Genomic DNA, 72,089 nt, shown 5'->3' with positions numbered 1-72,089 from the left:
TTTCTTCTAAGAAAGTTCTTTTGACCCATACAAAGTGTTATGGCCTAATGCATACAAAGGGCTATAGAAAGAGCTTTTCCTTATCCAAATTATTTCTCGCCCAATACAAAATCTCTAAGGAGTTTAGGAGGTTGTTCCCTTCTTGTAGAAAATTCCTCTACTAAATAGGAAGTGCTTATTTGCCATGAAAATATGTTTAAAAGGTACATAAAGTGCTCTTTTATTTAGAAAATATGTCCTTGCCTTTAGAAAGTGCTTCTACTACAAAGAAAATGCTTCTGGCACACACAAATGATTGGAGGAAAGAAACTCATGTGCAATACTTCTATGGGTTGCTTGTCCAAGGAGCCTTCATTTGCATTCACACCTCAATACTCTATTGCCTTCTCACAAGCTTCAATGCGGCCCTACAAGCGGCCTACTTGCAAAGTATCTAATGAAGGGCATTGTAAGAAGTCTTTTAGCTGTATCTTCAAGGCCTCCAATTCTACAATCATCTTCTTTGCTACAACACTTGCACCTTCTTGGCGGAGAAAATCCTATCTTCTCTCATCATAGGTTGATTTGCAACACCAAACATGTTTGTCCTCTTTTGCACTTTTTACCCTCTAATACATAACATGGACACCAATTGGTCGCAAAGAGTGCATTAACATAGGTGACATTGGCTTAGGCACCGGAGTTGATATGAAAAAAGGGTCTTGCCCATCTCCCACATTTATATTGTTAGATGTTGCACTAGAAGCAGTGCATGTTGCACCATTTGCCTTCCATCAATTCTCTAACTTCTGTCCAGACTACGTTGGCTAGTATAGATGAGTCAAACTACATTGGCCCTAAATTTTTCCCAAGAAATTGTATGCTCCTCAAGATTGTCCTTTGCTAATAAGAAACACTCCCACACAAAGCACTTTGCAAACTTTGTGGGGATCTCGTTGTTACTCATGTATCTTGGTAGACCTTGTGATAAAGGAGACAGCACTCATCCACAAACTCTAGCCTCAGCATCTTGAGGTAGAGCTTGGAGCCCCGATGACTGACCTCCTTGAAAACTAACAGCCAATCCTACTCTGGAATGATTGGTAGTTGCTAGGGGAGCACACCGAATAAGCTCAGCAATAGACCTCATGCAACTCCTTTGCTGTGTAGTTGAACTAAGGCAAGCCTGGCTACTCGAAGTTTCAGCTATAGTGCCTCCCTCCATCTAAGACTTGTAAATTCAATATCAATGTCATGCAGTGAGCACCCAAGAAAAATGATTAATAAACAAACTAGAATCAGCATTCAAGTTGGCTAAAATACTAAACTTTCATAGCCCATTACTTGATAAGGACTCGGTCCTCTTGCCTTTAGAGGGAGCCTTGCTAGAGCTATCAAGGTTCATTAGACCACATGGGAAATTACAAAACAGATGTCTACTATTAGTAAGTGCAGGGTGACAAGGGGGCTGGGCAAAAAAAGGTGAGCTCTATTGCAGGTAAGAACAGGGTGCAGATACTGAGCCGAGGGGAAGGGGGGAAAGAGCTCAGAAGTAAACTGTGTTTCTGTTACACACAAGGTGATGAGGGCTTCCAAAAGTGAGCTCTATTGTAGGCATGAACAAAGCATAGATAGATATCTGTGGGGGGAGGAGGAGGGGGGAAAGGGCTTAGAAGAAAACTCTACTGCTAGCACGCACAAGGTGATGAGGACTTTCAAAAGTGAGCTCTATTGTAGGCATGAACAAAGCATAGATAGATCTCTATGGGGGGAGGGCGAGGGCAAGGGGGAGAAGGGAAAGGGCTTAGAAGAAAACTCTACTGCTAGCACACACAAGATAATGAGGTCCTTCAAAAGCGAGCTCTCTTGTAGGCAATGACAAAGTGCAGACAAAAGTCTATTGCTGGTAATGACAAAGCACACAAAGCTGGGGGGGGGGGGGGGGGGGGGGGGGGGGCACGAGGGGAGGGGGGAGGGGAGGGGAGGAGGGAAGAGCTCAAACACAAGATGCCTAGAATGCAACTTCAATCTAGCAGGAATGAGGGATAGAAGATGGTGTACACATGCGGGAGGTCATTTGTTGGAGATGTGGGGCATTAAAGCTACATTTACCAAGAATCTTTCCAAGTGTCTATCTTTGCACGCCATGAGAGTAACTCATAGTTAGCACATTTTATCCAATTAAATCCTTTTATAAAATCCATTGGGCAAGGAAGAGATCCCTTTTAGGACCACTTTTCACAAGACCACCAAAATAGTGGAATTCAAATATGACCTAATCATGATTCTACCCATTTTTGTAAAGTGCTAGAGGAAGGTGACAGATACAACTGCATTTGGATAGTCTAGATGATATCATAGATAGCTTCAAGAGTTCATATGCACCGAGTTTTAATACAAAGAGAATGCAAAGATTGTAGATAGACCCAACCATGTGCATAGTATAGCCACAATATTTTGTATTTAAATCACAAACTACCCTCTTGTATATAAACACAAGTTTGTAATCAAATTGCAAAATTGTCTTTGTATCAATGGAAATTTTTATTTGTATCAATGGAAAATTATCTTTGTATTACTTTTCATTGTTTTTACAACTATTCCATTTGTATTTCTTTCAAGTAGATTGTGATAAGAGAAAGACTTGTTTCCTGAGAATATCTCTACATAAAGTATTTATCTCTCTTCTCTCTAAGGTACTACATATAAGGTTCACCATAATTAACATTAATTTAAAAAAACACATGTATCTTAGTTAATGTAACACACTTTTGGATTACATATTTTATTTACCTTGCAACCATTGCACTTGAACAAATACATATTAGGGATATTTACATCCTCATTTGTTAGGTGGGTTTGAAGATGATGTAAAGAGACGTTTTCCCTTACACTAAGCATCGTTAAGAGCTCATCCTCTAACCAAACCTCTAATATTGTCACAGGAATAGCAATGTCATCATATAGTCTTGATTAATTGCCATAATCTTTCCATCCACATAATGCCATCTCATTTAATAGAAAGTCAAATAAACTTTTGTGACACAATCATATATTTATAAACGTTGAATTTCTATTGGCTTTGGACATAATTCCATGCACTTCTTTTGTATCCCAAATAATTTGACATAAGAACTCCAAGAATCCCTCTTATTTGCATACAAACATCAATAATGTTTTTCAAACTTCCTCATCATAAAAAAGTCCACAAAGACATGTAATGGTATCAAGATTATGATCATCACCTATCAACTTGATGGATTCATTTGTACATAGCTTTGAATATTTGTATAAATCTTTAATCTTAAGGATTCACTTGTTTTTTGTTCCAAAATTGAGCATTCTATGCTATCTAGAGTTGGGAGTGGAAGAGGCTTAAGATATCCATATCCTGATCTGCTTAATGGTGCATTGTAAAAAGAAAACCTATCCTCAACTGATGACCTATTTGATATAGCTTTGTATAGTTTCTCACCAATAGAACCATGAAATGCATTGAAAAGGTCCCAACTATGCTTTCCATAAGTTACCAATATTTGAGATTTGATGGTTATATATCTACAAATATAAACAAACTTTAGCAAATTCTAGAAACATATAACCTATTTGAAGCCTATTGATATATCTCAAGGTTATAGTTTGGTCTATAGTGTGGCATGTTAATGCACTAGTTCTATAAGTACAATTTTGGGTGCATATATGTGTGTTGTATAAGCACCTCCTTGATTTTTTTTCTTTGTCCTTGGAGCTTGAAATCTTTGACTCACCCATTATAAGTGTCAATGAATTCATTTTCACATCTTATCCTCTTCTTTGTGCGCAATATAACCCAAGTACCCATAGAGATGGTGGTAGAAATCCACCTTTGGTTGTCAAGATCAAAATTGTTATACATTGTGATTGCTTGGATAGAAGAGGAAGGATGCCGAGAACGTGAAGCTTCCATTGAAATGGAAGATGAAGTAGAAAGACCTGGAATGAAAAGAGATAATAGTAAATCCTATGCAAAATGGAGGGAGGAAATACGCTTTGTTGAAATTTTTGAGATTTTTGAGAAAAAGTTAAGGATGCTACAATGGAGGGAAAGAATGTGGGTGTAATATGGAAGAATTTCAAGAAGACTACCAAGAAACTACAAGGTTATATGACACTAATAAGAAATGTATTTATCTAGTGTCTTAAAATTGTTTCAATACCTCTTGTTATTTATGCCTCTATGAATTTGTGCCCCAAAAACACCTAGAAATGCTTTCTTTCAAAAATCTTTTAAAATGAGATAAAATACTTCAAAGTAACCCCATTTTTGTCATCATGTTAGCTCTCCCTCTATTGGTTGAGAGGAAATCTCTCTAAAAGGGCCAAACTTGAGTCCAAATCTTTCCTAATGCTAAGAGTTCTAGTCATGCACTCATAGTTAGAGGGAGATCTAAAGGGGAGAGTCTTGTGTCAAGAGAAAGTCCGAGAGCAAGTCATGAAATAAAAAAGATGTGGAATGCTACAACTACAATAAGAAGGAGCACATAAAGAAATATTGTTTCAAACAAAAAGAAAGAGTAAAGGGAAGAAAAAAGTTGATGATGGTAGTAAGAAAGAGAAGAAACAAAATGTCATATTCAAATAGGTCAATACAATCTCATTTGGTGATGCATTCTTTGTTGCTACACATATGATGGGTGTGTTGAGATTGAATTATTAACTATGGCGCATATTTTCATGTTATTACCCATAAGTACTTGTTTTTCACATATGATGTTAGTAGCAAGGGTTGCATCCACTTAGGCAATAACTTTGCTTTGCTGGTATTGGAGATATACACTTGTGATTGGCCAATGGTCTTTGTTCTTAAAAATTTACCTCATGTACTAGACATAAAGAAAAGTCTAACAAGCCCTAGACAGCTAGATGATTATGACTATTGTATCATTTTTTGTCATGACATGCATGGAAAATACGCAAAGGGGGGGCTCTCATAGTTACTAAAGTGCCAAAATGGGACACATTGTATTGTTTGCATATATATAGTATAAAAGACAATATTGTAGTTGTCATGAAACAACCATTTGTATCAGTTTGGGATTGTCATTTAGGCCACATGTCTATTATTAGACATAAACATCTTTCACATTTTTAATAATTACCATCTTTTAACTTTTCTAATCTTGGAATGGTGACCATTGTATATTTGGTAAATAGACTAAAGTATGACATATCCAAGGAAGGATATTGGTATTACAAGATTGAAATGTTTGGATTTTATATACACAATTATGTATGAGCCTATGCCCACAATATCTCTTCTTATGTTGTTACACCAACAATGCCACTAGAAAGGTGTGTCCATTTCCCATTCGTAAAAAGAGTGATGTCCTTGATACATTCCAAAAGTTATGGGATTATATTGAGAATCAAGAAAGAAAGAATTTGATATATTTATTAACTAATAACAATGGAGAATATACCTCTCATAATTTTTAGAACTCTTCGTATATGCATGGAATTAAAGGATTGTTGAAATCTCCAAAAAACTCATCTTAAAATGGAGTTGCTAAGAAAATAAATCCGACTATTCAAGAGAGACTCTGTAGCATACTCTCTAATGTAGTGTAGGTCTCACACACTTGGTCTTTGGATTGAAGCTGTTAAGTTAGTTGTTCGCTTGATCAACAGGTCACCTAGCAAGCCATTGGATGAAAATATTCTAGAAGAGATGTGGTTTGGCTAGAGATCTTACTATAATCACTTGCAAGTGTTTGGATGTGAGGCATGTCATTAGGAGAGATTTAGATTCACTTTTGGGCCTTGTAAGAATTTTCATATCATCGTCCTATTAAAAAAAAGAGGACCCATGGATAATTATATCCATTGTATCTCAAAATTGTATCATATAATATATCATTGGAAATGTCTTATTGAGAGAATCATGACATATCGACCTCCAATAAGTTTGGAGTTTATATGCTCAACTTACGGCCTCCCAATCCAAAAGTAACCTTAAAACTTTTGTAATAGTAGCCTCACCCTCATTTCTCCTTATGGAATATTTCCTAGGATCGCAAAGATCTTAAAAGGCCTAAAAGTGAGTCTAATGAGGCATGTTTCAAGGAACAAGTTAAACAAGCTTAACCCTAGATCCAAGAAATGCATCCTTCTTATACTATCATCACATGAGGAGAATGTACAGCCTATTCCACATTATGCAAGGCTTGGAAAGCCACCTAATGTTGAGATGGGAGCACCACACAAGAAGGTGGGAAACCTCACATTGAGATTCATAAGGGTTGGGACAACTAGGGGCTCAAGTTGAGCCAATTTTGAGATGATCTATGAGAGCTTCTAGACCACGAGAGAGATACACATCGTCTCTTGACCATGGCATGATTACTAATTATGGTGAGCCTTCTTGTTATGCTAATGCTATGACTAGGGTTGATGGTCATAAGTGAATGAAGGCTATACATTTATAGATGGGCTCATTCATGAAGAATACTACTTGGGAGTTGGTTCCTTTGCGAGCAAGCATGCACTACCATGCAAGTTAGTTCACAAGTTGAAAGTATCTCTATCTAATGCACAACCTAAATATATGGTAAGATTGTTGGCCAAGTGATTCATGTAAGAGAAAGGGATTCACTTTAACGAGATATTCTCACCAGGGGTAGTCAAGATGACCACCCTTCATATGATACTTACATTAATTCCCAAGGAAGATATGGAGCCTATGTAAATGGATGCTAAGACACAAGCTAAAGCGATTTATTATCAAAGGAAACAAATAGCTAGTATGCGAGCTTCATAAGAGCTTATATCATAAGTTAGATACCTTCATAAGGTCTCAAGGATACACTGGGTGTGATCTCGATTACTACTTATACACACGAAATGCTATGGATGGTAGCCTTAAAATATTGATCCTTTATATAAATGACATACTAATTGTTGGGAAGTCAGTTACTCTTAGATGTGGATTCATTGAGGAAAATGTTATATCAAACCTTTGATATGAATGCCTTGAGGTATATTGGTCACATTATTAGCATACACATTATTTGAGATAGAGACAAGGATATTCTCTTCTAGTCTCAAAAAGAGTACATTGGGAAAACACTAGAGTGTTCCAATATGGAGAAATGGAAGGCTATTAGTGTTCCATTACCTTCATATTTGAAACTTAGTTAGGAGAATAGCCCTAAGTCAAATGGGTAGAAGTTTGAAATGGCTAAGGTTCCTTATGCATTTATAATTGGTAGCTTGACATATGATATGGTTGCTACACATTCAAATATTGTGTATGTAATGGGAGTGGTTAGTAGATATATGGAAAATCCTAGCAAGAAGCATTAGGAATCAATGAAGACTATCATGAGATACTTGAATAGTATCAAAGCTATATACCTATACTTTGAAAGGAAGGATCTATGTGCCCTTGGGTATGTAGATGCTAAATTTGCAAGAATATAGACTCTAGGATATCTACATTAGGTTTTGTATTTGGATTCACAAGTGGTGCAATCTCATGGGTCTATTGATTGCAGGCATGTATAGTTTTACCTACCACTAAGGCTAAGTATGTTGCAAGAACTAAGGCATACAAAAATCCATATGGCTTACTCGTCTAGTGGAAGATTTGGGCATTGCAAAAGAGGTACCTACTATGCATTATGATAGTCAAAGTGATATCCATGGAACCATGTCTTTCATACAAAGACAAAGCACATTGAGGTGAAGTATCACTTCATTAGGGAGCTGCCTAAGGACAAGCACGTTGAGCGTGTCAAGGTCCATATGGATGATAACCTTGCGAATCTTCTTATGAAGAGTTTATCTTCTAAGCACTTTCCACATTGCACAGTGTTGATGGGCATTGAATAGTATCTTCACTATCTTATACTCCATTAAAGGCACATTGACCTTTAAGTAGAAGATTGTTGGGGGTAACAACCAATGGCCAAAGGCTAGCGAAGCACCCCATGTAATAGTATACACATTGTACACTTATATATGAGCGAAGATAATGAAAAATAAGGGTAACTGAATATCCACCAAAAGTAGTTGAATATCCACCAAATATTTGTATGTTCCCTTCCATTCTCTCTCAACCCTCTTGCACTCCATATCCCATAGATTTGCCTTTGCATCCTATCGTTTCTTTCTCTTCATCTGTATCTGTGTGTATTTGTGTTAATTGAGTGTCAAATTTCATGCTCTAAATTGGTATAGCTTGGGTTTCAAATGTCTTTGATTCATGTAAGTTTATAGATTACATTTGCATCTCCTCGCCTACACTATTTTGTATTTTGTATATACATAGGATATATGCCCTATTAATGAGATGAGGATGTTATACAAGATTTTAATCAAAGATGTCCAAGTTTAGGTTTCGTGTGATTTTTAAAAAGCATTGCCATAAAGTGTCTACTTTCAAAGTTAATAGATATCTTGGTCTCACCATTTTAATACTTACTCAAGTCGTCTCATTTATACACACACACACACACACAGAGTGTGTGTGTGTGTGTGTGTGTGTAATGTACATAGAAGTGTCTTAGATAGTAGATTGCCATTACTCTTAGCCCCCTCAAGTGTGTAGGCATACAAGCATAGTAAGACCTACAAATACTCCTTATGCACCTTGCAACAAACCAATCAAGATTTGGTGTCCAATTTATCCCATATGAACATTGCAAATAGGTCCAAAAAATGTTTTTAGTAACTTTGTTTGTGATGGATTTGTGTGTGCAGGTTGTGCATAGAGGGAATAAAAATGCCATGGGTTATTTATTGAGCATGTTACAACAATTAAAATTTTTAAACCATGATTATTGATATTTAGAAAGTTAATAAGTTTAATTTGAAGATATGGTTGTAGTTAGACAAAAACATACTTTTTAAAAATGGGTACCCTTAATCTAATATGTCTGCTAGAGTAGTTTGAAGGAGATTAACACTTCTGGATTTTTGGTCAAATGTAAAACTTTATTGTGATGAAGTCAAAACTTTTAACATATACTATATGCATTCGAAAATAAACAATACCACACCTTCACTAGAACTAATATTTAATTCTTTTACACTCAAACTTATACATAGCACTTTTAAATCAAGAACATATGAACAATGGGCAAGCTTTGAAAGGGTGAGAAGGGGATTGGTATGAGAGGTTGATAAACAAGTACCTTAAAGATTCTTTCACCATATCATAACATTGCAAGTAACCAACTATACAATGTATGTGTAAGGACAGTGTATTGTTCTACAATTTGTAGTCTAGGAGATTTAATCTCTTTTACACACACACACACACGCGCGCGCGCACGCACGCACGCGCACACACACACAAAACATATAAAGGGTGACCAAAATGATGTGCTCAATTGCATATGCACACACACACACACACACACACACACACACACACAAAACATATAAAGGGTAACCAAAATGATGTGCTCAATTGCATATGCGCACACACACACACACACACACACACATATGAGATGTCAAACTTGGAAGAAGGGATACTAGAGAACAATTGTATGGTGACCTTTTCTCTTGTGGCTAACTCAAAGGGGGTGTGACATATTGCTAAATGGATTGAGCTATTGGAGTATAACACAAGCACATCAAGGTCCGAGACCCAATGCACCTCGGGCATAGCTTTTGAGATAGTCTTCAATTCCTTGGTTTGCTCACTCTATTTGCCCATCTATCTTTAGGTAAAAGGATGAGGAAAATGTGAGTTATATTTCCAAAGTCTTGAAGAGTCCCTTCCACATGTCGCTCATGAAGTAACCATCTTGATTTGATACAATGGCTAAGGTACCCCATGTAACTTGAAGACATGGGAAAAGAAGAGGTTGACAACCTTCTTGGCATTCAATGGTGGCTTGGTAGGTATGAAGTGTGCTTGCTTAGAAAAATAATCCACTACTACAAAGACTAGTATAGCCATGGGATTCTTGGAGTTCCACAATGAAATCCATGCTGATGATATCCCATGGACAACTAGGCATTGGCATTGGTTCTCCATTGGTTGAAGTAACCTAGCCGGCTTGGTACATGGACTTTTCACTAGCTAGTAGATGGGGCACATTTTGACATAGTCTATAACTTCCTCCTCCATGTTTGGCCAAAAAACTATCTCCTTAATGCCTCTAGGGTCTTACTTTGACCTTTGTGTCCCTCTAGTTTTCCATCATGCACCTCACGTAAAATAAGTTTCTTTAACTCCACACTATTGGGGATGTACAATCTCTTTCCTACAAAAAGAATCCCTTCCTTCAATGTATACATTCCATGTGGTGTTTTCTCAGCTTTCACTTCTTCTATTAGATTTTGCATCTCTTGATCATTCTTTGGGGTCTCCTTCACTAACTCTAGGAAGTTGCTATTAGCTATGCTCGCTACTTTTAAGTCTCCTTTTCTACTTAGTGCGCCTATTGTCTTGTTTCTAGAACCTTTGATCTCCATATCAAATTCGACGTGGAAGTCTAACCATCTAGCTTGCTTGGCGGACAACTTGGGTTATGATTGAAAGTATTTCAAAGAGATATTGTCCATGAAGATGATTGTGTGCACGTCTTGTACAAAGTGCTTCCACATTCTAAGGCAATGTATTACTACTAGCATCTCCATCTCATGGGTACTCCACCTACTTTTTATGTCTATGAATTTATTGGATTCATAGGTTACCGAGTGACCATTCTGCATCAACACTCCCTTGATGCCATAAGTAGATGTGTTTGTTGAGATCTTAAAGGACTTGGTGAAGTGTCTGGCACTTTGAGTACGAGAGTCTTTCTCATATACTCCATCAAGTCAAAAGATGCTTAATCACTTCTCCATGTGAAATTTCCTTCTCTTTGGTTAGTTGAGATAGTGGGGCCATGACCATATTATGATCATTTACAAACCTTCTATAGAATATAATGAAGCCTAGAAATTATCTATCTTCATGAACTATCTTTAGGATTGGCCACTTCTTCACTGCTTCAACTTTCTCGGGGTCTACTTTGATTCCTTCCTCCCCCACAATAAACTCTGGAAATTCTAGCTCTCTTACTACAAACTCACCTTTTTTTGGCTTTGCACATAGTTTGCAATACCTCAACTTCTCGAAATACTAACTTTAAGTGTTCTTTACGCTCCTCCGCTATATCCTAGCAAATCATCTATGTAGATCATGATAAACACATATATCTTTGGCCTAAGTACTCCATCCATCAACCCACAAAAAGTTCTTGAGTCATTGCTAATTTCAAATCCTAGGACTAGCCACTCAAAGCTTTCATATCTAGTGCAAAAGACCATCTTTGCGATATCTTCTTCAACTATGCGGATTTTGTGATGGCCTGCAAACCTAAGATCTATATGACTAAAGTATTTGGCTCCATGGAGTCTATCTAACAATTCATCCACTAAGGTCATGGGGTATTTGTTTTTTATGGTAATCTTGTTGAGTGCCCTATAGTCTGCGCACAATCTTAGCCCTCCATCCTTCTTCTTGATAAACAACACTGGGGCTTTGAATGGGGACTTTCTTGGCCCGATGAAACCTTGCTCTTCCAATTAATCCAGTTGCTTCTTCAATTCCATCAATTTAAGATCTATATGACTAAAGTATTTGGCTCCATGGAGTCTATCTAACAATTCATCCACTAAGGTCATGGGGTATTTGTTTTTTATGGTAATCTTGTTGAGTGCCCCATAGTCTACACACAATCTCAGCCCTCCATCCTTCTTCTTGATAAACAACAATGGGGCTTTGAATGGGGACTTTCTTGGCCCAATGAAACCTTGCTCTTCCAATTCATCCAGTTGCTTCTTCAATTCCATCAATTTAGCATGACTTGTTCAATATGGGGCTCTAGCTAATGCGACTACTCCTTGGATCAACTCAATCTTATGGTCTAATCTCTTAGGGGATTAGAAACTTGTAGCTTTGGGCCTTTGATTGACTCCTCCATAGGTCTTAGCATGCATAAGTACACCATGTTCCCCTACTTCAATGACTTCTCCACTTGTTTGGTTTTGCAGGTCAAGGTGCAACGTCTAATGTTTATGATGACTTGTTGCTCATCTCCTCCATATGCACTTGTGACTGTTACCCTAGATCTACTTATTGAGGTTGTCTTCCATGGGACATCTATTCTAGTAGTGTGGGCCCCCACACTTGAAACATCTAACTCATATGGCTAAGGCTCAAGTTCTCCACCATGATGTAAGATGTGCTTAGAGTTGGTCTATGTTGATTATTTCTCCACCTTACGAATACTCTCCATGGTACCAAGGTAAACTCTGATGTGGTTGGGGTTACTCCTAAGACCTAGCTTCTAATTTCATATGTGAGTCCTCTTGGGAGGTTTGGTCTAGCGATCCAAGAGTTTGTGATAAGGATTGTGTTGAATCTAACTTGACTCCCTTGGGCAGTCCTTTCAAATCTACTAATCTCCCGATCATTCTCATGGCCTCAGCTAAGGCTTGTCGATTCTTCTCTCTCTACATCTCTTCTGGTCCACTTCTACATGTTGATTATACATCCATGCAATTTAGTGTCTATGTCCATCTTTGGGATTTGAAACATAGATTGCCTATATTTGCTAATATATTCATGCATCTTCCTTGTGTCTACTTGAGGTTTCTCCACCAGTCCCTAACCTTGAATTTCTCCATCTTTGGAATGAAGTAATCTTATAAGCTCCTCCTGTAGTTCCTCCCATGAGCAAATGGTGTGGCCTTGCTTTTGCTCCAATGGGTATCAACTAGTTGCATCCTCTTCAAGATAGATGGTTGGCACTTCTCCCTTCCTCTCTCTAGTGATCCTAGCATACCTTAAGTACCTATCTACCTCTATGATCCACTTCTTCAAAATCAACCCATCACACTCTCCCTTGGTGGATTGTGGCATCTTGAACTTCCCATAGTCATCTCATGTACTCACTCTCTTCTCCATAATTTGTGCCTTATCTCTTGACTTTCTTCTTGTCCTTCTTGTCTCCTACTTCAGATTTCTTCTTGTTGTCCTTTATCTCTTGGTACTTCCTAGATACTTCCTCCATAGCTAGTCCATCATATATCTATCCCCTCTTGAAGTTTGTGTCTCTTCTCTTCATATTGCTTCAACCACTTCTTGTAACCTTGCTCTTCTTTTGCTTTTCTCTTTCAAATTGAGTCTAACAATCCTAACATGGCCTCTAAGTGCTTCTCTAATCCAACTACTTTCTCTTCATAAGCTTCTCTCAATTCTTAACCTCGATCCTTCTTCCTCTCTTCCACTACCATAAGTGGATTGGGTGCATTCTCTGTGTTGCCCACATTATTGTGGGAAACCACACCTCGACTCTGAGGTCGTGGTCGCAAGGAATCTACGTTTCACCTTCAAATACTAGTTGCGCTGTGAGAAAGCCAACTCACTGCTTCAAATGGTTTATCACACAGAGGTGGAATGACACCACGTGGAGCATCACATGGATTGCCACGACACGATTTAAAGACACTAAATCTTATCTCCTACTTCCATAAGTACTCCTAGACTCTAAGCAAGAATTGCTTTGATACCAAGTGTAATACATATCCACTCAATTACTCACTCAACAAGACAAAGAAAGATAACATGATATGTGAAAGCAAAACATACTCGTGTTATTCAATGAAAGAAACAATGCAACATAGACACCCTAGGACTATATCCCTGTGATACGCACAAGTGAGAGTGATGCCACACAAGGGTTCACCACTAGGTATAGGAAATCACATGTGAATGCACAATACAAGCAAAGATTTGTAATCATTGTATACCTACAAAGCCCCTACCACGGGATTGAAGGGATAAGTAGTATGTTAAATAGAAAACAAAGCATTAGCCATAAATATTGGATGAGGTTGAAGATATGTGTACGCACCCACAAAATTTTTATAGAATTCACATGATAATAACGCAAAAGCGAGGCCACCATTTTTTTAATTTCGCATGTTTGTCTTTAAAAATAATTTATTCTCAGTAATTTCATGATATGGTTGTTAGATGCAAGAGGAATAATAGTTTATCTTGTTGATTGATGGCAAGGGGAGTCTAAAACGTAAGCATACACAAGTAACAATCAGTTTGATAATTCCAAGCAACCACCAATAAGCACATCTCAATAGTATTCTAATCTCTTTTAAGGTAGGTAGTTCCCTTTAATCATCAATCAATAATCAAAATACGAAACCATATATCTTGATCATGTGGAATATTGAAAAGAGCAAGATCATAGAACCCATATCTTGACCATTTGGCTTGTTGATAAGATGAAATTTAAAATTTTTGATAAGAATATTTTGGTGATGTGCCATATTGAGAAGAGCAAGATCTTAATCATTGGCATGTTAATAAGATCAAGTGTAGAGCATTTGATTAACTATTTTTAACCACTTTTGTGTTTGTATGTACAATACATATTGGCAACAACTATCGATATCCATTTGTTGTCAATGACTCTCACCCATGCTTCATGAGAATTCACTTATGCATAAGCCAAGGCCTACATATAAACAATACAATGAAGCAAGCCTCAAAATGTGCCAACTGACCCTACCCCTTGCCTCAAGGAGTTTTATATTCATTCTAGAAAGACAAAAACCCCTCTCAACATTGAATGGGAATTTGTCACCAGCCAAAACAAACACTATTTTGCAAGCCAAAACCTACCCAAGATAAATTATTTACTCAATCAAATGTGATCAAAAGCACCTAAGGTTGTAGCAAGTCATTCCTCTAGAATGTCCATAAATTTTGTGATAATGGTCAACAAGTTGGAGGATAACTCACTTCTAAATGGGTATATGACACCTTGAAATGGTACCAGCTTGAACATTTGTTCAATCTCAAATTGGTCAGCTTGGTCTAGGCCCCAAGAGCTAAGGATAGGTCCACTCCACGACATAAAATCAGTAAAAATTTCTGGAGGATTCAATGAGATGGAAAGACCATGATCACTAGGCATTTGGAAGCTGTAGCTATGAACAATTTTACGATAAATGAACTGCACATCCTCAACTGTCAAGTAAGACTATCAACCGCTAATCAAGGCAATGTCAACATGCATATACTGATATGTTAAGGTCCAAAGCACTGAATGTGAGGTCAAAATACTTGAACCAAAATGGCATTCCTCCTGATAATATAAATCATAGCACACAACCTTCCTGATTTGCGAACGAGCGCAACAGAAAGGCATTTGCGAAAAATGTCACCTCAAAGCCACACAAGGCATCTTGTGTAGCCTCGATAAAGTACCCTCTCCAAAGCATGCACAGTTAGGATGGTGATCAACAAAAGGTCGGCGCTTGAAACAATTTTGAGTGCAGCATTGTACAAGACATTTCTAGGGTCAATCAAATCCAGAGCATGAATTTTAAAAGCACTCACAACAAGAAATTAAATTTTATGTATTTTACAGTTTGACTGATTACATCAAACACTGGCAGCAATCATATGCACAATCCTTGAATCCATTTTTTCAGAAATTGCAGCGTCTTACTGCAACAAGAGCAATGAAGGTGAATTCGGTAAGAAACAATAAAATTTCCAACAGTAGGATCAGTACTTCAGATCACATGGACTTCACTTGTTGCCAAGAGTTTTGTCTAATATACACACCTGCTATCCTTGCATTAGAGTGTATGGAGCAACACGAGTGGTAAATCAAGCTACCTCAAGCCTACTTCAAGGCTTTGGATATTTTACATGTAGGAAACAGGCTGACTAGTACTAAGCACAAAAAGAAAGACAAATGCACCTCGTACTCTACCAGAGGAGGCGGCCAGCAATATTGTGCTGCTGGAGGAGACAAGGTCAGGTCAGACACCATCTAGCTAGTCACCTCATGAAAAGCTCTCACAGCAGGTTTACCTGCAAGAAATTTGCAACCAGAACACGAAGAGAGACACCTCAGAATTCATAAGCCCCACCTACAACAATAGAAAACAAGTTGAGTAAACCAGTAAACAGGTGTGGAAGTTAGTTAAAATCATAAAACCTTATCAAAGGAACAGCATATATACAAAGCAAAGAGGAGACCTATTTGATTTGATCTGCTATGGGTAAACCAAGTGGAGGCTCCACCTGGTTAATCACAGATCTTCATATCCACATGATATCAGTACACTTTCAGTCCAAACATAGAGCTGGAGATAGTGGAGCTCTGATATTGAAATCTGAATCTAGCATACCAGTTTAAGATGAAAGGATCAGGAATAGATTTTGTTAATCTCCAGCACATGATCAATCTGGCAGGGTATCAAGATCAAAGGCATACAATTCCAACTAAAGGCATGACTGATAAAAAGTAAATATAGTACTGCAGATTCTTTGAATAAAATGTTAAATTGTCAGAGTGTTGCCAAATGTTTCAGCCAAGGACTGCACAAAGATACCTTACATACTTAGTGGTTGACAGAATACACCATGATTGTTAGACAGTTTCCAAAAAAATACAACTCAACAGCAATAATAAAACAAAGTGGAAATGTTACAGCAGTAATTAGAATGTACACAAGGAGGAAAAGGCTGCTCCAGCAAACCCATGCTGCACACCAGTCCATATGCAATCTTGCACTTGTCCTCTGATTTTGAACAACGTAACCGAGAAACATTCCACCCCTAAAACGTTTCACCCCCCAACACGTTGCATTTCAGCATGAAACATTTCACCCTTAGGTAGGTTATAAGTTAAACGCCAAAATAATGTGTAAAATACATATATTCCAGAGATTTTTAAAGGAATTTTCTTTTTCCCCTAGGAGTGAAAAGGGTAGATTGAAACATTGCATTCATGCTTCACGTTTCACACCTAGTAAGACACATTGCATAGTTACCATGACTCTGAATCATAAAATATTCCTACTACCCTACAAATGCCTATTACAATATTACTCATTTTTGTGAGGAAATAATTATAGAACAAACATTTTAGTTTGAAGGTAACAATTATTCAGAAATAATCATATGCAATCTTGCACATTCTCACAGGGACATAATTTTTTAACTTATGTTAGAATTGGTCAATTATGAGCAGTGCCAATGTCTAAGAGTGGTGTAGACACAACTAAGTTAAAGAGCTGTCTCACTACTTCTACAATCGGTTTAACTCCAGTTGCATTAGGGACAGGTCTAAGTTGCTTAAGACCTACTGTACTTTCATTCTATTATTCTTGTACTTGCATCTTTTGAGTGTGGTATTGCTCCCCACTCTTGCTGTTTGTAGCTCTCTCACCCCACAGTGTTGAGTCGTGTTGGACACACGTTCATAGCTCCACCCTCTCCCATGACAAGGTCCCTTGCTGTGCCTCCGGCTCACCATGTAAATGTGTTATAGCTATGGATATGATGTTCTTGGGGGCCATTCTGCAAACTGTGAGCATTGTGCCTTCCCTGTCGCGTTCCATGTTGTGTTGAGGTGCCCCGTGACGTGTTGAGTTGGTGTTATGGCTGCATCGGGGAATGGGTCTACTGCTCGTCTGGAGCCTAGACGGGGTCAAGAGAGGGCCCCGCGTGGGTATCCAAGGGCCAGACCATCACACTTGCTATCAATTGTCTTGTGTTCACATCAAAGCTAGACACGTGGGTTCTGTCTCGCCACCGCTTAGGAGCTGTTGTTTTGGAGTTGTTGTTTTCAATCTTGCATGCAACGCTGCACAAGCAACCTCTCTCAACCCTATACAAGATATTCTCAACCATGCCCACCATTTTGTACAAATCTGAAAAAACTAACACAAAAACCCTCATCGTACTTATCTCGTCCTAAATTTCAAAGAAATTTTTAATTCCTCACGCTTGGTGCCAAGAATTTTTTAGCTTTTTAACCAACTTGCCCAATTTTCAAAATTTCTTTGAGAAAATTTGGAGCTTTTGTCCCCCAATTTCAAAGAAATTTTCAATTTTTCACACTCAGTGCCAAGAAACTTCTAGGTTTTTAACCAACTTACCCAATTTTCGAAATTTCTTCGAGAAAAATTTGGGCTTTTGCCTAATTTGAGCTCATGTGCATGAATCTCCACCAAAATTGCCAATACTAGCCAATTTCTTCGAAATTGGTGTGAGAAATTTGGGGCTTTCTTAATTTTGGGGTCCAGTACGCATCTTTAGGTGAAGTCTAGTAGCTGGTTATTGTTTGCACACATCCCAAGGTGACATTACACCAAATTCTAAGGCTGTAAGTATAAAATCTGTTCTGTTTCTCAAAATTTTGTCGAGAAAATTCTAGAATTTTGCTTGGCACACATCCCAAGGCAAAAATAAGTGCAACAACAACATTCAGTTTGTTAGAATTTGCCAATTCTATGGGTAGTACCCAATGTTTTAGTTAGTTGGTTTATAGTGTGAACACGACTACATTAATCAGCTATGTCACAACTTCTAGAATTAGTTCTAGAGTTATATTAACTCTAGTTGAGTTAAGGATAGGTCTAACTTACTTAAGACCTATTGTACTTTCATTCTATCATTTGAGCACTTGCATCTTTTAAGCATGGAACTGTTGCCCACTCTTGCTTATTGTCTTGTGTTCACTCTCTCTCTCTCTCTTCCTCCATTTCCAACATCTTCGAGCCCGTGCAGGTCGGCTCATCATTGTTCTTTCATTGGACAGACAGGCAACAGCTCATGCAGTCACGCACAAGTCAACAAGCCACGTTTTCAGTCAGGTGACAGTTTCAAGTTGTGTGCAAGTCAAAATCGTCATTTCTTGGTCAGACACAGTCACACGCATGTCATGCACTTCAGGCGTAGGTCAAAATGTCGTTTTTCGGGTCAAGAGCAGGTCACGCGAGTAGGCGACGGGCTGGCGGCTGTAAATGAGGCAGATTCGTCATTTTTCTTTTGCAAAATTTTTTAATTTTTCAAATGTTCCCTGCAAGCAATCCCTTTGCTCACTGACAATTGTTCGTGCATGTAAGCACAGTTCAGAATTTTGGGCAGATTTGTGCCAAAAATTTGGGGATTTGTCCAGATTTGATGCAAGCAAGACACACAACAGTGATATTTGTCTCAAAAATTGTAGGAATTTGTGACATTTTGCCTCCAACATTTGGGGCTTATCATGTACATGCAGAAATTGGGCTGACATTTATCCAATTTCTCGACATTGATGCACATTGGACCCCGTGCAATTTGGGGCTTTTGCTGTTTGGGCGAAATTTGTGCGCCATTTGGTCATTCTATGTACATGCGGGTTTAATTCCAAGCAATTTGGACATCTACCACTTGGAAAATTTTGGGGGTTTTGCTGAAATTGCTCTATTTTGGAAAAATTGGCCTATTCTATCCATGTCAGAGACAATGAAGATGTATGGTTGATGCTTTGAGCAGAAACATTTTGGGGCTTTTGACCGTGCGTGTCAAATTTTGTGCCCGTGGGTGCATGTACAACAGAAATTGCAGCTAAAATTTGGGACTTCTCATGTAATGTGATGTATTTGTCCTTGGAACAGCAGTAATCAGTTGTGGAGTGCTGTAGCACAAGGTTTAGTGCTTCTGGAAATTTATTTGCAAATCTGAAATTTCTGCTTTTACATGGTCATTTATCACTGGTTGATACTTGTTTGTACCTTGGTCACTTGTGTGACAGTTTGAGCCTGCATTTTCTCAATTTTTTGGTCACATTTGTGCTGAAAATCATGGCTGGCAGCAGTGACAACAGTCATCTCATGCACATTAAGAAGCTTGAAGGAGCACATAACTTTGCAATCTCGCAAAAACAGTGCTATAATATACTGTCGCAGAAGAAGCAGGCAAGGTCGATTAAGACCAAAGGGGCAAAGCCCATAGATATGGAACAAGAAGACTAGGATGAGTTAAATGAGCTTGCACGCTCAACCATCGAGCTATCGTTTTTTGATACCTTACTGTTTAGCATTGAAGGTTTGGATTCTGCCTATGCTATTTGGACTTGACTGGAAGAACTGTACGCCTAGAAGAGTGCCGCAAGCAAAGTTTACTGACTCAAAAAGCTTATGGATTTGCGTATTAAAGAGGGTACAGCAATGTCTACTCACTTGAGTGAGTTTAACTCCACTTTCGGCCAGGTGGTTGCCTTGGAGTTTAAGATTGGTGAAGAATTTAAGGCTACCTTCTTGCTTTGCACTCTGCCAGAGAGTTGGGATACATTCAAGACTGCTATGAGCAATTCTAATGCGATGCTTTTGTATGCTGATGTAGAGATTGTTTTACTCATGGAAGAAATGAATCGGCACAACAATGCATCCAGTAAGTCTTCCAGTGCTTTGCATACTAGGGACAAATCACAGCACAAAGGCAAATCTGATAGCGAGGGATGCAATAAATCACGTGGTAAGGATGTTGAATGCCATCATTATGGCAAGAAGGGTCACTTTAAACGTGACTGCTACAAATGGAAGAAAGAGAAAGGAAAGGGCAAGAAGATAGATGATAGCAAGGAAGAGAAGAAAGAGAGTCAGCCTAAGAGTAGTGTCAAAATTGAAGAGGTGAATGTAGTCACTCATGACAGTGACAGTGGGAATGACTTACGCTTTGTCTCTTCACACTTTAGTACACATGCTTTACTTGCAGATACAAATGATGACATGCACACTTGGATTCTAGATTCAAAAACTGCCTTTCAAGTCACCCCTCATCGTGAGTGGTTTTCTAACTATATAAGGGGTCGACATGGTGTTGTCCATCTTGGGGACAACTATGCATGTGACATTGCACGTATTGGCAGTGTGCAGTTGCAATTTCAGCATGGTTCTATCTTCACACTTCGGCATGTACAGCATGTACCTCAGCTCAAGAAGAGCTTGATTAGCACAGGGCAGCTAGATGATGATGGATTTCATACCACCTTGTAAGATCTGTAAGGGATCTAGAGTGATTGCCAGAGATTGTAAAAGTGATACCTTGTATCCTCTCCATGCATCTAGTGTGCATATCCATGTTGTTAGCGTGACTGAGCAACCAAGTGTTTCTTTGTGGCATGGCTGGTTGGGACACATGAGTCAAACTGGAATGAAAGTGTTTTTTCGTTTGGGTTACTTGCCTTGTCTTCGTTATACTAATTTTGAGCATTCTGATCATTGTGTTCATGATAAACATGCACAGACTTTTCATAAGAAGTCTCTTTCGTTGAAATCTTCTCCTCTAGAGTTAGTACATTCCGATGTATGTCAGATGCCAGGGTTATCTTTAGGGGGAAAGAAATACTTTGTCACCTTTGTCGATGATGCCACACGAAAGGTATGGGTCTACCTTATTCGTAGCAAGGACGAAGAGATTAATAAGTTTCGAAACTTCTTGGCATTGGTTAAAAATCAGACTGATAAGACACTTAAGTGTCTTCGCTCTAACAATGATGGGGAATATGTGTCCAAGGCCTTTCAAGCGTTTTGTAACAACAAAGGGATAAAGAGGAAGCTCATTGTCCCTGATAATTCACCCCAAAATGGAGTTGCAGAGCGTATGAATCGGACTATACAGGATAAGGTCTGTACGATGTTGTTTCATGCTACATAACCCCATGGCTTTTGGTCAAAGGCTATTATGACAGCCATTCATTTGATTAACAAGTCACCGAATAGGTCTTTTTGGGAGGGGGGGGAGTCCCTCAGGAAGAGTGGTTGGTCAAGCCACCTTCTTGTGCTCATTTGCGAGTGTTTGGCTACGAGGCTTTTGTCCACATACGGAAAGAAGAATGCAACAAACTTGAGCCAAAGTCCTGTAAATGCATTTTCCTAGGATATGGTGACAAGGGTGAAATGGGATATAGATTATGGGATCCGAAGAAAAGGAAAATAGTACGCAACAATGATGTTATCTTCGGAGAAGATCGCATGCATAAACACCCCGAAAATATTGAGGAGGTCTGTAGGGTTGTATTCCGGAAAGAAATACCTTTTGGACAGCAAAATATTCCCGCTGTACAGCAGCAAATACCTGCTGTAAATGAACCTTCAAATGCAGAAAATAATGCTAGAAATGATCACCTAGCCATTGCCCATAATGACGAGCCAGTGGATGTGCAAGAACAGCCAGGACAGCAAGCTATTAATGTTGATTGGCAAGCTGAAACGCCAGGACAGCAAGCTGAAAATGGAAATTTGCAGGCACCAAGAGAATGGTATCATAAGTTTGATACATTTATGCAGTCTCAAGGTTTTCATAGAAATCAAGTGGATCACTGCTTGTACACCAAGAAGGCAGCAAATGGCAGCCTGATTATCTTGGTTTTGTATATTGATGACATGCTGATTGCTGGCAGGGATACTCATACCTTACACTCACTAAAGCAATTTCATCATGGCAGCTTTGACATGAAGGATCTTGGTGATGCAAATCACATTCTTGGCATGTAAATACTCAGAGACAAGTCAAAAGGATTACTCTATCTATCTTAGCAAGAGTATATCTCCAAGGTTTTGCAACGTTTCAATATGGAGGGGGGAAAACAATTAGGGTTCCATTGCCTCCATATGTGAAACTCAATGCACACGACAGCCTTCATCTGATCATGAGAAGGCCGAAATGGCCAAGATACCATATGCTTCGGTTGTTGGCAGTTTAATGTATGCTATGGTTGCTACACGTCCTGACATTGCCTTTGCAGTGAGAGTGGTTAGCAAATAAATGGCAAAAAGCATTGGGAAGCAGTGAAAGGTATTATGAGATACCTCAAAGGCACAAAGAATCTGTGCATCTGCTTTGGAAAGCAGAAGGCATCTGTCATTGGCTTTACGAATGCAGACTATGTTGGTCATATGGACTGCAGAAAGTCCACTTCTGGGTATGTGTTTACCTTCACAAAAGGAGCAGTCTCTTGGATCTCCAAGCTACAAAAGTGTGTTGCATTGTCTACTACAGAGGCAGAGTATGTGGCTGCCAGGAGGTATGCAAGGAGACTTTATGGCTTTCACGTCTTATGGGAGAGCTTGGCATTACAAAGTTACTTGTTCTCCATTGTGATAATCAGAGTACTATCATGCTAGCATGGAATCCCGTCTTTCATGCAAAGACAAAGCACATTTAGGTGATGTATCCCTTCATTAGAGATGTACTTGACAGCAAGAGCATTGAGCTTGTCAAAGTGCATACAGATGATAATCCTGCAGATCTTCTCATGAAAGGTCTTCCAACAGAGCAGTTTGCTCATTGCCGACAGATGATGGGAGTTGGATAGGTATATGTATTTCAGCTTTGTACATACTTAGACTTAGCTGATTTTTTTCTCCTCTTAAGGCACATTGCCTTTAGGTGGGAGGTTGTTGGGAATAAAGGGCCATTGTGCCTTTTATATGTGCACGGGTGTGAACACACCCTTAGCACATCTGTACTTTCATATATATCTATCTAAAACCTAAAGAGGTAGACACACTAAAGATTGTACCCAAGAACATCTGACTCTCACTCTCTACTCTTGCTTACGTTTTGCTCTCTACCTGACATTTTCATTGCAAGACATTGCGTCACCACTACGCATCGCTCACTTCAGAGGCTTCGGCACGCATCAAGAGGCAAATTCTAGTTGTTGGTTACTATTGACATGCATCCTGAGGCAACATTTTTGCAATAATTCAAATTGTAAGGTATAAATTTTTTCAATTTCTTTAAAATTCTGAGAAGAAATTTTAGGGCTTTTGCCCAACACGCATTCCAAGGCAAATAACAAGTGGTACAGCAGCATTCATTTGCTATGACAGTCAGATTTGGTAGCAAAATTTGGGAAAGAGACTCGGCATTAAATTGATGTAAATTGTTTTCTTTTGGGCACGCATTTCAAGGCATGTGTGGTACAACAATGCATTGCTGTAATCTACAAGCTGAGTGCTGATTTTTGTGACATTGGGCACATTTGGCAAGATTTGTGAACCTTTGGTACTTGCATTCTAACCCCATGGGGGCTTTTGGTACTCAGCAAAGTACATTCTATACTTCAGCATTGAAGTATTTGGCTGCTGATTTTTGTGCATCATTTATAGCATGGCATGTCAAGGGAATAGTGATCGAAGCAACATTCTTAGTGTCCTCACTCAAGAGGACAAACTTGATGACTCCAACCACCCATGGTGGAGTTATAGTCTACAACCTTCTCGTGGCGAAGGATTTGTGGGACTATTTTACAAGTGACTTGCAATGACCAAGAGGTCTAGCACCTCACATACTTGACAATAACACTCGAGGACAAGTTGCTACTACTGTTGCCCCTCCTACAAAGAATCAAAGGAAATGGGATTCGAAGAATGCTCATGCACTTTCTTTGATAAAATTGTCAGTAAAAAGGGCCATTATTCCACACATTCAATCTTGTAAGACCTCAAAATCAACATGAGACATACTTGAGCGCATGTTTGCAGCCTGCAATGAGGCCAAGATCTCCTATCTTTGCAAAGAGTTGGCTAATGTAAACATGGATGAGGGTGATACCATGATAGATCTCCTTACTTACACATAGGATTTGCGTGAGCAGTTGCTCAATGTTAATGAGATTATTCAAGATGCTGAATTGGTGAGCATCACACTAAACTCTCTTCTGGAGTCATATCTTGATTTCCACATCTCTTTGATGTTGCCATTGAGGGGGGGCAACAACCCCTTACATTTGTGGAGTTAGAAGGTCTCTTATTACAAGAGGAACAAACTCGGAAGAATGTTGCATTGTGTTCAGGTGGTGTGGCTATGCTTTCCAAGTTTAAAGGCAAGGGTGAAGTCAGGGAAAATGCAAAAAATCAACAAAAGGGCGATGTTGAACAACCATCAACCAAGGCTGTCCAAGACTCAGAAAAGTCTAAAAAAAGAGAAAATGCCATTATTGCAAGAAGCTCAATCATTATATTGATGAATGTAGAATGAGATTAGCCAAGGAGAAGAAGAAAGACTCTAGTTTGGTTGTCCAAGAGGCATCAGCCAACAAATCAGCAAATGGTGATGCTTCACGCTTCAGCCAACTTGGTAAAGGAGGATTATGCATTTTTCACATGCAATTATGATTCTTCTATGGTACATCAAAGCACTTCCAAGATGTACTTGTTTACTTCTTTGCATTCAGCCCTTGCTGGGAAGTTTGTCACATATGCAAATAGCAATAGTTATGATGTATATGGCATTGGGATAGTCACTATTACTACTGCAAATGATTCTCATTTCATACTTCTAGATGTCTTTTTTGTGTCTAGCATTACAAAGAACTTGTTTTCTATTTTTGCCTTCAATAAGCATGGCCTTCAGGTCATCTTTAAGGATGACAAATGCATTGTCAGAGACACAGAGTTGGATTATGCACTCAAGCTGTCAGGCACCCTGTACAAGGGTTTATTCTTGTTACAAACATATAATAGACAGTCTCATGACGCTCTAGCAAACACTAGTCTTATGCCCGCTATGCAAAATACAAAGCTTTGGCATGTTCGCTATGGACATATGAGTTTTGGAAGTTCGGTGACCTTTTAGAGGTGTCATATGGTAGATGCATTACCTCCAATGGAAACTCCACCTACTCATGCATGCGGGGGATGTATTTTGGGCAAGATGCATAAGTTTGCCTTCAAAAGGGATGGTGCATTGCGTGTTGTCTAAAAAATGCAGCTTATTCACTCTAATGTTTGTGGTCCCATGAGGACACATGCACTTAGGGGTTATCTTTACTTTGTTATATTTATTGATAACTACTCACTATATACATGGGTATATGGGCTGAAGGCTAGATCTAATGTATACATGCATTTTAAACATCTTGTGGCAAAGCTTAAGGCTGAAATTGGTTTAAAAGTGTAAACACTTAGCATGGATAGAGGGGGGGAGTACATGTTTGGTGCATTTGAGATATATTTGTTGGATTGTGGCATATGCATCAAGCCATTCTTAGAATGACCCCTCAACAAATTGAAGTTGTTGAAAGAAAGGATCACGCTCTCATGAAAATGACTCATGGTAGGTTGAAAAGCAAAGGGCTATCTCATAAATTTTGGTTACAAGGTCTTCAGTGTGCGAATCATGTATTGAATCGTGCACCCACAAAGGCTTTGAAGACGATCATGTCATTTGATGCTTGGCATGGCAAGAAACCCAAAGCTGACTACTTTTGAGTGTTTGGTTGTATAGCCTATGTGCATGTTCTAAAAGAGCTTCGTGGGAAGCTTGATGATAAGATGCACTTTTATTGACTATAGTTTGGAAAGCAAGGGTTATGGCATGTATGACCCGCGCACCAGGAAGGTTTTTGTCTACAGGGATGTCATATTTGCTGAAAATGCTGCATTTTCACATGACTAGTTTCAAATGCCAGCCACCCACCGCATTGATGATGTCTTTGCGAGCCTCTTGCCACTCTCTTTGGAGTCCGTACCTGCTATAAATAGCAAGACAAACGATTTACAGCAAGTTGTTGATGCACCATATGCTCCCAAACAATAGGGTATTGATCATGGTTTGCCACATGCAATGAAGGAAGCAATACAACATGAAAAGACTGTTGTAAATGCAACCAAAACAATCCTAAGATGACTATTGCAAACTCTCCAAGATAGTAAAATGGATGCTCCTTTACCTCAACTCACTAGGACTGCCAAACATGCAAAACATGCTTCAAGGGGGCACATTTGGTTAATATTACAGAAGTAGATGATTGTGATGAGCATGTATTTATGAGCTCACTATTGGATGATTATGAGCCTACTTCCCTGAACAAAGCTCAACAAGATGTACATCGCAGGCCATGCAAGATGAGTTAAACTCCATTGCCACTAACTCTACATAGGATCTTAAGAATTTACCACCTTGTAAGGGGCTATTGGCACAAAATGGATTTTCAAAGTTAAACTCAAGGCTGATGGTACTATTGACAAGTACAAAGCATGATTGGTAGCAAAAGGTTATACACAGAAGAAGGGCATAGATTATGAGGAAACTTTTGCTCCTACGTCCTGTATGAGTATGGTGAGATGTGTGATTGCTATGGCTGCAAAATATGGTTGGAAAGTACATCAGTTGGACATTAAAACAACATTCTTGAATGGGGATTTGCATGAGGATGTTTATGTGTCATAAACTCCGAGGGTTGTGATTAAAGGAAAAGACCACATGGTATGCAAGTTGCATAAAGCTCTTTATGGTCTTAAACAAGCTCCTTGTGCATGGTACTCAAAATTGATGAATATTTGGCCAGCAGAAGGCTCAAAAATAGTCTGACTACACCCACTCTATACATTAAGAATGAAAGGGGGGACTTACAGATTATCATTCTTTATGTGGATGGCATGTTGCTCATTGGACCTATAGAGGGAAGATTTGCAGATTTTAAGGCTGAATTAAAACATGCATTAGCTATGTCTGATATAGGCTGTCTACACTATTATTTGGAGATTCATTTCACCAAAAATCAGTATGGTATCATCATGTCACAAGTCACAATATGTGGATAAGCTGTTACATAGGTTTAATATACAAGATTGCAAACCTATGTGCACTCCTATAGAGTCAGGCTTAAAGCTGTCTATGCATGATAGTGAAGAGATGCATGATGTTGCAATCTACAACCAAGCTCTTAGTTGCCTTATTTACCTTCGCAACACACGTCCTGACATTTAGTATACAATATCTCAAGCAAGCAAATATATGCATAGCCAACAAACCATACATTGGCAAGCTATTAAGTGTTGGGAATAAAGGGCATTGCTGCCTTTTATATGTGCATGGGTGTGAGCACACCCTTAGCACTTGTACTTTTATATATCTATCTCCAAAAACCTAAAAGAGGTACACTTTATTGTACCCACACATCGTGCATCTCTCTCACTCTCTACTGCTCTACTATTGCTCAAGTTTCTCTCTCTACCTGCCATCATTATCGTTGACCATTGCATCTCCGTTGCGTTCTCACTCACTTCAAGCTGGTATTAGAGCATTGGTTATTGCGAGCACACTTCCCGAAGTCTATTCGAGCTATGTTAATGTTAACCCTCACATGAACAAGGTGGAAAACACGAAAAATCTAAAGTAGAAGACAAGGCCAAGGCAAAAGTGAAACGGAAAACGAAGGCGCGCCAAGAAAAATATGGAAACACAAGAAGTGCAGAAAAGTCCTAAATCAAGCAAAAAGGCACACAAGAAAAAGCGCAAGTCGATACTTTTGTAAAAGAACACAAGGCGCACCACGATTTATTTTAAGAGTGTCGGGCTCTCACCTGTGCAAATTATAAAAGTAGATGGGCGGTAGGAAGTTAGGAAAATAAGGAGGACAATGGGAAAAATGACCTAAGCCACGGCCGGTCATGTAAAAAAGGGGATAAGGGGATGATCACCCAAAAGGAATTTAGAGTTTTGTATATAAAGTTGAAAAAGTAAATGAGAAGCTTAATCTTGTGTGTGGCCAAAAGTAGCTCTCCTCTTCTTCTTCTTTTTCTTCTTCTTTTTCTTGCTTGCTTGAGCTTGTGCTCGAGAGAGGGAGTGTGAGAGTGTGAGGGAATGTGTGAGGGTGAGGGACCGTGGTGGAGAAGCTCTCCATCTTCTCCTCTCTTCTTCTCTTCTCTTCTCTTCTCTTGCTCGTGGTGATGGAGCTTGGAGCGTGGAGCTTGAGGATGGAGCTTGCTTGAAGCTTGCACTTGGATCGTGGAGCTACCGGAGTACTCGAGAGAGGAAGCAACTCGATCGGATGCAAAGGTAAGCTCACTACACTCGTAGAGATGGATAGCGCGTCGGCTATGTGAGAGATAGCCATTAGTGCTGAGCTTGGAACGCTTAAAATAACAAGCGGTCCGTGGGTCGCGGCGGTTGATTGCCTCTACATTTTGGTTTCGTTGCCGAAACCAACAGATTCAAGCCTTGAGTGCTTGCGTACTCTGAATCGAGTATCAAAGTAGAGTTTTCCCCGAACCAGTGCTTGAGGTAGATAGGTAGGAAGTGAGAGAGTTTAAAGAGGTATTCGATCTCCTTAGCAAGTAAGTTTTTGGTTTTTTGGATTTGGAAAAGCATATTGGAGTAGTGTAGGTATTTTCTTTTGTGATTTGGATGCATTAGGATAAGAAAAAACAAACAAAAACAAAGGAAAATAAGCAATAGGATTTCTGCAGTCATAGCAGGGCATGAGGGTTTGAGCAATAGGGTTTGCCGATTTTCATTGTGGAGTTTATTTGTTATTCCAGGTATATACAACTCTTTTCCTCTATCCATAACTTTGATTTAAAGGTGTGTGTGATACGCCATAACCTGAGTTGTGTGATTCGAGCAATTTATCGTTGCATCAGCCAAAATTGTGATGTATTCGGCCCATCCGAGTGAGGGTGATTCTGGGCCGAGTCCCAGAATCGACTCTCCTCAACCCTCCTATATTCAGCCATTCGGCCCACTACTACTCGAATGCCCACCACTCGACCCACCGTCTGAATCGACCATTCGCATTCGGCCCTTTTCGCATTCGACTGTCGGTCCGATCGATTCAGCCCACTACCATTCGGCCTTTTGACCCTCGGACAACTACATTCGGACTGGCCGAATTTGACATTCGGACCAGTTACAATCGGCCCTTTTCTCATTTGGCACTTGGCCATTCGGATAAGCCGAATCAAACATTCAGCCCCTACAATTCGAACCTGTTGGGCTGAATTTTGATTTTTTCAAATTTTTAACCTGTAGACCCTAAAACTGACCGAGAGACCATATAGAGCCGAAACCACATCATACATATATCACTGGGCTGAAATCTAAAGCAAGTAGTTCAAAACTTGACTACAAACGGTCCTTCAAATCACGCATGGTATTTACCGTAACGGCCCTGCGGGCCGGGGGAAACAACCCACCCCAGACCCCTGCAGAGAGGGCTCTGCCACCTCCGCACCTTCCCCCCAAGTAGGTTGGAGAGAAAACATGCGCCGTGAAAAGTTCTCCAAATAAGATCCTAATGTAGTAATGGCTCTGCACAACCATGGATTCTCACTTGCAAAACAGCAATCAAAATCCCATATCCGAACAAAGACAAACAGAGACCTTAGAACCTCAAAGGGCCAATCTAGCCAACAAGGGCAAAAAGGCCACACAGCAAAAACACGTTTGTGTTGCATTCGGATTGCATCTAGTCAAAGCGGAATGCAACAACATCAAGCTACAATTGCGATGATGATAGACATGACAGTCCTTACGATAGATGCACCTTGAACGGCACTACACAGACGACCCAAGACATCAGTGGAGAATCCACATCTAGTTGTGCAGTTGGGGACTCAAAGGCATGTATCAAAAGGCTTAAATTTATAAGCCAAGTCCCGGAAAATGAAGACATAGTACCGTCTACTTATCTTAGGGTCAAACTCACCACAAAAAGAGATCATAATGTCGATGCTCTCATCGATAAAGGAGCAAATTTTAATATATTGACTTATGAAGCATGGACCCTACTAGGCCAACCAGAGCTCACACCGACTAATGCAACTCTTAGTCCTTATAGGGGACACTCACAAGCACTTATAGGGAAGTGCAAAATCCTTGTAACTATTGAACCGAAAGCTTGCCTATCCTATTCTATGTTCCTCCAAATAGAGCTAATTGTGGAAAGGAAACCCTCCTAGGACGACCCTTCAAAATGGCGACAAAGTGTGAGGCCAATTATATAGCACAGAGGATACACTTGACACTACCGGGTGTGAGGATAATCACAACCTTTAGTAAGGGCGACCCTCAAGGGAAAGACAAGGAACATTCTGACATAGCAGGCAAGCCTAGTGACGAGAGCAAGGGCTTGTTGAAAGAGTTGATACAAGCGCATGTTGAACAGAGAGAACCACTGAGCAAGGCCATGCTTGAAAGAAGAAGGTTAGGAGACAATGCCAAGGATACGCTTTGGACTTACAAATATCGTAGAAGACCATAAAAGAAACCTAAGCCTTATAGACGAAGGTATCGATGGAGAGCCAACACAACGCCGCGATGGATATCCAAAGCATTGCTACATGCTCAAGGGTATTACGCAGGTAACCGATGGATTTGGGTACCAAAGCCCCCTAACCACCACTATTAACTGAAGGCCAGATCGTATCAAAAGCAAAGAAGCGAATGAGGAAATCTAAACGAAAATCCAAGCCTCGAGTCAACGACATTGGAGTGACTGAGCCCCTTAAGATTGAAATCGAGAAACCAAACATGGCTACTCAAAAGGTAGATCCTCAGCCTAGCGTGCTTAACAAGCACGCATCAGATGTAACTGTCGGGTGTGCTCAAAGACCACTGGTACCCAAGGAGCACTTGACTTCCCAAGAGGATGATGAGCACCACAGGCGCAATGTTGCTCATGATAAGGCTGATTGCTCAACGAAGCAAATCGCAGAATTGTGAAACAGCAACGAGCAAATCTTCCAGCCAATGCCAAGTCCACCTAGGAGTCCTAAATCTTCTACGCCCACTTTTCCTAAACGGATACACGAAGCACAACAGCAATCGTCAAGTGCAGCTGCTCAATCACAATCTCTATCTCCATTTGAGCTTCTAAATGTCCAAGATGCGGGACATGACACCACCCTTAGCTCTCAGCCTAAGGATATGTCTGTGCAATCCACCATGATTAGCTCAACTGATGCTCAATCTACACAAGTGAATGCGCAAAAGACAACAAAAGACATGACTACTTCTGATCTGCTTAAGGACTTGAAACCGTAGTCTACCAATAGTGGCCAATCCACTGAACTAGCCGCTACTACTTCCAATCAAGAATCACAGCAGTCACAGCCTTTGGCCATGACAATGCCCCTTGCAGAACGTATCCTTAGCAATTCACATGTGCAAGAGGTGTCACAACCAACATCCTTGATACCTCCAGCACTTTCGAAGCACCTAAAACCTAGGCTTGAGGAGAAATCTCTCCAAGATTTGGCCAAGGAGATGGCGCATCTGACCAATGAACCAAAGATGAAGTGCATGATGAAGCTTGATCACAAGCTGACAACCATCACACGTGTGTACCTCCATGTGGACATGAAAAGGCCAACACCAAAGCACACGAAGCTCATAGCCAAACCCTTGACTTGGGATAAACAACAACATGTTTGCTCCCACTATGTAGCTATTACTAAGGAAGTCATAAAGGACATCCGAAAGGCCACAACTAGAAAATTGCGCTTGATACCCAATGAGCAAAGGAAAGCCCTTTGGACATCAATACATTATCCCACGTACATTGTCCCAACCTCATTAGGAGTGTTGGCAATGGTCCATGAGGTCGAGCTTTCTACCACTGTCCAAAAACATCCCTTGTACGATAAACTGCTTCTAGAAGATCTACACATGGCTAGCAGGTTAGGAGTAGGGAGCATGGTTCTTGATGTTAGTGCATATGTCTTTTGCCTCACTCAAGACCTTGCAATCCTAGATCTCTATGCTTCCCATCAATACAACCCTGACTTCTTCAACTAGTTCCGTCCAAGCCTACATGACAAGAACCCTAAACCATCTCTTGGTTCTATGCTAAAGTCACCCCAACCTCCAAAGCAAGAGAAAAAAAGCTCTAAACACAACACCCGCTCTGATAAGAAGCAATGGAGGCATGTTCCAATGGGTAAGAACAAGAGTCTAGAGCAAATGCTCGACCAAGAGCACCTACCAATACAATCGGGTGAGGAGCTAAACGGAGGGGAATTAGCTAAAGAGCTAGATTCTCCAAAAAGAGAGGCAGTTGTACCCTCACAACCTAGCAAGGCTATTCAACAGGTCGCAACTATGTTCAATGAGAACTGACTAGAGAAAGAGAATGATAAGGCCCAACCAAACACATCAACGGCTGACCTAGTTCAAGATCCCAAGTCTTCAAGGGATACGCCTTGATTGCCTAAGAAAAAGAGGAGAAAACAACGAAAACGACGACGACAATTGCAAGTAGTTGTAGACGCCAAGAAGATTGAGACCAAGAGTGCTAGAGAGCTGAGGAATAAAGCATCGAGTCCACCCACCAAGAAACTCATTGCCATCTTTCCTAACAGCGATGAAACCTCAGACACATTCATGTGTTCTGATAAGTCAAAGCAACCATTACCATTTGAACACTCAATCCACCGACAACAGAACTTACATTGACCAATCAAGAGTGGATGCAACACTCTCACAACAAGTTCGCAGTCTCAATATGTGGCGCCAACTTCCTTTCGAGTATTGACTATTGTTCGGGGTATAGACTTAGCCAGAACTAGCCAAGAAAACTCTCTAATTGATAAAATTCTCACTGAGGAGGAGCTACATGTTGCGAGTAGACTCGGACAAGATACCATGCTACTCGATGTTGCAAAATATCTATTGTTATTAAGTAGCCTACCACGAGTACTAGATGCGTGTGCCACACTCAAGTATCTACAATTGGTTTTATCCTCACGAAGTGACATGGATTTATAAACGTATATATAAATAAACAATGTGTTTTGTGACTATGTATAGATAACACATGAAAAACAAAGCCTACACACACACAAGCACTGATAATCAAGCACATGTGATATGCATCGAAGTCAACACCATGGGATTCAAATAAGTGATGTCTCTTTAAACTACACACGTTCATTATGGTTGAAGCATATAACTTGCATGTATTCTCAGGAGTTGCCAAGTGAATGCAGAACGACACAGGTCTCTGTACAGAAGCGTTCAATGTCCAAGTCACCACAAAACCACCAACCCCACAAAGAACCATTATGAAGAAAGCAACATAAGAACAAAGAGCCACGACGGAATTTCCGCTACTGGAAGAGAAAGTCAACCCTACAGAAAGCATACATTGCATTTGAGTATAGCCCAAAGCATAGTCATTGGCTACTCTCTCTTTCTTGGCTAGACTCTACATCCGAGGCAAGATTAAGATGGCAAGCTCCGGTTCACAGTGGAAGAGCAAGCAAAGTACAGCTTAATGGTGGAAACGAGGGGTTTCAACTAGTTTACATTCAAGCTTACCCTAAACCTAAAAGATGCCATCATGGAAGAGCCAACCGTAAAACAACTCCTGGACCAGTGCAATCTACAGAAGTATGTAGAGAAGATCATGCAAGCTATCGATTACAACAAGTGCGCAGAATTTCCGAGGAGCTTGTAAGCTAAATCTTTGATTTCATCATCATTAGAGTAATCTCCTCCTCCCTTTTGCCTACATCAAAGATTACATCGCTGTAACATGGACCCCATGCTATGACACCTAAGTCTAACATTGGCTTAGGAGTAGAGGAGCAATATACTCCCCTAATACCAACTGGCTGAACCTCACAAGAACTCTCCTTGCTAGGGGTTTGGGGAGCCAAAACAACAAATGCAGCCACCTCAACAAGAGCCACTGGAGTTGGTCCATGAAGAAGGAGGTAACTCTAAATCAGATCAACGAAAGAAAGAACAAGTGCAAGAACCAAGTCCCCTCCGTGACCACAACAAGTATAGTCAAAAGAGGAAAGGGCTCCATGCCAAGCCATGCATTCCTTGGGTAAATCTCTTAGGCCCCCTCAAAATTAACTACTTTAGAGCATCAAGATGATGTCTAGCATGCCCCCTCCCAATGCATCTCCAAAACAAAAAACGAAAAAAAGATTTTTTTTTTTTTAAGAAAGTGCAAACAAACAAAGACTCCCACAAAGAAAAAGAAAAGAAACAATAAGCTTTTCCATGTACATCAAAGTGCCACAAACGCTGCACCTAGGGGTCCTCAGGTTAGGCATGTCCGGTGGCCTTGGTCAGCTGACTCCATGCCTAACTCCCTAGCCCTTTCTATCCCCCTACTTCACACTTAGGGCAATCATCTTAGTCTAGAGTAGACTAGGATTAAGTATAAAAGGTAGAGACTTGTGGGGAATCTTTTTTTCATTAGAGACTTGTGGGGAATCTTTTTTTCGTTTTCAAGCAATACATGCTTTGAGGTTCCTTCCTCCCACCAACTAAGAGGGTGCATGCTCTTAGCCACCAAGATATGGGGTGCATACCATGTCCCACCTTGACATGAGGTGAGTATTCATGTTGCAGCTTACATCTATGATTCTCAGCCTTCCATGGCAAATACTATTTCATGCCTAGCTACCTTGGCTATGGCTTCCTTGCAAACATGGTGTATTTCTTGTATTACTTTGCAAGAATGGTGCAATTCATAAATTTACCCACAACACCTCCCCTGTACACAAACTGAGTCCTCAAGTGTGGAACAACACCATAGGCTTCCCTGAGGTTCGATCCAACTCCCAATTTCACTAGTACAGAAACCATGCAACACTACACAGTGAGGTAGACACACCCCTAGGTAGTGCACTTCTTTTTTCTTTTTTCAAGTAGACTCAACAATGGCGATCCATCACTAACATTGAAGGCCCCCACTACCGGATCAAATCTAGTCTCGGTGCCAATGAGCTCAATTCTCCTACATTGTGTTGACCAAAGCACAAATAATATCTCAAGAAGTCTTCAAATATACTTCTCAACAACATCGACAATTTGTTCCACCCCATTGAACCCTCGCTTTATCCACCCATTGCTACGAGAAACCATACCAGCAATCTCCTAACTATGTACTATCTAAGTATACACGTGTACTCACATAATATCTGCACCACAATCTATACACAGTTTGGGTCCTCAAGTGCATGACAATACTCTCAGCTTGCTTAGAGTTCAACTTGTCCCCCAAACTAATCAAACTACGTCTTGTGCACGATAAGAAAACTAGCACTACCCCCAGGGAGAGACCACATATAAGAGGTTTTCAATTGCAGGCATTGAAGACTCCAACGAAAGTGTCGTCAACTCTTCATCAACACTCAACTCTGATTTCTTATTCTTTATCATCATGCATGCCCACCAAAGAATCGTCACGTGCAAAATCCCCAAAAACCAATACCTGTGCCAGTCATCAGTGCAATTCCCAACAAAGAATAACCCTAGCACCAACTCCGACAACCCTACCACTAGCCAACCAAGCCAACAACGTGCCCCCAACAACCTTCATCCGCACCACCACCAAAACTCCTCCAAGGCAAACCATAGATGTCCCTTCCACCCACGTCTTCAGTGCATGCCAAAGCCTGCTACCTACGATAGTGAGTGCCATGGGACTGGCACTCGACTAGGAGGAGGGTAATGTTAACCCTCAAACGAACAAGGTGGAAAATCCAAAAAATATAAAGTAAAAGACAAGGCCAAGGCAATAGCCAAACGGAAAGAAAGGCGCACCAAGAAAAATATAGAAACACAAGAAGTACAAAAAAGTCCTAAATCAAAGAAAAAGGCGCATAAGAAAAAACACAAGTCAATATTATTGTAAAAGAGCGCAAGACGCACCACGATTTATTTTAAGAGTGCCGGACTCTCACCCGTGCAAATTGTAGAAGTAGATGGGCGGTAGGAAGGAAGTTAGGAAGAAGATAAGGACAATGGAAAAAATAGCCTAAGCGACGGCCAACCATGTAAAAAAGGGAATAAGGGGATGATCGCCCAAAAGGGATTTAGGGTTTTGTATATAAAGTTAAAAAGTGAATGAGAAACTCATTCTTGTATGTGGCCAAAAGTAGCTCTCTTCTTCTTATTCTTCTTCTTCTTCTTGGTTGCTTAAGCTTGTGCTTAAGAGAGAGTATGAGAGTGTGAGGGAGTGAGTGTGTGATGGTAAGGGACCGTGGTGGAGAAGCTCTCCATCTTCTCCTCTTCTCTTCTCTTGCTTGTGACGATGGAGCTTGGAGCATGAAGCTTGAGAATGGAGCTTGCTTAAGGCTTACACTTGAATTGTGGAGCTACAGGAGTGCTTGGGAGAGGAGGTAACTCGATCGGGCGTGGAGGTAAGCTCACTACACTCATAGAGATAGATAGTGCGTTGCCTACATGAGAGGTACCATCAGTGCTCAGCTTGGAACGTTTGAAACAATAAGCGGTCCGTGGATCGCGGCGGTTGATCGCCTCCACAGTTTACTCATCCCACACGAATAAAACAACAGCCCGTCTTCATTTCAGGTCAGCGGTAGCACTCACATATTAGGAACAATTGTCTCAAGTAGTTCACAAGTCAAGTATGACATATTTTAGATAGGCGATAATCATTTTTCGATCGGCGTAGATCAAGCGGCATATCTAAGTCATGTTTTTGGTCAGGCGACAACTTCCTGTTCATGGCATAGGTCACGCATGGTAGTTCGGCAGTTCACATCTGTTTTTTGTAAAGATCACATTTTTTTTTCAAAGGTTTATTCTTTTGGAAAAATTTGTAGATCGTCACATGTTGCCAAGCACAGATTGAAGAATCTCAAAGATAGTGCATGCATTTACTCCTCAAATTTAGGGCTTTTGATGTATGCTCAGAGATTTTTCTCGACTAAGTAAAATTTGTGAAATTTGCACACATTCGGATCTCAAAAATTGGGCTTTCTCATGTATTTGTGCAATTCGCATGGTGACAAGTACAATTTCTTGAAATTTTGGGACATTGGACCCCACGTAATTTGGGGCTTTTGCAAAATTTGTGTCAAATTTGGCCTTGAAATGCACTTGTGGTACAATTTTTATGCAAATTGAGCACATTGGAGCCTAAGAAAATTTGGGGCTTTTGCAAAATTTGTGAAATTTTGGCAAAATTAGCTTATGGAATCTACTCGAGAGTTATGTCTAATGCAATTTGAGCAGTTTGAGCAGAGGAATTTTGGGGTTTTTGACCTTCTAGGTTATATTTGTGCCCACAGATGCATTTGGAACACACATTGCAGCTAAAATCTGGGGATTTCATGTGCAATTTGACGTATTAGCCCGTGGAACAACTGCAATTACTTGTGGTGTGCTGTAGCACACATTTTGTGACTCTAGAAATTGATTTGCAGATTTGAAATTTCTGAAATTACTTGGTTTTCATTGTTATTTGATACTTATTTTGTACCTTGGTCATTTGTGTGACAAGTGGGCTTGTATTTGTTGACCTTTGAGTCATGTTTAGGCTGTAAATCATGGTTGGCAGCAATGATAGCATCAATTTTTTACACATCAAGAAGCTTGAGGGTGAACACAACTTTGCTATATGGAAGAAACAGTGCTATGTCTTGGTGCAAAAGAAACAGGTGAAGCCCATAAAGACAGAAGGGGTAAAGCCAGCAACCATGGATCAAGATGAGTGGGATAGGTTAGATGAGCTAGCACGCTCTACCATAGAGCTTTTAGTGTCAGACAACACTCTGCAATTTAACATAGAGAAATTCAATTCTACTTATAATATGTGGCAAAGACTTGAGGAGTTAATATATGCTCAAAAAAATGCAACAAGCAAGGTTTACTAGTTGAAGAAATTAATGGACCTTCGTATGAAGGAAGGTACAGCCATGTTTGTACATTTGAATGAGTTCAACTCTATTTTCAGTCGACTGGTTGCTTTGAAGTTCAACATTGATGAAAAGTTCAAGGCAACATATTTACTATGCACTTTGCCTGAAAGTTGGGACACTTTTAGGACAGCAATGAGTAACTCCAATGCCATGCTGTTGTATTCAGATGTGGAAAGCTCTTTACTCATTGAAGAGCTAAATAGGCAAAATAATTCAGCAAGCAAGTCTTCCAATGCATTGCATACTAGAGGCAAATCCCAATAGAAGGGCAAGTATAAAAACAAAGCATGCAACAAGTCTCATGGAAAAGATGTAGTGTGCCATCATTGTGGCAAGAAAGTGCATTTCAAGTAGGATTGCTTTAAGTGGAAGAAAGAGAAGGGCAAGGGCAAAAGTATTGATGATAGCAAAGGTGAGAAAAAGAATGGCCAACATGCAAAGAAGAAGAGTGTGAAAATAGAGGAAGTCAATGTAATCAATCACGAGAGTGACAATGGCAATGATGAACTCTTTGCTTCTTTTAGTGCGCAGTCTTTGATTATAGAGTCTGATGATGACATGCACACTTGGATTCTTGATTCACGTACTTCATTCCATGTGACAACACAACGTGAGTGGCTTTCTGGCTACAATAGTGATAGACATGGTGTTATCAGTGCCATCATTGTGGCAAGAAAGGGCACTTCAAGCAAGATTGCTTTAAGTGGAAAAAAGAGAAGGACAATGGCAAAAGTACTATTCATAGCAAAGATGAGAAAAAGGATAGCCAACATGCAAAGAAGAGCAATGTAAAAATAGAGAAAGGCAATGTAGTCCGTCATGAGAGTAACAATGGCAGTGATGTACTCTTTGCTTATTCTTTTAGTACACAATCTTTGATTGCAGATTCTGATGATGACATGCTTACTTGGATTCTTGATTCAAGTGCTTCATTCCATGTGACACCACCTTATGAGTGGCTTTCTAACTACAATGGTGGTAGATGTTACATTAATGAATGCAACACTAGGGAATGGGGAAACAACACGAGAGATGACTGTCCGGGGAGGCCTTGGGCGTCCGTACGGTGTTTAGGGGGGCTTAGAAAGAAAGCGAGTTAAATTAGCATAAATTGCTAGAAAATGACGGCTGACAAGGGGAGAGACGTTCTTTTTCTCCTTCCGGCATCTTCCTAAGCGTGGCTGGGTGTAGCGAATGGACTCTTGTGCTTCCTAACTCGAGGCGGCCCAACACTGGTATCAGAGCCACTTGCGATGGAGACACGCAGCAACGATCTCGTCTACTCTCAATTTGGAGACGCGTGCCACTACTAATAAGGGTCGCATCCAGGCACGGCCTCGCATACTAATTCACGTATCTACACCGACAATCCCGTCCTACACCTGGCAGCCTACCTCAACAGTCTTCAGATTGACCAACGTGACAAGGCAGCCCAGCTTTCCTGCCCGACAGATTGCACAGAAGCTCTACATCATTCCCCACGGCCCATCTATTGTCACTGCCGACAGGTTTTACTTTGTCAAGCAGCTATATGGCCGGAGCTGCAGGCGAAGTTGCAATCCAGCGCACAAATTGGATGACTGCAGTGACAATCAAGAGGATTGCGGGCAGATTGTCGCATGGCTGTCGGAACATTGAATGGGGCACTTGACCTGATAAGTAGCCCATCAGCCAAAGTCATCTACCAACCCAGCCATGTGCCATATTGCCGCTGATTCCCACATGCCTATCCCCGCCTGTAGACATAATACAGGAAAGTACCCCGCCTTTGTCTGCAAATTACTTACATTTTCTTTCCAATTCCAGTGTATAGATGGAGGGGAAAGAGAGAGAGAGAGGGCAATGGAAGGCTCTAGTTACGAGGACCACCCTATGGTGGATCCCCATGAAACTAAAATGCAAGAAGAACACTGGGAAGAATTTTTTGCTACAGGAGAGCAATTTGATGATTTAACTGCTCGTGTGCAAGCACAGGGGGTTTAAATGGAGTTGCTAACTCAAGCAGTCACCGAAATAAAATCCCAATTACCTTATTGTTAAAAAGGGTTGAAAGGGATAAAGGTAAAGCAAAGGCCTCAAATATTTCATCTTCTTCGAAAGATGTAGATGTGACTATACGAGACCCAAGGGAATCCCACCAAAAGTTGAGGAATAGCTCAATGTTAAAAGACATGAAACCCCCTCAGTTTCATGGGGAGGAAAAAGATAGAAACAAAGACACTATCTTTAACTTCCTCCAAAAAAGGGAGAATTTGCACAAATTAAAGAATACTCCACCACATCTTCAACCGCTAGAGGCCAATTTAACCTTGGGGCCAAAGGCATATAAATGGTGGAGAACTTTAAAGGAGGCAAAATAAAATACCTAAAACTTGGGCTCAATTTGAATCGGTCTTTCTGATAGAATTCCTTCCTGAGAATGAAATGGAAAGAAATCGGGAAGATTGGGATTTTGTCAGAACAAAAGGGAAGACCTTTGCTGACATATCTCGAGGAGTATCATGAGATAATCCTCAAATTGGAAGAAATAGATGCATTTCAAAAGACCAAGATTTATAAGGGAACTATATAAGGTCTGTAAAAAGAAAGTGAAAAGGAGTTCACCTAAGACGCTTGAAGAGGCAATTAAATTTGCATTAATTAATGAAGATAATACACATCTAGGTGCACTCACTAGTCTCACCGACACAGAGCCCAAGACTAAGGAATTTGAGGCCTCAAAATTTGTAAGCAAATCCAAAAGGAAAATGCCATTCCTTAAGGGTAAGAAACAGCCCTTGGAAAAGAGACAATATGTACGGCCGAAGCTAAGTCAAGATGACTTTGATAAGGCCAAAAAAAAAGCCTATGTTTCAATTGCCTATCCCCTAACCATGCTGCTTGGAATTGCCCTCGAAAAAAGAAGGGGAAAAATAAAGGAAAGGATAAGGACAAGGGCAAGGGAAAAGAGAAACAAATCCATGTAGTACAGACCTTGGAATTAAAGGGGCATGAAAGGTATACATCTTTAGAGGTCTTGTACAAGGATGTACAACGCAGGTGTTGTATGTCAACTTCCATGTGGCAACCTACCTTCGGGCCACATGATTTACTTAGAGTGCATGGATCGATAGGTGGGAAGAGGGTTAGAGTCATGATTGATGACTCTACCACCCACAATTTCATAAGTTATGCACTTGTCAAAAAGTTAAAACTTCCCCAACAAAAGAGAGAGCATCAATATGTTGCTCGTATGATGCGAGGTCAGGATAACAAAATATGGGATACAATGGTATCCAATTTGGAAATCGAGATCTAAGGATATAAAGATAAGCTTGATTTTCAAATTATGAATATGGAAAGGGTCGATATTACTCTAGGGAGGGAAAGGCTATGGGGATTGAAACCGTCCTTAAAGCATAGTTAAAGGGATGGTAAGACTTTTGTGATTCAAGGTGAACATGAAGTATCTGATAACCCTTTGATGTGTTCCCTTGAAGTATACTAGTTGATGAAGAAGGAAGCTTGTGAGGTATACATGTTATGGTCCCTCCTTATGCAGGACACTTTTACTTCTTGTAATATAAAGCAACAATTTTCTTATGCTTGTGAGTTAAATGTAAATAGCGAATTAAGTGGTTTGTTAGATGAATTTAAAGATGTGTTTCCATCTGACTTACCTAGTGGCCTTCCACCAGATAGGGGTGGTGTAAATCACCCAATTGACATAGATAGGGATACACCCCCTGTGTCAAAACCACCTTGCAGGCTAAGTGAAACACAGCACCAAGAAGTCGAAAGACAAATCAAGGATTATCTTGATAAGGGATTTATACAACCCAGCAATTCACCTTGGGCTTCACCAATTTTATTAGTGAAGAAAAAAGATGGCTCTATGCGACTTTGTGTTGATTTAGAGCACTTAATAAGATAACGGTAAAGAATAAATTTCCTATGCCCAGAATGGAAGATCTTTTTGATCAATTACAAGGGGCAAAATTCTTCACAAAGATTGACTTAAGATCGGGCTATCACCAAGTAAAAATTAAGGCCCAGGATGTTCCTAAGACAGCATTTCATACTAGATATGGGGATTATGACTTTTTGGTGATGCCTTTTGGCCTCACAAATGCACCAGCTACATTTATGAAGCTAATGAATAGTGTGTTACGGCCCTATCTAGGACACTTTGTAGTAGTCTTCTTGGATGATATCTTGATCTTTAGTAAATCAAGAGAAGAACATTTGGAACACTTACGGTTAGTATTCCAATTGTTAAGAACCCATTCTCTTAATGCGAAGAAAACTAAATGTGAATTCTTTGCACAAGAGGTCAAATATTTGGGGCATATTATCTCGAAAGAGGGAATCAAGATGGATCCAAAAAAAGTAAGGGCAATTATTGAATGGCCATCTCCAAGGAACCTAGAAGAGCTGCAGATCTTCCAAGTTTATCTAAATTTTATCGTCGATTCATTCAAGATTATGCCAAGATAGTTGTTCCAATGACGGACCAACTTAAAGGAAAAGGGAAGAGCTTCAATTGGGAAACAAATCAAAATGAAAGTTTTGAAAAACTTAAGGTAGCTATTGCTACAACTCCAATACTATTAATTGTGGATCCCAATAAACCATTCATGGTTGAAGCTGAAGGCAGTAGACGCGGTCTTATTACAAGAGGATCAACCGGTTGCTTTTAAAAGCAAGAAATTAGACCGTACAAAACGGAATTATTCCATTTATGAGAGGGAGTTGTATGCAATAGTACATGCGATGAAGAAATGGAGGCACAATCCGTGTAGTGCCAAACTTTTGATCTTGTCAGATCATGAAAGCATTGAGTGGCTTAATGACCAACCGAAGCAAAAATAGGCTGGAGAGTCCAATGAGTGCCGATTGATACGGAGGCACTGGAACATGAATGTTTTCATAAGGTGCCGATGGAGATGAAGGCACTCGAACACAGAAGCCATGTCCAAAGCTTAGCTGGGCACAGCAGAATGACGAGGAGGTCCACTAGGTAATGCTATAGAGGCAAGTTGTGGTACCAACTAATCCACACTCGGGAGAGACTGGGGAGATACCCATGCTACAATGATCCCGAAAGTGTGTGAGAAGTAGGTGAAACACCACCCAATGGAGAAAAGGATAAGGTCCTAAAGGCGGTGCCTATGTTTCCGTAACCCCCCAGTGCAATGTGATGTGCAACATGAGGTGTTTGATAGGGGAATGTAAATGGTGTGAAAGGAAGTGGAGAAGCAGCAGAAGAATGTGGTGGGATGGGTGGGTTTTGAATTTGTGGTGTGAAAGGTGTACATGCATTCTGTTCATTTTTATCATTTCATCATTGAAAATGAAATGATGATCATGATTATGTATCATGCAATATAGAAATAGGAACATCAAATTCATTCTGATTTTAAGAAGTAAACTGAAAAGAAAAAAGTGTAGAAAAAGAGGTAACTGGTTTTTTCTTATAATCCCCACAACGTGTGTTAACATACAAGAATTAGTCCTAAAGAGAATCTTTTCTGTAGTCAACAGATTGTACTATTTTCCTCATGATTTCTACTAGTATATTGCAAAGCAAAAGAGGTAAAAGACGAATGAACAAAAGACAAATCTAAAGTACCTTGCATTGGAGTGGACGGAAGAGAATGAAAGAATGGAACATACTCGGAATCTCCTTCTCCAACAAAGGGCCCATCCCTAGGGGAGGTCTCAACGGCCCTGCAATATCATCAGATTTATGCGCAACATCTGAAGAGAGAAATTCATGCATACCTTCATTGAGTAACTTCTCTTGAAGGGCAATGAGCTCCTCAATCTTCTTTCGTCTAAAGTCCATGATCACATGATATTCTTCAATAGAAAGCTTGTATATCCTTTCTTCCGTGTTGTTAGAAGTATCTTCCACCATGTTGGAACTTTGTGGAGCAAGCTATTCTGCCTACTCTCGCTCAATTCTCGGCATAGGTTGTTCTAGAGACTAAATTGGTGTTGATGTATTCGAAGTCATTTGAACCTACTGTTGTTATTGCTTCTTGCGGAAAGCTTTTAAATCAAGGCCTAGGTTTCTCAAAGAGTACTAGACTCTGATACTATGTGAAGAAATACTCTAACACAGAAACACAAATAACAATCGTACAACAAAGCACAGACTAATAAAAGAACACAATTAGGGTTAGGGTAACTCAAAGACAATGAACACATAAAATAATTAAAGTGATATAACTACTGAATATACAATGCTCATGCAGCAAACACACTATGCAGTGAATGAATACTGAACCTCGAACTCCTGTATCTCAAGGATCAAGGCAAGGGTAATGAGCTGAAGAGTGTGCCGTACTCTAAATGGATCCCGAATCACAACAAGGCTGCCTCTGGATGTCGAACACCAGCAAAAGCAATAGTGAGAAGCTGGATCTTATGCAGACAACAGTGAGGAGAGAGAAAGACTAAAAACGCAAGAATGACAACCTGCAGGAGAGAGAAAGACTAAAAACGCAGGCAAGACAACCTACAGGAGAGAGAAAAATGCCAGACGCAGGCTAGACAGCCTAGCGACAACCTTTAGAAGCTAGGCGACACCTAGAGAGAAAAGACTGCCAGACGCAAGCTACAGATGATGTGGCAGGTAGTACGACAGCAGGCCTATATAGGAATAGCGGTTGCCTAGTTGGGATCAGCTCCAAACTGCGAGAAAAGGGCTCGAAATCAAGCGCCAACTAATGTAGACAGCAATGGACAGCTTTGATTGAGATGTCCTCTGCGAACGGGGTGTGGGCAGCAAGCTGAAACACCTGAAATCTGCAAAAACAAGATTGTAGGCTGAATGGAGAGCAACATACGTATTTACAGAAAGTTTGGGCCCTCCCAAGTGGGTTTGTACTTATGGGACACAAAAACTCTCTAGGATCACGTTTCTTTTAAATAAACTAGGTTTCTTCATTAATTAAGCAAGTTTTGGGGCTATTTGAGTAAAGCTAATGCATTTTTAGCTCAACAAGGGGGCTATATATAGCAACCATCCCCCACTCTCTCACATATTCTATCTTGCAAGCTATAGGGTGTAAAGTCCCTTTGTCTCTGTGTATAAAGTTACACAGGTGTGAACACACCCTTATTGAACCCTAACATATAAATACATTCTTTATTCTTTTTGTACCATCACAATCTCGTACACCTATCTCTGCATTTAATCTCTCAACATTGTTGCTCACGCTTCTGTCTCGCAATTTCATTGCACACTCTCCCCTTCAAACTAGTATCAAAGGTACGGCTAAGGTGTGCGCACTTCCCAAAGTCCATGCGGATCCGTGTGAAGAAACATCAAGTCGTCACCTCTACTGGTCACTCAAACACTCAACCTTGTCAGTTGACAATACCTAGGTCAGTGTGAGTGTAGGCAACAGGTCAAGCAGGTCAGGCGCAGGCAGCGCAGGTCACGCATGGGCAGATTCGCTGCAGCCAGATCAGGCTACGAGTCAACAGCTGTTTTCGTCATGTTTTTGGGCAGATTTATCAAATTTTTGATATTCTTCTGCAAGCAGACCCCTTGCTCACTAACGGGGGTTCGCATATATAATCACAGTTCAGAGATTTGTGCAGGGTCGTGCTTGAAATTTGGGATTTTTTCCAAATTTGATGTTGTTCATGCATAAGAAAGACATTTGACCATTGGCTTTGGAAAATTTTGGGGCTTTTCATGTATCAGTGAAATTTTGCTCAATTGAGCCGAATTTACTAACATTGATGCACATTAGGACTTGAGAAATTTGGGGTTTTTGCAAAATTTCGTGAAATTTTGTTAAATTGCTTGTTTTATGCTCTCAAGAATATGTATTAATGCAATTGGGGCTGATTGGTCAACGAAATTTTAGGGCTTTTGCTGAAATCTGTGGATTTTGGCAAATTGATGTGTGAAATGCACTTTGGGGACATTGCTAAAGCAATCTTGGTGCTGTAAGCAGTGTAATTTGAGTTTTTTATCTCCCACTTGTGAGATTTTGAAGAAATTGCAAAGAATTTTTGGTATTTTTTGTGTATCAGAAGTTGATTTGGGCACGTATGTATGTAGTATACATGTTAGGCAGCTCCTATTGAGTTGATGTATTGCTAAATATTCATGGTGCAGCAATCTTAGAGATCATTTGTAGATCTAGGATTGTTGCAAATGTATTTTTGGTAACATTGCTAAAGTGGGAGTCACCTGGCAATGATGTATGCTGAAATTTTAGTTATATTGCTAAAAGTCATCCTTTCCACTGCAATATATGTATTTGGGCATTGTCAATAATAGAGTGACACTAAATATTGCTCTTATTTTCTGAAATTTTAGGCTGAAATTAGCTGAATATTCAGGCTGTTGTTTGCTTTGCTTAGAAATGCGCACTAATGCTTCTAGCATGAGTGACACTAAATCCCTCCTTGATATCAAGAGGTTTGAAGGCACTAGCAAGTCTACCATTTTCAGTTGTATTGACTTTAAAAATGGTTATCATCAAATTTATATAAGGCTTGAGAATGTGCACAAAGCAACTTTCTATACTTTCGGTTTGTATGAGTTTCTCGTTGTGCCATTTGGTCTTACCAATGCTCCTGCTACATTTAGCTGAATGATGAATAGTATTTTTCAGCCACACAATGCATTTGTAGGCACATTCGTTGTTAGCATGATTGTTCACTCAAATAATGAAGGGCATGGTAAGCATTTGGCTATTGTGTTCAATGAGCTAAGGAAACATCAATTGGTTATCAATGACAAAAAGAGTGACTTTTCTTGCATGAGCTTTACTTTTTGGGTCTATTATATCAACTGATAGTGTGTGCATGGACCCTACTAAAGTTGATGCTATTCTCACATGGGGCCGCATTTAAAGAATGTTCATGAGGTTCACAGTTTCTTGAGGCTATGCTCATACTATAGACAATGACTCACCATTTTGCTGAAATTGCATCCCCATTATATGCCCTTAAAAAAAAGGATTTATCTTTTCAATAGATAGAGGTGGAGATTTCAGAATTTTAAAGTTGTAGGAAAAGTTAACTTAAGATCCAATGCTTGTCTTGCCAAATCTCAAGAAGTCCTCTGTGGTACAGTGTGATGCATGTGGTAACAACATTGGTGTTGTTTTAATATAAGAGCAACATGTGGTCGCCTATGAGAGTCATGGTTGGCATGAGGCTAAAAGAAATTTGCAGGTTTATGAGAAAGAATTACTTGTTGTAATCTATGCAATCTCTTCGTGAAAACATGTCACCAAGTGGTGATACTTTTGCAGATGCTTTTCTTATTTACTTATATAAATATTTTATTTTTATTTTCTTTAGTTGTTGTTGCTTTTTATTCCCAAAGTTCTCTTGGATTAAGCCGGGATCTTTGCATGGCCAAAAGAGGCACGCCATTGGGACAAATTGGACTAATGGTTTGTCTGAGCCTTAGGATCGGTTCCATATTGAATGGGAATTGAGAAATAGAATGTCAATGGTTTAGGACTGTGTGCTTAGCCATTGGAGATAGTGCAGGACAATGAGCCCTGGCCAAGATGGAAGATGCACATGTAAGAATACTCACTGAATAAATGTCACCGTAATTGAGCCACATTACACTTTTTGATGTGGTTGCAATGATAAAAGTTGCTCAAAACAACTTGAGGAATGCAGGGGTCACCATCCCTAAAATTTAGGGAGTTACTATTTTTGGACCCAAAAATCTATTCACGTCGTTATCTTCATTTTTGCACGATAACTAATTCTCTAGTTTGTGCCGAGGTCAAATTTTGACCCGATCATGGAGAATTTTAGACTGGAAGGTTTAAACAAGAAAATTGTTACATGTATGCCATGTGGCACAAATTCCCAAAAAAGAGAGAGAGAAAGAGAGCATTAAAAAAAAACGTAATAGGCATGAGGAGCAGATCTTGAGGAGCTAAGGACAAATTACTGCAAGTTCATCAGCTATGGAGAGTACTTCTTCGACTCTGCCTCATTTACGAAGGTAGAGCTTGCTCCCTCTGGTCAACTCTCTCTCTATTCTCAAAGCAAATGCTCTGCATGATGGGCTGATTCCATCAAGGGTACAGTTGTGTGTTGCACTTCTGCTGAGGCAAACCTCACTATCCACGTTCAGGAGCAACTGTTGGCTTCTCCAATGCAGGAACTAAAAAATGTGATGACCATGCCACACAAGAACAAGGTTTTTCAGCTCTGATTTGGTGCTGTTTGTGGGACTATTTTATTGCTGAAATGATGCCAGGGTAAAAGAGATGTTGTTCTGGATATGTTGAACAGTAAGAACAGTAATGCAGAGTTCTACAGACTGCAATTCTGCACATGAATCATTTAGTTATGGTCACAGAAAATGCTTTCCTAAAAGGGATGTTGTTGTGGATATGCTGAACAGTAAAAACAGTGAATACAGAGTTCTGCAGACTGCAATTCTGCACATGAATCATTCAGTTATGGTCACAAAAAATGCTTTCCTAAAAGGGATGTTGTTCCGGTCATGTTGTACTGTCCTTATGCAGTTGGGATTTACTCAAAAAAGATGAAAGCCAACTGTTCACAAGTTATGTATTTTGAAACATTTCATTTTTGTAACTTTCCATCTTTTAATTGATAAAGAAATACCAAGAGGGGCGCCGGTTTTCGGGGCCAATCTGGTGTTGAGCGAGGGAGTGAGGTCTCTATTTGTGAATGTGTGTGAAAAGACCAGGTGTTAATTGAAGGAAATACCGCTTTATGTGAGTCATAGATTGGTTTCAAAACACTATCTTTTAGGGGTCATCAAAATTTGAGATATTTTCTTACTCAAACAAAGTTGATGTTCGTTGTGCCCTAAGCTTATCAGGAGTTGCATTCCTATCAAGGAGTTTGGGTTCAACCTGTGCACCACAATATATGAAATGGGTACATTTCCTCTTAATGTTTCACTTTCAAATCGTCCGCATTGATGGAAAGAAAAAAGTGGTGGTTGATGCATTTTTTGTGAGACTGTGCAAGGGAAGAGGGACACAAATATGGAGAGAGAAAGGAAGAGAAAGACTACAATGAAAGAAGAGAATGGAAGAAGAAAATCTACATTGAACTGAATGAAATCTGAATACAACGAGTGGATTGATCAGTCCCTACATGCAGCCCAAGGCGTCAAAGAGGGCACCAGATCAGGCCGATGACAAAAGGTAGCATCAAAAGACGGAGGAAAATCCTTGAATGTAGGAGAGCGCTAGAACCTGCAGAAGATGATCTGTGAATGAATGCCACCATCAATTTGACCTGCTATAAATAGCATAGGGGGCAGCACATTGGCCGATCTGATCAAGCAAGTAGCAAAAAATGCTGGCCAACCTAGATAAAATAATGAGAAATGTTGTCGTCTATTGGATCAGTTGGTCCCCTCATCCTTTCGTCTGTAGCTCCGTTAAAACACAGAACAACACAAAAGAAGAAGAAGACAAACAAACAGACACGCTGCCCTCCCATCTGTGCAGGATCAGTCTGGGCAGTTTTCGATGAGTAGTGCGTTGCTGGTGGGTTTCCCTACTCCTTCCACGTCAATGTACACCATCTGGCCTTCTTCATCTGCTTCATCTTCTTCCTCTAATTCTTTACCCATTTGTCATTGAGTCACCACCACGACCCTCCTCCTCCTCCTACCGCTCTTCTCTCATATCTCACCATTGCTTCCGTCTCTTTTCACCATATCTTCTCATCTCTTCATACCTCCATCTCCGCTCGGCTCTTCAACATACTGCGCTCGCTCGCCTGCACGACCAGTAGGTTCAACTATGGCTGCCTCTCATGGAAAAGTTATTGTTTGTAACAATGCTGAAGCATTTAAACAACAATGTGAAGCAGGAGCAACCGAAGGAAAAGTGATTGAACAAAGTCCAAATCCACTAAAAAAGAAATGCAGAAGTTGGAAACTAAATAGCCAATGTGGACACACCTAAAATCAACTAAAAAAGAAATGCACTGCAATGCATGCTCTAGAAAGAGCTGCCTCCTCCATCAAAACACATGACAGACTTGAGTGTCAAAGCTCCTAATGTCCTCATCTAACTCGAATTGAGGCTCACAAGCAGGAGATGACTGTGCAAGGCACATATAACTGCTAACACCCCTCTTAGATCCTTGATGTGGCCGAAGGCCAAAGAAGGCAAGATGGATCCAAGGGTGGCAAAAGAAGTGACAATGTTTATGAAGTCTATCAATGTAGCCTGTCAATGAAGAAGCTCCTCATGATCTTGGAAATCCCCCTCTAAAATATAAGGGGCCAAGAAGTCCACAACCACATCATTGATATCATCCCACTCTAAAAAGAATGAGAGATACGAGGGAACCACCAAAGGAGATGGTGGGGGATGGGATGGAACCTGGGGGATAGGAGGTGCACAATCAAGAACAGATGCAACTATAGACAACTCCCTCACAGGATCCTATAAAATGAAAGGGAAAAGGAGCCTGTAAAGCCCTCTCTCTTGCCAAACTATAGCTAAAATGGCTCCCGAACAAGAATCCTCAATAAAGATGGCTTGCTCAATGAAGAGAACCCAGGTACAAGTCTAGTAAGGCCATGAACTAAGAGAAGCAGGAAGCCCAAGTCCAAAACATGTAGGACTTCCAAAATGCAACTTGATGAACAGTCAAAAAATAGAGGCAAAGTGCCAACACTACAAATAGGCACCAAACAAATGTCACCAATAGTGACTATACCCTTGGATAGATGAAGAACCTGCAAAAATCTCCTTGAGGAGTCATATGATTCAAAGCACCATTATCAATAAGCCTAGGCCTCTCTATAGTCGATGAAGCACGCTCCTCCATCTCATGGAAGTGAAAACATGCAAACTCGTGTAACAACTACTGGTAAAGAAGTAGAGGAAGGCTCAAATATTTTAGCTCCATCCTTCACTCCAAGATGAAGGTGAGGGTATTTCTTCCAACACATCTCCACACTATGGGTGCCTACAGTAAAAGCCTTAGTAAGGTTGGATTCACTGTCACCAATCTCTTCGAGTTGCTCTTCATGCTGCAAAACAAATCGAGCTAGCTCTTCCAACAAGAGAGTTTCCCGAACCCTCAAGGTAAGCAATCTCAACAACTACTTGAACTCAAAAAAAGTTGCATTGAATTACAAATATGTCCTGTCTAAGAACACATACACATAGTTAGACTCCATGTAGCAGGCATATACACCAATTAGATGTCCAAATTGCTACTTGCGCACGGAAACTGCATTAGGTCCTCACCATTTGAGAGTCGAGAAAGAGCTTTCTTGATAAGGTTTGACTTGGGGGAGCCTAAACAACCAATAAATCTCTTGGCTCTAATGCATGTAGCTAGAACTGTTGTCCTAATATATTTTGAATACTCCTGATAGAATTAGTAGAGTCCGCTCATTGTTTCCAACAAAGTTACCCTAACTTTAAGAACCACCGGCAATAACAGCATTCTCTAGAACTCAATCTGCTCACTAAGTCACTTCATATCAAAGCTTGAAATCCATACAAAGACACCATTCCAAATCACACAACCAGCTTATTTGAAATCTTATGTTAGAAAACCAAAAGGCCATGTGAGACTGATCTTGTGAATACAAATCCAAAAGTGGAAAGGAAAAAACAGAAAGAGGAGATCAGAACTCCTTGACGTTCTTAGAGAAACATTAGCTCTGACTGGGCACCAAAAATCCCCATTGGAGTAAATCATGGTGACACACAAATTTTAAAGTGATACAACCCAAACAAGATTAAACAAAACTTTTGTATGGAAGCCCCTATGAAATGGAACCAGTATATCTGTTCTATCAAAGTCATATGCCATGTGGAATTAACATCAACCAACTTGAAAGAATATGTGTTTTTGACATGTGTTGTAACCTAACTACCTCAGAACAGGAGAAATTATTTCACAGTTCTACTGTACTTGAGTGTTTACAAGCTAAAATATATTGGATCAATGGAACTTTCTACAATATCAACCTTGAACCACAATGAGATCTTAATTCATAACCAACAATATATCAGTAAGAAAAGAGAAGTTTAGCCTAGCTTGAATATCACAAATGCAGCCTAGCTGATACTTACATGTGCCCTTGAGCAAAATTACAAGGCCTCTTTAAGCTGGAAAGTTTTAGACAGTGACCGTGCTTTGTCATACTCATTCAGCTCCACCAACATACGCTTCAATCGCCGTGCAAGTCCCACAACATCCTCAGCACTAGCTCCTTTACGTTTTTCAACCACCCTCCCAATACTCATTAGGAAATCCACCAAAGGCTCCAATTTTGTACTGCAAAATATAGCCCACCGAAGCACACACCATTCAGTTCATTAACATATAACCAGCAGAAACATTTTTTTAAATATAAATTAGAATATATTTCTTTATTAGCCTCAGCTACCACTTGGGTGGCATTCTTCATTATTCTTTTTGGGGTGGAGAGGGGAGGGTTAGAGGTGGAGTGACCACTGGCTGTTCCTTGTTGTGGGTGCAGCCAGAAGTTAATTTATACAAACTGGGAATAAAATCTACAAAAATAAATGGGAGAAGCATTTGCAAAAGTAGTATCCAGAAAAACAATTACAAAAAAGGAAAAGGTGTGTGCACACAGCATCAAGGTGCGTTACAAGTTTGACTACTAGCTTCTCCAAATGCCAAATGGATGTAGTATTTGCCCTTACAAACAAAGCAAGAGGCCATTACAAAAGAGGACTGCCAGGAGCTCATACAAGAAAGATTTGAGAGAACATAAAAATGGAACATCCACACATGTGATCAAAAAATCCACACTTTACAGAACTGTGACATCCAGACAAACAAGGTCTTATTTCAATAGCTTAAGTAAACTTGCATACCCAGTGGTAAAATTGGGGCCAACCCAGACACCAGAAAGTGCTGCAACAACTCGCTCCATTCTACTGATAGCATCATAAGGAGAGTGCACGAGGTTCCGCAGCTGTGGTAACATTTTCCCATACAGAAGGCCATCCAAAGCGAGCTTATCAAGCACAGATGTTGCAAGTATGTCTTTCCACAAAGCAATATTCCTCAGTAACCTCACAGAAGTGCCAAACTTGTATGCTGCAATCCGTGCTGCTTGAGGCACAATGCTCATCAGTTGCTGACTCCAAGTAGGTACCTAGCAACAACTTTTAATCAGCTTCTAGAGGAGCCAGGATAGAACTCCCTGGATGCACTCTACACACTAGAACACACTCAAAACATGTACCAATCACTGGTTGGTTTCATTCACCTGACCCTGTAGGGAATGATGACACAGCATTGCCAACCCATTTATCTCAAGTTTACAGACTTTCAAAGATAAATGTAAGTCTATTCTATTATGGAGTACTGAAATAAGGCCATTCAAGGGAAACAAACTAGAAGGTTACTCATACATGCATACCTTCTCAGAAACCAAGGCACTCCACTATGAATGACAATCACACACTTATATTGATCACAGTAACTCCTGTGAGCTCTCTAAAAATTCCATTACAGTATAAAGATGATTACTACTTCCAAAGCAAGAAAAATAAATCACCACCAATATCAACAGGATTAAGACAAGTAACCAATCTGTGAAACGAATCACCTGGAGATCCTCAACTGCCTCAGATAAGTGTGCCTGGATCGCTGAAAGCAACTCTTGTAATGCATCACTTGATGCCGGCACATAAGTAAGAACAACTTGGACGGCAGACACCATATTTTTGGTACTTTTTCTGCTCAACCTATCCCAGCAGTGAGCAATTTCATGGTGAAGGACAGGTAATGCCACCTTTTCCACTAACTTTGGCACTAAGTCATTGTCTGGATCATCAGGACTCGCTTCTTCAACAGTCTCTGGCATTCCATAGTCAAATAAAAGAGAGTGCCTTCAAAACAAGCAAGACCAAAGTCAGGGGAATACATCCCTTTGTAAGGCTGCTTGCTTGTGATACCAAATTTGTACTCACCACTTCATATTTGTGAAGTCTGCATCACCATAAAGAGGATCCCATTTAAGAAGCTCAAGGCGAACATAAGGGGCAAAAAGGGCTGGTGCACTCAATGAGACATAAGCATCCCTGTAGGCTGCAGGATACAAAGTCTTCCAGCTTTCAAGCCTTTCCTTCACTAAAGCCAACTGTGAAAACTCATCAGCAGCATCTCCAAAAACCCTCTCTGCAGTCTCCAAAACCTCTGCACAACCAGACTGAAAGGCTTTCTTTTCACTGTCACTTTCATCACTGCTGGACTCACCTTCTAAGCGTGCTCCACCAAGAGAATCACCATGAGTGGTAATGACTGAGGCTGCTCTCCTTCTGGAAGCACGTACCCTCCTACGTTCTCGGGCCTGTGCACGTCGTTTGGCTTCCATCCGCTTTTGAAGATTCAGATCTCGACCAAACTCATCAATCTCTGTTGCTGAGTCTGATCCCTCTCGGATAGATTGTGCATTAGCAGCTGCTGCTGCTGCTGCTGCAGCTGCTGATGAAGTATTCGCTCCTTTGCTTAACAAAGACTTAGCTGCATTTAAGGCTGCTTCAACTTCCATATTTTCATCCTCATTGTCTGCTGACCTTCTCTCATTAACCGCAGTTGCCCGTTCTTCATGAAGCCTTTGCATATGCTCTTCTAGCTCTTCAATCAAAGGACCCTTACTCTGGCAATAGAATGTACTCTATTAAGACATATACTGGTGCTGGGAGGCAAGATATGACAATCTAACTAGCAACTCTAGCATACCCAAATAACAGTTGATAAACCCATACTTATTATCATATGAACAGTCCACCTCAAAATTTTGCTGCTCACCTTTAGGAAATCACAAAGGGCCTCGATATAGTCACGTAGCTTTTGCATGTAGACATATTTTTCCCCAGCAGCAGAAAGAGACTTTTCAAGCATTGAGATATCATGCAATTTGGTAGAGAGATTATCCTCAACTCTGTGAAGCTCCGACTTTGTCCAGTCATGTGTTTCCTTAAATAATACACCAACATTTAACCAAAATATAACTAAATGCTTGATCTTGTCAGTGAATAACATGTCAGGCAATGCAGTGAAACAGCCTAGACTTGTGCATACACACAAAACACAATGAAATGCTGCAAGAATGCAAGTTTATTTATTGGTCCAACTTTGCTTGCATATAAATAAGAGCTACTACAAATGAATTTACAAGTCTGTAGTCACAATGGCCATTTGCAGAAAGCCAAATATAAAAAGCTCCAGAACAGAAAAATGGAGCCTGGATCTGAAACTGTGAGCACATGCATTTTTCACAGCCATTATGTAGCTTTTAAACTTCCACAGCCCAACTGCTCAGAGTGATGCTGCTCAGAGCAACTCCTCCTCTCTACAGCAGCATCATTGCTCTGCTGTTGAACTTAGAGCTGCTCATGTGCTGTGTAGCCTAGGTGTGCTAGGTTGTGTTAAATATTCTGGAGCAGACACACCATTACCACTAGACACTTTATAGTTCTTGTATTTTTAGTCATGTGAATAGCCACTTTGAATATGATAAGCCTTGAAGTTTTCCTTCCCCCCTCCTAGGCAGCACCATGTTAGAGACTTACTCATCCCCTTGACAAGCATTGTCAGGTTACTGTTGTACCGTTAGCACTTTCGGGCACAATTATACATTTCCTATTCTGAGGTTGGACAGTTCTATGCAGTCTACAGGTTGTTTCCAGCATTCTCGGGCAGTTGGGCAGGGTAGACAATCCACATGGGATGCCACATGACAGTCCAATTTTTTCTACGCAAAATATTGATTATTCTATTCAGTAATTTCATCTGTGCTGCAATCGGCCAGTTTTTAACTGGCCAACATGATGCTTGCCATCCCAGCGTCCTATGATTTGGCAAAGCTTGTGACCAAGGCTATAGGAGGGTCTATAGATCATGATCTTTCCAAGCTTTCCACTAATGAGAAAGCTGAGTTGCTCAAGGCACATGCACATTGGGACAAACTAAATGCTTGCATCCATTCTTTCCTCTTTCTCTCTTGCAGTCCAGCCATTATTGCTCACATCGAGCACTAACCGTGGCTCGGGAGATATAGTTGGAGTTGGATCAAATGTACAATCAGAAGACCGTTATGAAGCAAGTGTCTCTGTACTTTCAAATGTGGACTTCGGGTGCCAACAAGTCGTCTTCTATACGGAAGCATGTCAATAAGCTTTGGCAATTGCAAATGCAAGTCCAAAATGCAAGGAAGGTGTTTACCTTGGAGGACATGGCAATAATTTTTCTTTCATACTTGTCGCCCCAATTTAGTGCACTCTATTTCACCTTGATTGGTTCAGGGAACACAAGTGCCCTTAAGTGGGAGGAGTTTGTTCTAACGGTCTTGGACCAAGAGAAATAACTCAAAGGTCAAAATGCTCCCAAGTTAGTTGAATCATTGAGCCAATATGTCTTGGTAGCAATTGATATACAAAAGGTTGGTCTTCCTCTTAAAACCCGTCTTGTCCTCAAGACATTGCTTGAATTATTTCTAATCCTACAGGTCCTTTATAAACTACAAGTATCTCTGGATAGTTTTTAAAATACTCTTCTGACATCCATTTAGAATCTAAATGAGAGTACTTTTTGAATTTCAAACAGAATTTTCTAAAAATATTTCTTTTTCATTTCCGAATCATATGAAACATTGTTTGCTTTGGTTGAAATATCTCCTCTTATTCATCTACTTCAGTTGGATCCTCTATTACAAATTCCAATGGTGGAGGCCCTTCAAAAGGCTTCAAACGATGAATATGAAAAGCATTAGGAATTATTTAAAGCTCTAGAAGTTGTAACTTGAAACAAACATCATTAATATTTTTAGTGACTTGAAATGGCCCATACTTTCTTGCTGCAAGCTTAGTGACTTGGGATGAAGGCTTGTTAGAGCTTCTTAGATGAGCTTTGTCAAATTTCAACCACACCAAATCTTCTTCTTGTAAAATCAAGTGTCTTTGATGCTTATTTGCTACTTTCTTTCGTTTTTCCTCTTAGAGGTTCTCTATGTGCGGAATTTAGGATAACATTTTTTTTCAGTGAGTAAGATTTATGCTCTTGGCCTTACAACCAAGTTTGATAAGAACTCCTTCCGAGTTCTTGATTGTGCTTCTCGACAGGTTCTTTGTGCACGTCTTGAGAAGAATGGAGTCTACAAGATGCAGACTTCATCGACCTTTTCTTCGCTTCTTCTTTCTTCTCAACCTCAGACTAAGCTATGGCATGCTCGGTTTGGCCACCTCAACTACGAGTACCTTTAAGTTAGCTTGAGCGTGGATTACTAAAGATTGGAGTAAGCCATACGCCGTGTGTATCTTTCATTTGTGGCAAGCAACATTGAGAAGCTATTCCCAGCAAGGCTTTGCATAAGGCTAAGGAGCACTTGGAGCTTGTTTCAACGAACTTATGTGAACTAATACAGACAGGGTCCTTTAAGGGTGTTGGAAACGGAGAGAGAGAGAGAGAGAGAGAGAGTGTGTGTGTGTGTGTGTGTGTGTGTCTGTGTGTGTGAACAAAGACAATGAGCAAGAATGGATAGCGATTCCACAAAAGATGCAAGTGCTAGAATTATAGAATAAAAGCACAAAAGGTCTTAAGTAAGTAAGGCCTATCCCTAACTCAACTAGAGTGAGTTTAACTCTAGAGTCCAGTGTCACTACTTTAAAAGTCATAGGCATACTATATTTTGACACTTTAATATTAAAGTGTCCACACCACACAAATTACATTGGACATTATCCATAATTGACCAATTCTAACCCCCTCCCCTCTGCAGTGCCAACTTGATGATATACAAGGAGTAAATCAATCACCAAAAGGTAGTAAGTTCAAGGATTTTTTAAATTCCTCAAACTTTTCACGTGATAGTGTCTTGGTGAGTATGCTAATCTCCAGACTTCCCTACATGTGATCTCTCTCTGACATAGTGATAATGTATCTCAATGTGTTTTGCACAAGCATGAAACACATTCCACACTACTACAATAGCAATGCAATTATCAAAAAAAATAGGAGTGGATCCCTCCAAATGAACATGAAGATCAGCCAATACACACCGCAGCCAAACACATTCGATTATCACTATGAAAGTTGTCATGTACTCTTCTTCACAAGATGAGATAGCCACAATAGTTGCTTCCTACTTAGCCAAGAAATGCATGACTAGCCTAGAAAGAAACAATGTCCACTAGTAGACTACCTTGTGTTGTGATAACCAGCCCAATCTAAATCACTATAAGCATGCATTTGTTGTATGTCATAACTAGCCCAATCTAAATCACTATAAGCATGCATTTGTTGTATGTCAAGACAGGTGTTGCACAAATAGATAAGACAACCAACAGCTTGGCTGTGAATAGCAACATCTGATAGATCACCACCATCATGCATTGAAAGCTTTAGCCCTATTTCCATAGGTGTGATCATAGGTTAACAATCTTGCATATTAAACCTTACTAGCAACTTCTGAACATATTTTGACTGAGACATAACAATACCATTCTGATTTTGGGTGAATTGAATCCCCAAAAAATAGTGAATAAACCCCATATCTAACATATCAAAAGTAGATTGAAATTCAGCCTTGAAATCTGCAATTTTTCTCTCATTTGGTCCAATAAGCAGCATATCATATACATAAAGAATGATAATGATCAAATCCCCCCCTTCCTTCTTAACATAGAGGGTGGATTCAACTGGGCTGTTTTGGAACCCTTATGCGGTCAAAAATGCATCTATCTTGGAGTGCCAAGCATGTGGAGCCTGTTTTAAGCCATACAAGGCTTTATTCAGCTTGCAAACCTTGTGCTCTTGGCCTTGTGCAACAAAGCCTGGAGGTTGTGCAACAAATACATCCTCTTCCAAATCTCCATTCAGAGATGTCTTTATATCCAATTGATATACATCCCAACTTAATTGTGCAGCCACAGCAATCACACATCTAATAGTGGTCATCTTGATTGTAGGAGCAAATGTCTCCTCATAGTCAATGCCCTTTTTTTGTGTATATCCCTTTGCAACCAACCCTACCTTGTATCTGTCAATAGACCCATTGGATTTCCATTTTAGCTTGTAAACCTGATGTGTGTCAATGACCTTTTTACTAGAAGGCAAGTCAACAAGACTCCCAAGTGTTATTCTACTCATAGAGCACATCTCCTCACCCGTGGCTTCCACCCAATGCACATCCTATTGTGCATCCTCAAAACATGTAGGCTCATCTTCATCCAAAAGAGTAGTAGCAAAAGCATATGCTTCCTCATTATTAATAAGATGGCCTGTATCAACAAAATGTGCCTCTCTTGCATGTCTAGCACTAGAACATCTACATTGAGGCAAAGGAGCATCCATACGACTCTGTTTGAGAGTATATAACAGCCATCTAGGGACTATTTTGGTTATATCTATAGCAGCCCTTTCTTGCATAACTGTGTCATCCACTGCCCTAGGAGAAATCGGATCAATTGGAAGCTGATTTTGGGCAAGTGTGGCAAGCTCAGCATGCTGTAATGCATCTGTTTCTGCATTAGCAGCAGGCACATATCCCAATGCAAGTGGCAAAAGACCCTCAAAGGCATCACCATTCTCATAGGTGGCTGGCATTTCAAACTGATCATGGGAATAGGCTGTATTTTCAGCAAAAATGACATCTCTGCTGACAAAAACCTTTTAAAAACCTTTTAAGTGTGAGAATTGTACAAACAATAGCCTTTGTTCTGTAAACTATATCCAACAAAAATGCATTTAAGTGCCTTATCATCTAGCTTCCCATGAAGCCCTTTAGGCACATAAGCATATGCTATGAACCAAACACCGGAAAATAATCAACCTTCGGTTTCAGATCACGCCATACCTCAAAAACAATGAGCGTCTTAAGTGCCTTTGTCGAAGCCCTATTAAGTATATGATTGGCACATTGTAGGCCCTCAAGCCAAAACTTGTGTGGCAGCCCTTTACTTTTTAGCATACATCTGGTCATCTCCATGAGTGGGCGATTCTTTCTTTCAGCCCCTCCCTTCTATTGAGATGTTATCCTCGCAATGGCCCAATATGTAATGTCATGCTCAAGCAAGAATGTCTTAAAGGCACAAGACATACACTCCCCCTCCCCTCCCCCCATGGATCTTTGTGTAGGGTCTGCACCTTCAAACTTGTTTCTACTTCCAATTTTGCAAACAAGTGTTTGTAGTGCATAAATATATCTAATTTGGCCTTCAAACCATACATCCAAGTGTACCTAGGGAGTCATAGATAAATGTAACAAAACACAAATGACCACCAAGTGCTCTCGTCGACATAGAACCACACACATCAATGTATGAGCTATGTGAGCCAAGATATTGGTTGAGTCTTGACTTGTATGTCAGATGAGGTCTATGTGACCGGATGGCAAAAAGGTGACCGTTGTGGGTCTAATCTTTGGGTTAGATGGAGCAGTTAGGCCGATAGCAAGTCGAGGCACATTACATCGAGTTGCCAGGTAAGGAAGTTATCAAACGCCCTAGCCAACGATAAAGGAAATATTCCCTAGCCAACTAGTGGAGGTGCATATGGAAGGTCAAAAGACACGTGCACATGGAAGGTCAACACACACAAGTGCATATGGAAGGTCATCCATCATAACCCCCTTCACAAGCTATAAAAGCTAAACCCCTTCGCAGCCATCAATCACCTATCTTTCACCCAAACAAAGTTGTTCCAGCTAGCCTTAAGCTCTTCACCTATCTTCTGTCTAGGTCGCCATCTAAGCTTCACAGTGGAAGCGCACAGGTGGACAAAGCCATCTTTGTATCAGTTGTTTGGAGCTAAAGAATTTTTTTATTCTCCTCTTATCTGATGTGTACACTCTATCTCTTTCTCAGATTCTGTTTGCTACGCCATGTAATTTTTACATGGTATCAAAGCCCAAGGGGCTGTAGGGATCGAAGAGTACGTAAGAGGCAAAGGCTTCAACAGCAAAGAGGAACTATGTCGTCTTCTGTAAGCGGTTTTGCTGCATCAAGAAGCGGTGCAAGAGGTGGTGTCGCTGTACTGGCTATTCAAACACTGAAGATTCGTCCACCAACCTCCAGCGAAGGCAAGTTAAATGGTACAAACTACACCTTGTGGAAGTTCAAAATTACAACTATCCTTGATTCTTATGAGCTTTTGAAGACTGTGATGGGGAATGACGCAAAACCACAGCCTACCCCTGACCCATCAAATTCTAGTCTGATGATCCCTCCAAATGCAAATTCTTCTACAAGCTTGGAAACGAAGGAATGCAGATGCATTGTGTGACTTAGTTACAAGCTATTTTGACAGTGTTCTAACTTTGATTCAGCATACAACCAAAGCATCAGAGGCTTGGAATGTACTAAGGAGTCAATATGAAACGCGAAACCAGACAAGGATTCAAAACTTGGAGAATCAACTAGCAGCGGAGAAGTTTGCTGAAGGAGAGACAGCTGAAGCATTCATCACTCAGATTAAGAATCTACGCGACCAAATGGCTAGCGCTGGGATACAAAAGACTAGCAAGGAGCTAGCGAGGAGGTGTCTTCGGATTTGTCCACAAAAGTTTGATGGACTAGTAACTGCCCTTAATACTCAAGTGAGACCTCAAGCTTTGACTTTTGAGGAGTTTTATGCATTATTGATGGAGAAGGAGTTGAGGCTGAAAACCCGAGAAGGAAGCAACAATGGAGATGTTGCATTCTCTACCAATGCAAAAGGCAAAGGTGGTTCCTCCACCAAAAATAATGGTGACAAAAATAAGAAGAGCGGTAAAAAGAAGTTTCAAGGAGATGCTTCTATTACAAGAAGAAAGGACATGCAATCTCATATTATCGTGTCAAGAAAGCAAATGAAAGTAATGGTACCCTTAAAAGTAAAGGAAAAGAGACAGCCAATACGGCTGAAGTAGAGTTGGAGTTATTCATGGCCACCATTGAGGAAGTGTGCTCCTCGGCGCAAAAAGAATCTACCACTGACTCATGGGTATTAGATAGTGGGGCCTCCTGTCACATGACCAACAAGAAAGGTCTATACAGTTCTATGCAACCTCTACAAGAATCCATCACTGTGACGATTGGAAATTATGCAAAATGCCCTGTTGCAGACATAGGTACTATTTCTTTTGTTGCTGTAAACGATGAAGTCAAAAAGATTTCAAATGTATTGTATGTTCCTGAAATTAAGAGAAATCTGTTATCAGTTGCTACCATAACTAATCTTGGTCATAAAGTGAGATTCAAGAAGACAAGTGCAGAAATTCTCGACAGTGCTAGCAAGTTATTGGCAAAGGAGAAAGAAGGAACAACCTGCATGAGCTAAGTGCTCTTACAACCACCGCTAGAGTGGGCACAAGTAAGCTTTGGCATGAAAGGTTTGGACACATCGGATTTGCAATGTTGAAGGAGATGCACAAGCAAGGTATGGTTGCGCACCTACCTGCAATGACTGAATTAAAGAAACCATGTGAAGCTTGAATGATGGGCAAGCAACAGAGAAATGCATTTCCATAAGAAAGAAAGAATAGAGCACACGCTCCTCTAGAGTTGGTGCATGCTGACTTGTGCGATAAAATAACTACACAGGCCTTGGAGGGATCTTCTTATTTTATGTTGATTGTTGACGACTATAATAGGAAGATGTGGATGTACTTCCTTCGTGATAAGGCTCAAGCTTTTGGTAAGTCTAAAGAATGGCTAAAACTTGTTGAGAATGAAACACGAAAAAGTGCGAAGAAATTTAGAACAAATGGTGGTGGTCAGTTCAACTCAAAGGAGTTTAAGGACTTTTGCAAGAGCAAAGGGATCAAGCGTCAATTGACGAAGCCTCACACACCTCAGCAAAACGAGATTGTGCAATGCAAAAATCGCACGATTGTGGATATGGCAAGATGCATGCTAAAGGGCAAGGGATTGCCTAACCATTTTTGGGCTGAAGCTGTTAATACTACAGTCTACATTCTAAATTGAAGCTACACAAAGGCTCTCAAGGAAAAAACGCCTCATGAGGCTTACACTAGTAAAAAACCATCTATTTCACATTTCAGAATTTTTGAATGTGAATATTATGCACATATTCCTGATGAGAAGAGAAACAAGTTAAAACCAAAAAGCAAAAAATATATCTTCTTGGGTTATAGTGATGAGCAGAAGGCTTATTAATTATATGACCAAGAGGCAAAGAAGATCATCATGAGCCGTGATGTGATGTTCAAGGAGCAGCCGCATACAGTGGAGGAGAAGGCAATTTCTTCCACTTTCTCATCAAGCGAAGAAGTAGTCCACTATGACCCTGTCCTGAGAGCTGTCCCTATCCTTGAGGAGGAGAAAGCATCATCTTCAGATAATGAGGAAAAAGTTTACCAACCTGACATCACCCCATCAGAAAAGCCATTGCCGCATTGGGTGAAACAGCTCTATGACCACAATAATCCTATGTCTACATCTGTTGAGAATAAGGCAGACCGACCAAGGAGGTCTCAGAGAATAGAGGAGCAAAGGAGGGCTTCTGCTCACATAGACAATATGGCCTTGATGGCTGAGATTATGAGAGAAGTAAAGGAGCCAACTGACTTAGAAGATGCACTTGCAGATACAGCATGGAAGGCAGCTATGCAAGCCGAGTATGACAACATAATGAAGAATGACACTTGGGAGCTAGTGGATCGGCCAGCAAAGCAAAAGGTTATTAGCACCAAGTGGATCTAGAATGTAAAGTACAAGGCTGATGGTACCTTAGAAAAGTACAAAGCTAGATTGGTTGCACAAGGATTTTCACAGGTTAAAGGGTTTGATTTTCAAAAGTCATTTGCTCTAACTGCCAGAATGACCACTATTCGCATAGTACTTGCAGTGGCCAATTTACCAAATGGATGTTCAGTCAGTGTTCTTAAATTGTGACCTCAAGGAAGAGGTGTACGTGGCTCAGCTAACAAGATTTGAGGACCCCCATTCTCAGAACAAAGTATGTAAGCTGAAGAAGAAATTGTATGGGCTGAAACAAGTCCCCCAGAGCATAGTACCAGCGGATAGATAAGTTCTTTTTAAGCTTAAACTTCAAGAGATGTGCCTCGGATGCTAACTTGTATATTTACAGGGATGGTGAAAAGTCTGTAGTGATTGTCCTATATATGGACGACCTTCTTATTACAGGTGACTATGAAGATATGATCAACCAAACTCGAAAGGCTTTGAGTTTTGAGTTTGAAATGACAGACTTGGGCTTGCTGCACTATTGTTTGGGGATTAAAGTCTGACAAGAGCTAGGGCAAAAGCCAAGAAAGATCTTCATCTCTCAAAAGAAGTATGCATGGGAGATCTTGAAGGCATTTGGCATGACCGAGTGTAAGGAGATAGCTACACCTATGGAGGTGAATGCAAAGTTATCCATTGAGGATACATCAGCACTAGCAAACATTGGGAGATATAGGAGGTATAGGAGCCTGGAGGTTAGTCGACAATCTGATCTACTTATGTAACACCAGACCAGATGTCAGTTTAGCAATTGGTGTTTTGAGCAAGTTCTCAAACAAACCTCATGAGAGTCATTGGAAAGCTGGAATACAAGTGCTCAAATACTTAAAGGAAACTCTTGACTATAGTATCATATACAATTCCGAAACTTCTCTTGTGGGGAACTGTGACTCAGATTGGGCAGGAGACGGTGATTCCAGGAAGTCAGTTCCTGGTTATTGTTTCTCTTTGGGTTCAGGAATTTTCTCTTGGATTAGTAAGAAGCAACCAACAATGGCATTGTCTTCTACCAAAGTAGAGTACAAGGCAGCTTGTTTTGCTGCATGTGAAGTAGTATGGTTGAGAAGAATCCTATGGCATATGGGATTGCAAGATGAAGAACCAATTGTACTAAGATGTGACAATCAGAGTTACACATTGCCAAAAATCCAATGTTTCATGCGTTGACCAACATATAGAGATCCAATATCACTTTGTGCGTGATTTGATTGAGGATGGGATAGTAGAACTAGTCTATTGTCCAACAGAGAAGAATGGAGCGGATATTTTCACCAAAGTACTTACGAAGGATCTATTTCAAGTTCATCTTCAAAGACTCGGCATTGGACTGAGGAGATATTTCACCTGCGGGTGGACATTGAGGGGGGGTGTTAGATATGCTCAATGTCCCACCCTCATAAGGTGCCACCAATGATCCATGGTGCTCAAAGTTATAAGGCCCCCATTATGAGAAAAAGCCATATGTGAGCTCCCATATTGATTAAGTCCTAACTTGTATGTCAGATGAGGTCTATGTGACCGGATGGCAAAAAGGTGACTTCGTGGGTCTAATCTTTGGGTTAAACAAAGTAGTTAAGCCGGTAGCAACTCGAGGCACATTGCATCGAGTTGCAGAGTAAGAGGGTTATCAGAGGCCCTAGCCAACAGTGAAGAGAATATTCCCTAGCCAACTAGTGGAGGTGCACATGGAAGATCAACAGACACGTGCATATAGAAGATCAACAGACATGTGCACATGGAAGATCAACAGACACGTGCATATGGAAGGTCAACAGACACATGTGTACATGGAAGGTCAACAGACATATGTACATGGAAGGTCAACAAACACAAGTGCATAAACACAAGTGCATATGGAAGGTTATCCATCATGACCCCCTTCACAGGCTATAAAAGTTAAATCCCTTCACAACCATCAATCATCTATCTTTCACCCAATCAAAGTTGTTCCAGCTAGCCTTAAGCTCTTCACCTATCTTTTGTCTAGATTGCCATCTAAGCTTCACAGTGGAAGCACATGGATGGACAAAGCCATATTTGTATCAATTGTTTAGAGCTAAATAATTTTTTTATTCTCCTCTTATCTGTTGTGTACTCTTTATCTCTTTCTCAGATTCTATTCGTTGCACTGTGTAATTTTTACAGTACGCACTACACCATTCTTCATAAAGACAACCCTCTACATTTTGCTAAAAAGGCGACCCCACAAGCATGGGGAGATGGAGTATCCAAAGTAGGCATAGCATCAACCATTTGACACCTCTAAAGATCATGAGATTACCAAAACTCATGTGACCATAACGAGCATGTCAAAGCTCCACATTCTACATAGGCCAAACATCTCTTTTGTAGTGGCATTCTTGTCTTCTTTCATGAAGACTCCTACTCAAGCTCACAGTGAACTGCTTTGCACGTATTGCACTACTTACAAGGGACTTGATCCTATAGGATCATGTATCGAGAGGGGACCATCCCCCGAATCAGCCCTATTTGACTAAGATCAGCTCCATGCTACTACGACTTTGCTCAACAACAACTACCATATCATCATTTTTGTGGCCTAGATTGGCAGTCAAACTGTATTTAATGCATTCAGCCAGCTGGCAATAGTTGGCTAGCTCTTGGTCGGCTAGACTTCGGCATTTATGGCTACTTATAGCCACTAGCCGACTAGGACAAATTAATTGTTTCTATCTTCTGCAGGTACTCTCACAATTTGCAGCACTCTTCTCTGTCTTCTCCAAGGATTGTTGGCCACATACTCTGTCTCCATCAACATCTTTATCTGTATCACCGTCTCCAATGCTGTCATCATTTTCCAACTTGATCAAATGCCCTTAGTAATGCTTTGGGCTAGGTGCAAGGACTAATCAGTCTACAATTGTATTAAGCATTCACTTCTGATTCAGCCCACATTTCTCTTCTCCTCCTCTCTGAATTTACTACTATTGATCATTTCTAGAGGCTGATTGTAGCATTTTGGGATCCATTCGACGTAAATACACTCTTAGAGATGTTAGAGATTCCTCTTCCAATTCCTCTCTTCCCCTATCCACTCAAGGCGTAGATGTTTGAGGTTCATTGTTTTCATATCAGCATAGGCTTGAGGTACGCACACTCTCAAAACTGTTAGAGATTCGCTCAAGGTACAACGCCCTCTCAAACTCCAGATATGACATACTCTCAAAGCTGTTAGAGATTCCTCTTCTAATTCATCTCTTCGCCTATCCACTCGAAATGCGGAGGTTTGAGGTTCATTGTATTCATATCAGCATAGACTATCTATTCATTCATTTTCATTTGCTTTAGACTTTCAATTCTACTATGTTCATTGTGTTACTGTCATACACTTTGAGTTTATCGTCTTTGTTTGAGTATTTCTTTACATGCCCTAGCAAACCTTTTTCAAACATGACAATGGAGTCTGAATGTGCAAGATATTGTTCACTTTTCTTTTGAATATTTATATTTATTGAATATTTTGCAAAGAGGATTAAAAAAAACAAGGTTAATCACAATGTGGACTGCCATAGCTGCAAGGATGTGACCTGATCTCACACAATGCCTAAGGTGATTGGATCTACGAAACTCACATAGAATCTCAGATTGTTGCACATGAGACTAGCAATGGAAAGAGGTTAAATGACTACTCATACATCAGAGGGTGACACTTACTGCAGAGGATTGATAGAGAGATGAGCAAAACCTCAAGCAAGGGGAGCACATTGACCCCGCCTAGAAACTTGTTGGATATTTGGTAGCTCTCCTTTGTGAACACACGTTACAGTGTGTGACTGTGTGCATAGGTGTCATCGCCTTCTAAACCACCGAGCATTTAATAAGGGTCAAAGGTTTGGATGTGTACCCTATCCTATGTATTGAGGCCCTAGCCTTTGTACTTTTATATCAAATCAATCAATCCATTATTTCTGTTATTCAGCTTTGCTTTGTGTGCTTGCAACTCTCTCTCTCTCTCTCTCTCTCTCTCTCTCTCTCTCTCTCTCTGTGTAAGAGAGAATTATAATATATATCAATTACCAGAATTCAAATGTACAATAAAAGAGCAACTACAAATGGTCTTTACTGTGGCCAAAGAGACCAAAGAAACTGTAATGTGCCAAGAAAGTAAATCATGTTTAGGGAGGACATCTGCTATCTGAATGATGTCAAGCTGCCAATGAAGAAGAACTCTCAAAAGGGCAATATAGCTATGTACTCCAGAACTCCTTCCCTAGGCTTTCTCATCAGTAAGGGTTTCAGAAGGCTGCCATAGTTTGCACAGGACATACTGCAGTTTTCTTTGCTGCAATCAAAACGAGCCACTGCCCACACAGCATGCTGGGAGCAGGTCAAGACCATTGGGCTGTCAAGCCAGCATATTTAAGAGGTGGTAGAGCACTGTCAACTCAGAGGATTGAAACCATCACCACAATGTCTCATTGCCACTTCAAAAAGTGATCAAGATGGACAAAAAGCAACCACAAAGATATAACTACTCCTGTTTAATGGACTCATGATACAAAAATGACAGTGATCTACACCTGACATGATTTTTACATGCACAAGCAGGTGAAAGAATCCTCAAGGTTAAATGTGAACTTACTCTAGTCCTGATTAAAGTGTCTTGTAAAGTTCGCATCACCGCATCAGCTCTTTGAGATACTGTCATTGCTTCCATACCTTGCCCACCAAAACCCCATGCTGCACTAGGGAGGGGAACTGAAGGCAGTCCACTGGATGAATATCCCATGGAATGAGCTTCTTGGTGAGGAGGAACAGAGGGCCTGCTTGCAGTACCTTCTACCCTTTTTCCAAAACCTTTCATTAATTGGGTATCCTCCCATCTTTGCTCTCCATCCTCTTCATCATCCTCCCGAGGACCTAATGAGCTTTCCTCCACAATTCTATCCTCAACAAAGTCCAATACTCCCAACTTTGCCTTGTCATGTGGTTTGTCTCCCAGCATTGCAAGTCTACCTTGAAGTTCCCCTTCGTCATCACTGGATAAAACTTCCTCTCCTGACACAGGGTTTTCTCGGAGTTTACCCCTCAAATCGGTCATATCAGAATTGCCTACTGGAATATAGTCAGGTAAAGCCTGTGCCTGTCGCAATCGTTCCCGCTTCGCTTTTGCTGCAGCTATGGCTGCTGCATCAGGAATGTGAGTAACACCACCACCTTCAGCTCCTGTTCCTATACCCATAAGCCCAAGCCGACTCTCAGCATCATCCTTGTCAAGCATTGAAGCATCTTTACTCTCTCGAGCCTTGAGTTCAACATACTTTCGATCAGCATTCTGAGGTCTGTGAGGTTCTTGGTCCAATGTGGTCTCTGCTTCGGTAGCACGACTTCCAAGAGATGGCTTCACAAGTCCTTTCAAAACTACTACAGGCTCTGCCTGCTTACTCTCCAGGGTCGGCTTTACACCACCTAGGCGGATGGTATTCTTCTGAAGCTCCATCAGCTTCTCTTTTGTGTATTCACCGGCCTGCGGTTGGAAATTGGACAGCACGGTGGTGCTCTTCTCTTTTCCAGCAGAAAGCTTATGTCCCGATCCTTGCAGTGCGCCAAAACCAGACGCTTTCTTCTTGGACTTGGAAGAAAGGCTTCCATCGCCAACACTCTCATCTTTCTCAAAACTCAACAAAGACCTATTCAAAGAAAGCTTCTCTTTGGAGGAATCTTTCTTTGAGAGCGGTTTCACCTGCAGACCACTGCCATCGCCATTCTCCTCATCTTCTGCAAAACTTAGCAATTTGGGACCTGAAGACTTTGAAACGCCCTTGTCCTTAGGCTTCTCCTTCTTAGCGGAGGGCTTGATAGACTGCGACTTCACCGCAGCATCCTCTCCCTCTTTATCATCATCATCGTCCGCTCTCCTTCGAAAATTCTTCGCTTTCATCATTACTCGACCTACAGAACCTAAATGTTCATTAAAGGAAGTAGAAAACCCTAACTGCAGAGAGCGGGTCTGAGTACTTCAGAAGAGAATTCTTCGTCCAGGGCAGCAGAGAGTGTTTCTGAGAAGTAGCGTCAGGATCGCCAGCTGCATGTTTAAGCTCCTTACTTCTCTTGTCTGGTTGTCTGATCAGCTTCTTCTTAGCCATGGGCACCCATTTCTTCGGAGTCATGTCCTCTCCGGTATACAAAGGATTGGGATGCCCAATCCTTGAATAAGTACTTTGACTAGTTATAACTTCAGAACTGGGTGTCCATCATTTGGTGTGTAAACAACATGAGACCCTTTACAAACTTGCGTTGATGGTCGGGGCTTCCTCAATATGATCTAGTTACAGATTTAAGATTTAAATAACAAAATAATTTAACTAGCGACCACTTTCATCCAATCAAACTAGCTTGGTTGGTAAGGACTGTGTCTCATGATTGGAAAGTCGTAGGATTCAGTCCCTTTTGTTGCGAAAGGGCGTAGGAATTTTTATTCGGCGATGGGGTGTGGCTAGATGCAAAACCTTCTTTTGCTGCATTTTTGCACCTCGTGATGGCATGATATGTGTTTGTGGACTTCCAATCAAGGCAGACATCCACATCGTTTGTAAGGACCATGATTTTTTTAGATCGTCTATCCACCAAAGCATACTCTAGCTTTTCATTTTCGTTTTTCTTCTTCTTTTTATTTTGATTGGTGGAATTCATCCAAAGCCTTACCAAAAAACTGCATGGACAAGAGGATTAATATTCTTTGACCCTAGTAAAGCTAGAGAAGGCCCCTTAAGCTTATATTGTTGCTCTCAAGAAGAATCATGGCATGAAAAGGAGAGGAAAAGGACCATCTAAATTGACTAATGAAAGTGAACCAGACCATAAATGCTTAAGAAATCACCGATATGATCGTGCATCTTAATATTAAGAAGTATTAACTACCTACAAGTGTCTCAAAGAAAGAGTTGCAAAGTGAACTTGCCCTTGCAAAAACAATAGTAAAGGCATATCAAGCCAACTAGGGCTACGAGACTCACCTTATAGCACCAAAAGGCAAATACTAATTTCGAGATCCTAAAGATGTAAACTTTGAAGGTGTCTTCCTTAAGGGACCACCCTTCTTCTAAGAAACTCACAATTTATTAATTTGTAGCTTCAGAGAAGGACATATAAATCTAGAAGAGCACATCACAATGGTGGAAGTTGAGAACAACATGTGCAACTTGAAGGAAGATCAATGATGTAGAAAACTCCAAAGCATCAAGTAAGACTCTAATAGAGAGTGTGTATGAGTGGAATATCCAATAATAATAAGCTAAGAAATTAGATAAGAAATAGAAGGCACAAGGAAAATGATTGCTACAATAGGATTTACTAAAACCTCCATCAATTTGAAAGGTGGAGCAAAAGTGAAAGCATGAGCGGAAGCAAGAGCTATGGAGGTTCAGGCAAAAAAGAGAGAGACCAGCATGTGGAAACTCCAATGGTCATAGTGTGTGATTTGCATTCCCTTATTTTATTATCATAGTAATAATAAAGAATAAAGTGACAATGAGAGATGGGCGGCCGCCACCTACAATGTATAGGCGTGCAATCAGCAAGTACAAGTAAAGGTAAGCAACTAGGCACATGCGGCCTTTAACCCCCAACAACCTCCCACTGAATAATAAATGTGCCCAAGTGTGAAGAAAACAAGAAAAAAAAAGTGACTAAGTAAGAGTGTATATAGAAGTACAATAAGATGAGGAATAGATGTTATCTCATTCTACATCCATTATCTTCTTAAGAAAGGCATAGCGTTCAACTAGAAGACTTTTAGTGAGAGTAGATTACAAGATTTGTCTGTCGATATCTTGACGAGCTCTATCTACTTGTCCTTAATCACCTCTCTCATAAAGTGATAACGAACAATATAGAAGTCATACTAGTGATGCCAAGATTTGCCCCGAGCAGGCGGCCTAACTATAAGTCCTTCTTACATGCCTCAATGGCTGTAATATATTGAACCTCGGTAGTAGACAAGGCCATGTATTTCTGCACCTTAGACATCCAAGGAATAGCACCTCCATCAAAGATGAAGATATAGCCAAAGGTGGACTTCCTACTATCTGCATGCCCTACATAATCAGAGTCCATGTAGCCCCTAATAGTACCCTAGCCACCATAATAGAAACA

At 40.4% G+C, this 72,089-nt stretch overlaps 1 protein-coding gene across 9 annotated transcripts; it reads right to left on the bottom strand.

Moving 5' to 3' along the window:
- Positions 1–15,379: 15,379 nt before the first annotated feature.
- Positions 15,380–70,126, bottom strand: LOC148009828 (GC-rich sequence DNA-binding factor-like protein). 9 transcript variants are annotated; one of them, XR_015689718.1, is made up of 9 exons: positions 68,578–70,126; positions 55,039–55,206; positions 54,198–54,886; positions 53,834–54,116; positions 53,094–53,377; positions 52,323–52,527; positions 16,492–16,618; positions 16,037–16,173; positions 15,380–15,927 (listed from the first exon to the last, which is right to left on the bottom strand). XR_015689718.1 is itself a non-coding variant. In XM_087672985.1 (7 exons), the coding sequence occupies exons 1-6, from the start codon at positions 69,877–69,879 to the stop codon at positions 52,341–52,343; spliced, it is 2,913 nt and encodes a 970-aa protein (XP_087529111.1). In that variant the 5' UTR covers positions 69,880–70,126; the 3' UTR covers positions 15,380–15,868; positions 52,323–52,340. The 9 variants fall into 9 exon arrangements, 1 of the variants encoding a protein (XP_087529111.1); XR_015689721.1 differs by lacking the exon at positions 16,492–16,618 and having other exon boundaries at positions 16,082–16,173; XR_015689722.1 differs by lacking the exon at positions 16,492–16,618 and having other exon boundaries at positions 15,380–15,868; positions 16,082–16,173.
- Positions 70,127–72,089: the final 1,963 nt, after the last annotated feature.

Source organism: Lygodium microphyllum, chromosome 30 (assembly GCF_053477565.2).
Source record: "Lygodium microphyllum isolate KBCC chromosome 30, Lygodium_microphyllum_v1.1.10, whole genome shotgun sequence".
In the NCBI taxonomy this organism is placed as follows: Eukaryota; Viridiplantae; Streptophyta; class Polypodiopsida; order Schizaeales; family Lygodiaceae; genus Lygodium; species Lygodium microphyllum.
This window is presented reverse-complemented; position numbering and strand designations above follow the sequence as displayed.

Excerpts from the sequence above, each read along its gene's own strand:
- LOC148009828 (XM_087672985.1), bottom strand. The coding sequence starts at position 69,879 with ATGATGAAAGCGAAGAATTTTCGAAGGAGAGCGGACGATGATGATGAT. Across the intron at positions 55,207-68,577 it reads ACACTTTAATCAGGACTAGA|GAAACACATGACTGGACAAA; the intron begins GTAAGTTCACAT and ends GTATTATTTAAG. Across the intron at positions 54,887-55,038 it reads CCCTTTGTGATTTCCTAAAG|AGTAAGGGTCCTTTGATTGA; the intron begins GTGAGCAGCAAA and ends TTCTATTGCCAG.